At 44.0% G+C, this 72,089-nt stretch overlaps 1 protein-coding gene across 1 annotated transcript; it reads right to left on the reverse strand.

The window, feature by feature from the left end:
* Positions 1-522: 522 nt before the first annotated feature.
* MYLK3 (myosin light chain kinase 3) lies at positions 523-40,319 on the reverse strand. The gene is made up of 13 exons (XM_065416715.1): positions 39,801-40,319; positions 34,790-34,880; positions 27,642-28,080; positions 21,425-22,020; positions 19,720-19,825; positions 17,730-17,823; positions 15,457-15,566; positions 14,541-14,682; positions 12,635-12,705; positions 6,561-6,689; positions 5,193-5,345; positions 2,234-2,366; positions 523-594 (listed from the first exon to the last, which is right to left on the reverse strand). Exons 1-13 carry the CDS (start codon positions 40,317-40,319, stop codon positions 523-525), a joined length of 2,655 nt encoding a protein of 884 aa, XP_065272787.1.
* Between the last annotated feature and the right edge of the window lie 31,770 nt (positions 40,320-72,089).

Raw genomic sequence — 72,089 nt, forward strand, 5'->3', positions numbered from 1 at the left:
TTTAAGTAAAAGTTATCTTTGGGGAAACTATAGCACTATTATCCCTCCAAATCTATCACCACTGTGGCAATGCCCTAAAAGTGATAGTACAGCATCTCATTAAGATAGAAAGTCTTAAGGTATCCCACTGCTGCTGACCAGGTGCTTGCTGCTATACTCCACCCTTTGGATTTATATAAATAATCAAAGACTTCCAAACGAAATGGGTCCCACTCAAGGAACTTAGCTGCTAATTATGAGCATATCATCATAGCTGTAAGTGGAGTTATATCAGGAATATTTATGTATCACTGTGTCCAGTAGCTGAGAGCTTGTAAAACAGAACTATGGAAACCCCTGTTTTATAAAGATTAGTAAAATTCATTCTATGTTGTTGTGCTCTGAGGCAGTTCTGGTACCTAAACACACACATGATACATAACATGAGGATGGCAGAAGTGGTGGGGGAAGAGAGAGAAACATCCAGTCCTTTTCTCTCTGCTTCATCTCTAGCTCTAATGCCTAGAGCTCTTCCACAGCAGCTTATGCAAGGTTGACAGACATGCTCGGAAACCTTCTCAGCCGATTGGCAGCAGCTACCACGTAGAAATGTTTCTGTGAATGAAACAGAAAAACCTAAATGTGAGCATAACTGAGCCAAAGCAAACTTTGCAATTAACACTGATGTTTTTCAATAAGGGACTCTGAACAGTAAGTGCAGATTGTTTCTAGCTCCCAGACCTCTGCACTGAATACTACACAGAACAGCCTTCTGTTGTGTCACTCCGATATTGATTACACGTTGAAGAAAGGGTAATGTAACTATGTCAACTGAAAAGTAGTGGGAGTGGAAGGTTCATGAAGTTTTTGAGGTACATTTGTAGCCTTAGTGAAATTGGAGGAACTAATCAGCATCAGTTTTCACATCTTCTGTTGCACCTGTCAGTCTTGGGGAAGCCAGCTAGCTCTAAGTACACCTCCATTCTTCTGTAGCTCCTAATTAAATCAGGGTTACATTTAAAATAACACAGTCCCCTTCGTTACATTTAAAATAACACAGTCCCCTTCCTCACAGGAGAGTCTTGTAAATAAACTGTCATAGGAACAGCCATAATGGATTAAATAGGTTAATCTCCTGTCTCTGGATAATAGCCAGCGTGTTACCAACTCACAGGCAACAGACATTAATTATAACACTTTAGGGACCCAAGGTGTCAGCATGATCAAAGGAAAAGCAGCTATCTATGATTAGTGTAATGTTAACAATGCTAGAAGAGTGACACTTGAATCCTCTCCATTGGGAATCATGAAATGCTTTGTACTAGAGAATACTCTTTGTGGCTGTAAAAGAGTGTTTATACAATGAACAAAAGGCTGTATGCATCTGTTAGCAAATGTGTAATAAAATAGTTTGGGATGAAGACATTTTTAAAATGCAACAAGTAGCAGTAATTCTGGAGTCTGGGCAAGTAAACGAAGTTTGGTCTTCAGGTGTCTAACTCATTAGCAAGGTTTTGCTACTCTCACCAGTGTGTAAAAACTGGGTTGGAGTTCATCCTCTTCCTATAGGTTAAATCTTCCAGGGTTGTTGTGTCCCTCCTTTGCAGAGTATGATTATTGATCACCTTTTATGGAAATTCCTACATATTTACTGAGAATGGTTCAAGAATTAGCAAGAGATTATCAGTGGTCCTGAAAGTATGTAATTTTCCATCTGGGTGGATTGTGACACAAGAAGGTCAAGTAATTTTCCCAAGGTTGTACAGTGAACGAGGGACTCAGAATGGATTTGAATTCAGATTTTGCTTGGACCTAGACCTTTGCGATGAATACTACACAAAATAGCCTTCTGTTGTATCATTCCAATATTTCCTATACATTGAAGACAGGCTAATGCAACTATATCAACTGAAAAGTAACTGCTTTTGCTTGGAAGGTTACACATTTCACATAAAATAAACAGTGTCTGAAGCCTTTGAATCCCTGGAATTTTACACCTAATTTTTTTGAAACACCAATAAGAAATAAGAGTAAAAATTTAGAAACAAAGTATCTAAACTCAGAGATGCCGTGACTTAAAAGAGCAAGTGAACACTCAAATCTATAACTGCAAATATAATTACCAAATTCATATTGCACGGAAGATCTCCACGTTTAGAAGAGGACTATGACAAAGAAGGAATAAGGGCCCTGCCTGCATTGAACTAGTACAATCACTCTTCTTTGGAAATAATGACAGACTTTGTCTATTTACCTTCCATTTTCTATGAGCCATGTAACTCCTTAGCAGCAACTGGGATTTCAGGCAAAGCTTGGATTTCTTGGCTTTGCCAGGCAGATCATTTAGCCACTCGTGTTTCAGACACTGTGCTGCGCTCATCCTGCAACTAGAAAATAAAATTTGTGAAGGGCTGTGCTGTAAATGTTGCTACCACTATTGCGATTTACACAGAATCTCCTTGTCTGCTTGCAGTGGAATGGTTCAGCTGCTCTTCACTGATACCACGTGTGAAAGGCTGTTTTTTCTAAATGAAAATAAAAGTAAAGTAAAAGGCCCTTTATAGCTGCCAGGTATCTCAGCGCAGAGAGCCTGCATGAAGACCAATCCTCACTCCTACCCTCCAGGTGGGACTATGTGGTGCTTAGAGGTGTTTTAGGTTCTTCTGCACTTGGGTTTATGCCTGAGTATTGTGTAGCCTTGTTGCTCTATTATTTGGATGTGATTTTGGAATGTGAATGGTAGAACACATGGCATTTATGTAGGACTGTGCCAAGAGCATCAAAGAACACAGAGATATTAACTTGTGGTGTTATGTAGTCCATCTCCCCTGACAATGCAAGAGCATTCCCTTCTGTATATTTAAGGAGGATCACAGATGCCCACAAAAGTCAATTAACACTAATGAGAGCATCCATGTGTAAACAAAAGGTATGGCTTTCAAGTATTCCTCCTGCAGCTGGCTGGAAACTTACAGGTTCTGTTTCAGATTCAACTAGCCGCACACAGCTTGTCTTTGGGTTCAGTACTTTGGAGATGTGACAGCCAAAAGGCTGATTTATAACTGAAACATAATTTAATTGTAATAAAAATAACTACAGTATGTAGACAATCAACAAGGTGCTCAATAGGAGATCATTTCCATGAGCCTTTGAAAACACATGGAGTACAAGAAAATCCTGGATCTTTTCTTTTTGGGGCTCCTTTGTGCAATTATTTTTTTTTAATTTGAACTTGCCTTTGAACTTCAATGTGAAAAGATAGGGCTAAGTCCTGCCTTTGGCTCCTGCCACTCAAGGAAAAAGGTGTCAACAGAACTGATGGTTAGCAGCCTTGTGCATAATGTGAGCAGCCAGCCAGAATCCCTCCTGGTGAACAAGAACGTGCTAGGAGCTAGGACAAGCTGTTGCACAGGTCATCCCCAGCTGTCTCAGGAGGGAAGGGTTTGCTGTGGACTGGTCACTCCCCTTTCTCCAAGAGAGTGAGCCACAGCCTGCCATTATGCCTAGTGAGCAGCTGGCAGATCCAACAATGCTGCTTGCTTATAATAATAATTAATAATCATCTGCCCTTAAATAGCATTTTTCATCCCCAGATCTCTAAGTACTTTGCACAACCTTAAAGCATTACTAATTTCTTTTTACAGATGGGAGTCTCTGAAGTTAAGATCCCACAGCAAGTCAGTGGCCGTCAGGAGCAGACGGCTTGTCTTCTGACTCCTAGCCCTCTGCTCAAGTCCACTAGATGACAATTACCCTTCCAGTTTAATGCCCGTCTTAACTTTCATTGACAAGTTAGTATTAAGAACTTTATTATTAAATCTCATTTGCATAGGTTAGCTGACAGCATAGGCATGGGACCTATAGGTGTGGGGGGTGCTGCAGCACCCCCACGTTTTACACGGGACCGCTGACCCCGGGCCCAGGCCTCCTCTCCCTAGCCTGGGGCTTGGGTCCCCGCCGCCGGCCCTGCTACCCGGCCGCTGACTCCATGCCTGGGTCTCCGTGCCAGGGCCCTGCTCCTGGCCCGGGGCCCCATGCCCCAGGACTCTGCTTCCTGGCCCTGCATCCAGGTCTCAGGTCCCAGCCACTGGCCTCGCGCCCTGCTCCCCGGCCACTGGCCCGGAGCCCAGCTGCCAGCCCCTCTTCCCAGCCGCTGGCCCTATGCCCGGGGCCCTGCGCCCGGGGCTCTGCTTTTGGGGCACTGGCCCCGCTCCCTGGCCACTGGACCCGTGCCCAGGGCCCTGCACCTGGCCCCCCACTCGTGGGGCTCTGCTCCCAGGGTCCTGGCAGCTGGCCCTGTGGCTGGGGCTCTGTTACTAGCCCCACATGAGAGGTCCCAGCTGCGGGCCCCCCCCCCAGCCTTTGCTGTCCCCTGTCTGGGTCCCCCTCTCCCGGAGACATGGCACTGCTCCTGGCCCCAGCTGGGGGGGATACGGACAGTGGTAAGGGTGCTGGCTTTCAGCACCCCCACTATTAAAAGGGTTCCAGCACCACTGGCTGACAGTCTGGAAAAAGCCAGTGTTCTAAGTGTTCCTGTTGACAATTTTCTCCTAGAACAATGTGAAACATTTCCATTACTGGTAGAAGGAGTCACTGGACACATGTTCATCAAAGCAAGACGAGGCCCCTGTAACTTCATTCGGCATCAGTATTTGACAAGCTGGGCCACATTCTGTCCTGCAATACAATGTATACAGCTCCCTTTGACTTCAATGGGAGCTGAGCGTATGACTCCTAGAGCAGAACTAGGCCCCAGATGGTTCTTTGTACCAATCCAGTGTATGGAAGGCACTTAGATTGGGAATTATGTCACTTTCATAACTGCAGCTGCTACAAATCACCTTTTGTATTTTGAGAGACATTTTTGCAGTTTGTATCAATGCTTATAAAGAAGCCAAAGTGAGGACAGAACTAGCTCCTGGACGTATGTGAAAGGTTCTTAAAACAAAACAAATGATTCCACATTTCCTCAGCTTAACCTCTCTTGCAACAGGCACAGTTACTGGGAGAGCCTTTATCTTGATTGAAATACATTGACATTTTTCTTTTAAAAAATGAGGTTTGTGTCACTACAGAACTGCCTGGTAGACATGAACATGGCAAAAGAAAAGTCATGGTACTAACTTTCAGTGATTGGCTGCCATACATACATTTAGCTAGGAAGGACTTATTCTAAATGGTAGGACTGCCGTGGCAAACATAGAAGAAGATACCTCTTCTCCTTCACAAGGAGTTTGGAAATAAAGTCTTTTGCCTCTTCTGAGAGGTGTTCAAATGCTTCTGCATCAAAATCCCAGCTGCAGTTCACTATGTAATTCATTGTCTCTGCGTCCGTTTCTCCTAGGAATGGTGATAAGCCACTGAGCCTTTAAAAGAGAGAGAGAGAGAAATGGGCAGCTAATAATGGGAAACATGTTTTTCTCCTATGTATCCTCATTGTTGCTTAGAATCACACCAGTCACATAGAAAAGAGGGTTCCAGCTAGATACTGTCCGAAAGGCCAGTGCAACATTTGCTATGGTGGGGCTTGGGTACCTGGCTCAGTCCCTAACTACTCACGTCAGTGGGGCTAGGTCAGTGGTACAATAAAGCTCAGTCAGGAGGGAAGGAATGCTTCACATTGCCCATTTGCAGCTCACTCAGCCAACTCAGGGGTCAGAGTTAATGGACGCCGAAGGAATTGAATTCAATGCGATGAGAGCACATGCTGAACTGCTTCCTCAGAGAAGAATAGGACTGCTCACCTGCCTAAAGCTAAGCATGCACACAAGTGCTGAATTGAGGCCTAAATCCATATTTACTTTGGATTAAAATACTGTTTGAAAAATATTTTCTTCAATTAGTCTCTAAGCCCAGATTTGTTTCTTCAATAATTTATGATTGGATTCACATACACATTTTTTCCCCCCGGCTTCTACATAAACTTAAATAAAAAATGACCCAGGCCATTGAAAACAGCTACAAAAAAATGTTGTGATGCTGTGTAGGTAGAGAGCCTGTAGAGATGACCCCCCACCCCTCCGTACTCCCCGTGGCCCACAACCTAAACTCCAGGAAAGAAATTTAATCCCATGTGTGGCTGTGAAGTGAATTTTTCAGGCCAGGTAGTAACTCCCCACAGGGCAGGAATAACTCTTGTGTGCGTGTTGGGTGCAAAAGTCCTTTTGGATCAGGTTCCCAAGGGCCTGATTTAAATGAAAAGATAAGTCTGGGACCTCAATAACACATTGAAAGCAGAAGTTCTGTTACGTTTCAGGCAACTGATTACACTTTGTCTGAGTAAATGAAATGATTTGTTTTGTTTTTATTAACTAGACACCAAGGCGGCAAAGAGAAAGCAGAGGGTTTAAGTATTTAGAATGAAGATTGATTGTTTTTCAGGTATTTCAAGTTGTGTAGCAGTGATGTTCACTTTCATTGGCTCTCTCTTTTGGGTAATGAAGTGAGTGCAACAAGAAAGACACACTCCCTAGATGGGAATCTCTGAATCGGCTGCATTCCAGCTCTGCAAATACCTTCCATTGGCCTTTCTTACAGAGCATATGATGCCATGGCCATGACCCACACAGAGGCTTACTCACAGCATGTACGTGATGACGCCTACACTCCACATGTCAGTTGGGAACGAAACAAAGTCATAGTTCACCACTTCGGGAGCCAGGAATTCAGGAGTGCCAAAATTAACTTTCAGCTTCTCACGAGGTTTATACCTTCATCAGAAACAAGAAGGGGCATCAGCACTGACAGCAGACTAAGTACATGCACTGCACACTTGCAAAAAGAACTATCATATTTTTCATACTGTAGCAAAGCCGGACAGGTACATTCTATATCTAAGTCTTCAAGGATGCAGAATTTCAGTCTGTGCATCCCCACAGAGAGTTTTTTATAATTCACAGTCACTTCCAATTAGTTTGATCAAATGTTTAAGTGAATCAGCCATTTAAATCTGAACAAAATCAAATAAACTAAATCATTTGTATTAACTTTTTGTCTCTAGTGAATCAATCTCTTGGTGCATATTCTAACTTTGGCACTCTGCTTCAATTCAGAAAGTCACAGTTATAAACAGCTCATTATCCATCATTTAATTTTCCTAATTTAGACATATGGTAGTATGGCAGGAGAAGGAGCCAGAGAAAGACTCAGGACAATAAAAATATGGTTGCAACTAAAAGTTGCATGATTACATTAGAATCACTGCCATGTCTTCTGCAAACTTCTGTATGCCCCATTGTGGTGATTTAGCTAATAAGATCAATCCAAGTCACAGGAACAGATGTGGATGAAATAGGCTGGGGGCACTACAGATGGTTTTCTATGTTATTGCAGAAAAAAATCAAATTGGAATAGCTAACATTCAGGCACATGTAACCCAACCTCTGTCACTTTTATAGATATTATGTTTCAGTGAGAAATCTCTGGCACAAGTTCTAAAGAAATCATCCTCAAACTAGAGAGACAAGGTGGGTGAGGTACTATCTTTGATTGGACCAATTTCTGTTGGTGAGAGAGACAAGCTCCATCCTCAATCCTCAAATTGGCAGACACAGGGCTTAATTCACGTTGCAGGTACATGGTAGTGTAACCTACACGCCCCCATGTGGCGACAAGCTTTCCACAAAGAGAGGTATATAGATTGTAATGGATTTTTTACCTTCACAAAGAGAGGGCAGCTTTAAACTTTTGCTGGGCTCCAGAGGAGACTCATGAGCAAAAGTTGTCCAGAAGATGCACTGAATCAACTTCCATTTTTAGGCAAGTTTGGAGATATTTTGCTCAGCAGCACCCCAAACCATAATTCACTGTGTAAAAGTGCTCAGATCACAGAGTTATGAGCAGTGGTGTAGCCAGGTCCTAAGTGCAGGGGGAGCAACCATAAAAAAGGTGCCCCCCTTGGCTCCTCCTCTGGCCACTCCACACCCCTCCCGCTGGCTCCTCCAGCCGCGCCGCGCCGCGCCTCCCCCCACCCTTGGCTCCTCCAGCCACGCTGCGGCCATGCTGCGCCCCCCCCCCCCTCGGACAGGCTCGGTCCGGGGGGAGAGGGCCGGGTGCGGCCCAGCCCTGCTGGTTCCCGCTGAGTCCGGTGTGACCTAGGAGCCAGCTCCCCACAGGGAACGGAGTCTGTCTCCATGGCTCAGGCGGGGAGCTTCCTTCCAGCTCGTCTCCTCCTGGGCTGGGAGCAAGTGCCGGGCTCGCCGTCCCTCCTCCCCAGCAGGGGCTCAGGCAGAGCGGGCTGGCGGCGAGGGCTAGCTGGGGCTGGCAGCTCCCCCCGGTGGAGCAGCAGGCACAGCCTTCGGGGAGGCCGGAGGGCTCCTCATGGTGGAAGTGGGGGGAGAGCCGCACGGCTCCAGCCGCGTTCCGGGAACCGGGGCTGCCGCCCTAGGGCCCGAGCCGGGCCGCAGCCGCTGGGGCCAGGGGTGCTTGGCCGGCGCCGCTCGGCCAGGGCCGGGGCCGGGCCGGCGCCCCGGGGCCCGAGCCGAGCTGGGCCAGAGCCGCTGGGGCTGGGACCGGCGCGCTCGGTCGGAACCGGGGCCGGCGCCCCGGGGCCCAAGCCGAGCCGGGCCGGGCCGGAGCTGCTGGGGCCGGAGCCGCCGTGGCCGGGGGTGCTCGGCCGGCGCCAGCTCGTCTCCTCCTGGGCTGGGAGCAAGTGCCGGGCTCGCCGTCCCTCCTCCCCAGCAGGGGCTCAGGCAGAGCGGGCTGGCGGCGAGGGCTAGCTGGGGCTGGCAGCTCCCCCCGGTGGAGCAGCAGGCACAGCCTTCGGGGAGGCCGGAGGGCTCCTCATGGTGGAAGTGGGGGGAGAGCCGCACGGCTCCAGCCGCGTTCTGGGAACCGGGGCTGCCGCCCTAGGGCCCGAGCCGGGCCGCAGCCGCTGGGGCCAGGGGTGCTTGGCCGGCGCCGCTCGGCCAGGGCCGGGGCCGGGCCGGCGCCCCGGGGCCCAAGCCGAGCCGGGCCGGGCCGGAGCTGCTGGGGCCGGAGCCGCCGTGGCCGGGGGTGCTCGGCCGGCGCCACTCGGCCAGGGCCAGGACCGGGCTGGCGCGCTCGGCCGGAACCGGGGCCGGCACCCCGGGGCCCGAGCCGAGCCGGGCCGGAGCCATTGGGGTTGGGGCTGGGGCCGGCGCCGAGCCGGGCTGGAGCCGCTGGGGCCGGGGGTGCTCGGCTGGCGCCGCTTGGACAGGGCTGGGGCCAGGACCGGGCCCGGTGCGCTCGGCCGGAACCGGGGCCGGCGCACTGGGCCGGAACCGGGGCCGGCGCACTCGGCCGGAACCGGGGCCGGCGCACTCGGCCGGAACCGGGGCCGGCGCACTCGGCCGGAACCGGGGCCGGCGACCCGGGGCCGGGGCCCGAGCCGAGCTGGGGCCGGCCAGGGCCGGAGCCGCTTGGCCGGGGCCGGAGGGAGCCGCTCGGCCAGGGCCGGACTGGGCCACACTGCGCCTCCCCGGAGCCCTCCTCCTCGTGTCGTCCCCCCCCGCCCCAGCTTACCTGCTGCTGCCGGCCTGCCCCTGCTTGTTTTCAGACTTCCTGCGAACATCTGATTCGCGGGAAGCAGGGGAGGGGGAGGAGCAGGGGGGCGGAGCATTCAGGGGAGGGGAGGAGTGGGAAGTGAGCTAGGGGAGGGGTGGACAGCTGCGGGGCCCTTTTAGGCGCGGCCGGCCCTGCTCAGGCGCTGCTTTTGAAAAATGTGCTGAGGGGAAGCGGCTGCTTCCCCTGCACCCCACTAGCTACACTACTGGTTATGAGCACAGTGTAAATGCCCAGATGGAACCCTGAGAAGGGACCATTATTTGATTTTAGTAACCAGCAGGATGGTTTTGCAGGAAGTGAAAGCTGTTAATAATTTGCTAGTTAATATAAGGAAGGGCACAGTCTTGCAGTCGTCACTCAGTAATAACTCCAATTAAAGTTAATGGAAATTTTGCCTATGTAACAAGTAAGATCAGGCCATAAATGGTTGTTGTTTTTTAAAACACTACTTCTTGCATGTTTCCAAACTGCCTTTAATGAAACCTTTTCTATTGGGCACCCCTTTCCCTAAAGCTGTAACTTTATTTGTGTACATTTTTTTCTATTTTTATAAAATCCTTTTAAAGAAAAAAGCTCTTCGAGCTGAAATACACAGGTTTGTATAATGAGGACCCCACAATGTTTAGAAAATAATTTTTTAGGTAAATATTATTATTATACTACCATAAGAAGTTGTTGCTTTCTTCTCGGGAAGGACTAACTCATGCCCACACGTCAGTACCTCCTGTTTTCACTCAAATATCCCTCACCTTTTGCTTTTTCCATTAGGAAAGAGGATCATGCTTCATAGCTGCTTATGCTTTCCCCCCCCATATTATTATTTTTTTTCTGTATATAAAACAGGACCCTCTTTTCTGGTCACTGCATATATGTAATAATAGGCAAAGTCATAATGATGAGGGCAAACTGACTAGGATAAAAACATCATCTATCTCACTGAGCCGTTTCTGGAAAACTCTTTGGAGGTACAAAAAGAAATCAAAATGCTTGAAAAATGAAAGAACAGCTTATGGATTAAGATATAATGTTTATATAAAATTTCCTTTGGCACAACAGCTATGTATCATCTGGTCAAAGCAGGGCTAATGCTGGTAATATTTCATAAGGTGAAACATAAAGGGTCAAAAATTTACTTTAGAACTGTTTAGTGAAATCCAGGTTCCACTGAAGTAAATGGGAATTTTGCCATTAATTGCAATAGATCCAAGATTTTACCCACTGGCTTTCCTCTAGTTCAGTGCAAGTGAGGGCAAAACATAGATGCAATGGAAATAGCAAGGTCTGTCAAGCCCCTGAGGACCAGGAAAGAAGGCTGGGTCTGGGTTTTTATTTAAGTTAGAGTGGTCAGAATACGAGCGGCCCTGCAAGAGAACTGGGTCAGCATAGAATTGATGTAAACCATGACCTGTTGTTTACCTAATCAATCATCTCTCCCTACAGAATTAAGTTAACATTTCCTCAGGACTCAACTATTATTCTGTTATTACAAACTCGTGGTCACTTGCTCCACTCTGTAATACCAGACTCTCAAAAGAGCTGTGCTCCTTTTAGATGTAGTTTCATATTAACTGGAGAGAGGGATGAGAGCTAGCAGATCATAGCTGCCACCCGCCCAAACATAGACCAAGGGATTTTTTCAGTGTCTCCATGGCTGTTTTGCAGAAACCTTCCCTATGGTAAGGGACCCACTCCCGAACCAAGGATATCATTGGCCCTTAACAGCTCTGTTCTCTCCTCCTAGTCTTAGGGAGGGTATGTGGAATGGTGATCAGGGAGTATTCCCCCACATGCCAACCTGGGGCAGGCACAGAAGCAACCAGGCCTCCTTCTAACCATGTCCACGTGAGAGGTGTTAAATCCTGTACCATTTGACTGATGTAAATGACCAATGTAAAAACTGGACCCCAGCTCACATATGATGCTGTCTATATGTCTCACTGCCTTTAATTACTGAACTATGTTAAACCAGAGCAACAGAAAGTGAGCATTGGTACATCTCTTACTTGACACATTCATAGGAGTTTGACAAAGAAAACACTTGTCAAGCCTCCTATTAGTCCCTCTCCCTGCTGTTGCAGAAGTGTTCTAGAACATTCTCTAGTGTTTTATCCATTCTAATTTTAAATGCCCCAAGACATGGGGCTTCTATGTTTTCCATGGATGGCCTTGCTACAACTTAGTATCCCTCACTGTTAGGCTCAGATTGAGCATGCATTTTCCTTCCCTTAATTGCATTCCGTTACTCCATGTTTCACCACTATTAACTGGACCAGCTAATTCCTCTCTCTCTCCTTGCTGTTTACCCACTAAATATTTATAGGTGGTTATGCCTCACCTTAGCTGTCCTTTAGCCAAGCTATCCATATTAATCTTTTTTGCCTTTCTTCTTAAGTCTAGCTCTCTGATCATTTTTATTGCTCTACTCTCAGCTTCCACCAATTAAGCAATATCTTTCTGGTAATGTGATTCCTAGAAGTGAAAACAATATTCCAGGTGCAGTCACACCAGTACCAAAAGAGGGATCATTACTGCCCTGCTCTGTGATACCTTTGTGCATAAAGGCCAAAACTGCATTCTCCATATTGCAGCCATTTCAGATTGCAAACTCATGGCTAATCTCCTATACACTCTCATCCCTTACCCTCATCCATGAGAAGCAGACATTGTGGCAGATGAGGGATAGAGACTGTGGGGGTGAGAGCTGATCCATTGTATGCCTGTTTCAAAAGGGGTAGTTTTGTCATGCATTTTACTTTGCGGACAACCATCTGTCTTGGGGGTTTTAGACTGAGGCCCAGCACTGCAGAATCTGAGCACCTTCCATATAAAATCAATAGCAAAGGTGAAGTCCGTAATGGACTTCCTGGAGTCGCTGGAGTAAAAACTCCATTTGAGACATTATTGTGTGTAAACTAGAATACAACATTAGCCTGCAAAAACGTCATTGGAAAAGAATCTGACAGTTAGTGCGCTAAGCTGCAAATTCATGCCTGCAGAAGCATATTGCTTTGCTCCTTCATATTTCAAAATCACTTTAAAGTCACTGAAATGTGTGAACAAACAGATCACAAGAATGAAAGAAAAGAAAATGTCAATGGATTTTGAGTGGCTCATAATTGAACTGTCTTACCTCCTAGCTAAACCAAAGTCAATAATTTTAATCTGGTTTCCAGTGCGATTTATACACAATATGTTTTCAGGCTAGAAAAAGAAAAAAGTATATTTTTAGTTAAATAAATGAAAGTGAAATTGCACATGAGACACACTAACAAGAAGAGTAGCCAGAAACATGACCTGAAGTGCAAAGATACAGAACGATTTCAGAGAAAGATTTTTAAAACAATGCTAGTTCACTTCTTTGTTGGTTCACAGCAGTGAACCTATCAGTCACATATGTCAATCTCACCTTTATGTGGTTTACTACAATGGTGGTTGTATTTTTTCCATTCATTTCCTAAGGCTCTGTTCTAGCCTGGCTCTATGTGTAGAATTCCATTATACTGATATAAATATACATTTGAGCCCAATTGTGGTGAAGGACAGCATGGTTCATGGGATGGTTATGGGGTGCCTGGAGGGCTTGTATAGGAAAAATTACTCTATAAGTCTAGTTGGGAATGTTACCCACAGATCACTTGTTGAAATGCTCCCTTAATTTTTCCTCTTAAAGGGGAGAGAATCAATGATGTGGCAAAAGAAGCAGGGGGAAATATTCAGAGGTTTATTGAGATCAATGTTTCCCCTCAGTCTGTTATTACCATGGGAGGGTGATTTTTGGGCCCCCATCATCCTCCTAACTGGCTCAGTAAAATGTGTGGGCTTGGATCTTGCCTGCAGGGATTTCATTCCTTACTGCTGCCATGGGGCGTAACTATTTCCCCAGATTTGGCCATAGCAGAGGTATCACATAACGTAATTGAAAGGGGAGGACTGAATGGACACCTTTGTGTGGAATGGTTTAGCAAGCCTGGTGGCAGACGCTATAACACTGGGCTTATTCAAGCAAGTGCAGTATCTTGAGAGACCGGAATGCAAACAAGGAATGAGCCTATTACAGCTAAATAGTGTTTGCTTTTCCATCAAAATTAAATGTGTGTGTTCTTTTTGGGTGACATTTGCAGTCTCACTTGTCAAGAGGTTAATGGAGAGTTACTGGGAAGCCACCTAGCTATGCAAGGCTCAGCACTTCACAAGACCAGGTCCTCAATCTAAGTATTATATTTATTATAAATATTATAATTATTTCACATGGATATTGCAGTTGGGGCATTTGGAAAAATGTCCATTGAAACAGCTTTTGTAAAGAAAATTGGATTTTCAACTAAAGGAAGTTCTAAATGGGAAGTGGCTCCTTTCTGCAAATAATTCCAGCTTTTCATTGAAAAATCAAAAACAATTTAAATGATTTTCAAGTTTGGGGGTTTTCAACAAAAAAAACAAAATTTTCCACAAACCAAAACACCCACAACACACTTTCCAACCAGCTGTAATTACAGTAGCAACTGCACATCAACCACATAGGGCTACCATTGTGCTAGACACTATATAAACATATAGAAAATGATAGTCCCTATGCGCAAAGAACTAGTGGAGAATGGTCACTAGACCATGTTAGTTTATAATGGCTCAGTTCCAGGCTGTCAGTGGGAGACACAGACAAGGACAAACATGAGAAGAAGCAAAAGAGAGGACAAGTCTTATAACACAAATAGAGGGGCTTCCAAACCCTCTATTTTGCAATTCTACACAGCTATGAAAAGCTTCTGATCTGAAAGCTGTAAAAGCAGAGGAACCTGCTGTTTATTTAATCATCTTTAAAATAAGCTATCAAATTTAAGAAAAGATTAAACATTAAAGAAAAAATGAATTTTCTAGGGTTAATTCATGGTGGCCACTGAACTAAATTAGTTTATTTAATTACAAGATAAAGTAAGGGGAAGAGAAAAGACCCTCTATTTGCAGCTCCCATACATACAGACTCTCCATACAGCACAACGTACAGTTTAGCCAAAGACCTGAGATCTGTAACTACTGACCTTCAGGTCTAAATGGAGAATATACTGCTGATGTATGTAGTGGACTCCTTCACATATTTGTTTGGTAAAAAGGATTGCATCCAACTCAGTTAGATGGTAGTTTTCATCTGTGATTCGGTCGAATAATTCACCACCATCAACACTAAAATATTGACAAAGAGAAATGTGAAAAAATACACATATTCCTCATTAGATTGTGAGTTAGATGCCTAGGCACTTTGGAAAATCCCACTAGGCCCCATCTTCATCTTTAGGTGCCTAAGTCCCTTTAAAAATCTGGACCTTTGTCTCTGTCTTGCTACTCTTGTTCGCACTCTCTCTGTTCATTCAGTTCTAGCCTCCTCAAAGTATCTCCAAACATTCTGACTGCTAGTGGTACAAAGGCAGTTCCTGACTTTTTGAACAGCGGTTATGAACCTCTCCATCAAAATCTTTCTGTTTTTTCATTTCTAACTTCTCCAAAAAACAAATTGTTTTCTCTCTTCTCTGTCTCTCTTCAGTTCCCTCTCCCTCTGCTATTTTTTTTAATTTAACTCTCGTACCCTTATATAACTTGCTAGATACAGTTCATATAGAAAATGCAGTTGTGTTGTGTCTATGGGCCAGACCCCCACTAATGAAAAATAAAACATACTGATGTTCTTCTCTTAATAACAGACCTGTATGAAACCCCTCTATACTCTCTGGGATACAGCTGGTATTCTTACCATTTGTTTAAGTTCTGATATTCTCAAATATGTGATTTTCTCTTACAGAGTTTGCTTCTTAAAATGAAAGAAGCCTTCACCCAGGTTGGGAAACACTCATAGTATCCCCCTTCCGCCCTCCCCAATGTATTTTTCTCCATTTCTACTTCCGGCTTGAGCAACCATCGAGTTCAAAAGAGCTGACGATTCCTAATATTATTTTAACTTACTATTCCATGATCAAGGTGAGGTTGTTCTTGCATTCAAAAGCGTCATAAAGCTGGATCAGATTCACATGATTTAACTGGTTCATGATGTTTATTTCATTTTTCACTTCCTCCTGAAACATTACAAACAGGAAGATAACGAATAGTGACTAGCAACACGCAGATGCTCCTATTGGAGCATGACCACAAACACTCTTGTGCGCATTCAAATACAAACATTCACACAAAAATTAGCCATTCCCCAAACATTCATGCCAATTGATCGGGGCCGACTCCAGCTTTTTTGCCGCCCCAAGCGGCGAAGCGAAAAAAAATAAATAAAGACAATCGGTGGCACTTCGGCTGCAGCTCAATCACACCGCTTCATTCTTCTGTGGCAATTTAGCGGCAGGTCTTCGCTCCCTCTCTTCCTCTTTGGCGGCACGTCGGCAGCAGCTCGAAGAGGAAGAGAGGGACTGAAGGACCCGCCGCCGAATTGCCGCAGAAGACCTGGACGTGCTGCCCCTTTCCATTGGCTGCCCCAAGCACCTGCTTCCTTCGCTGGTGCCTGGAGCCGGCCCTGCAACTGATTCCCTGCACACACCAGTGTTAGTGTAAGCCAGTGGTTCTCAAAGTTTTGTACTGGTGACCCCTTTCACACAGCAAGCCTCTGAGTGCAACCCCCCATAAAAATTAAAAACACTTTTTAATATATTTAAGACCGTTATAAATGCTGGGGGCAAAGCGGGGTTTGGGGTGGAAGCTGACAGCTCGCGACCCCCCACGTAATAACCTCGTGACCCCCTGAGGGGCCACAACCCCCAGTTTGAGAACCCCTGGTGTAAGCAGAGTCTGGATGAGCTCTCCCCCGACATCTAGTGGTGAGCTGTGGAAAAAGACTTCAGAAGCTGATCTCGTTTGCATGGACACACCCAACCTGCCTAGGTGCTCAGCATGATGGGACTGCTTGCCCAAATGATCACTTGTGGCCGGTGTTGGATCCCCAGTCTCCTTGTTATTGGGGCAGGAGTAATAAAGGGTTGCTATCCTTGTTTGTGAACCGAGGGCAACAGAACTGTACCTGCCATACCCCAATGGAGGGGACTCACCCTTAACTGAACAGCACTCGCTAGGCAGGGGACACGGGTTCCAAAGCCCAGTGAGTTGAGAGAGGGTGGGGACAGGTACTTGTACCTGCTGGGGTGGGTCCTGTTTAAGGGTCCTAGACACCATTTGATCCTTCCTCTCTCCATGGTATAATAAAAGACCTAATTTAGACTCAATTGAGAGTCTTGTTACACGCTGCAGAGCTGAAATCATTGATACCTACGTCTAAGTATTAGACCTACTTTGGGGAGTGTCTCTTTTGCAAGAGACTGCCCAGTGTGGCCCAGCAGTGAGACTCCCCCACTAACAGCTGAAATCACTGAGGGTTGTGTTAAGTGTGGGTGGGGTCCTGAAGACATCTTGGCGAGCGGGCAGCTGGCGGAGAGGCGTGACCAGCAGGGAGGCTGGTGGAGAAGTGTGACCAGCAGGGCAGCAGGTGGAGAGGCGTGGCAAGCGGCCAGTAGAGAAGCTGGTGGAGAGGGCCAGAGCAGAGCCCCACAGAGGCATGACAATCGGCTGTTGGGGCGATGAGCAAGTGCCCGAGCAGTGCAGCGTGTAACGTGCCTCCTTACACACACACACCCCACGTCCCGCCCCGTCTTCCATACAGGGTGGGAGGTGAATTCTGCACCGGCCAAGGACAGCAACTGTGAATGGGGTACAGAGAAGGGACTGGCATGTTAAGGGACTTTTGGGTTGCTGGACCTGAGGGGAAAAGGATACTGCCCAACTTACTTGGGGGGGTTGTGTTTATGAGCCCTAGTTGCGGTGTTTTCCCAAATTAATACAGAGTTAATTCCCTCCTTTTATTAAAAGTTTTTGCTACACTCAGACTCTGTATTGCCTCCTAGAGGCGCCCAGGTGGTGGTGTGTAATTGTCCCAGGTCTCTGGGTGGGGGTTCCAGCCTGTTTTGTGTTGTATTGTTGAAAAGGAACCCCTAGATATTGAACCCGGCCCTTGTTGCTGCTGGCTTCACCTGGCAGAAGGGTTACATTAGTGAACACCAAAATAACATGGTCAGATCAAACAGTCATATAGGATTCAAGCAAATATTTACTAAGACTGGTTTTGTCATATTTGATACAATGTTGAGTGGGAAAATACTTTAATGAGGAAAGCGATGCACAGGTGCTTGTAATAAGCCAGATTTATAATGTCTGTCCATGGAGGTTCACAAAACCATACTTACCCTTTCCTTTGCTCCTTTCACTTTTATTATTTTGGCTGCCAGATTAAGACCAGTTGACACCTCTGTGCACTTGTGAACTTGACCAAAACGCCCCCTGTTGATACAGAGAAATACACAGTAAAATGACTTTAAAGTAACTTGCTGCAGAAGCCTTTCAAACAACTATTCTTATCATTGATTAAAAATAGCCTGGTACAAAGTGAACAGAATCAGGTGGTCAGTAGCATGAATCTCCTCTTTCTCTCAGCTTATGAAGGATTAGTTTTATCTTTCCAGCCAGTTGTTCAATTCTTACATTAAAATATTATGCTCCATTTGTATTACTACGTTACACAATGACACAGTAACCTGCTGATATTCTTTTTTGGTTCTGTAATTTTATACTCCTGCTGTCCTTCAGTGATGCATAGTGGGGAATATTAACAAGGATATTTCTGGTCTGATCATGTAACTTTTTAAATTACATTAAAGCCAATAACTACAGGGCACACATTTATTGTGTGATGTAAATTGTCTCCTACCTCACCCACGCACATGATTTTTAAGCACCATCTTTTCTGCCATTGCATCACCATCATGCTTGGACCTGTTAGGGCATATTTGCACTTAACTCCACCAGGAAATCATACTGTCCCAAATAACAACTAAGTGCAGAAAACTGAAAGGACTGAAGGGAAGTGCTCACCTCGTGAGTGAAACCTAGGTGCCATGTCAAAATAATGTCAGTTTGAAAACTCAGCCATTAACACCCTTTAACATGCTGTTCGGCTCTGAAAAATGATTCTAGAAACAGCATTCAGCGGCTCAATGACTTCAATGTCAAATCTAATCGTTGTACCAACCAAGAGATGATTCTCCTAACCTCCAGGTGTGCAAAAGCAGAGTGGAATCTGAAAGTCAAGTCATCTTCTGCCTGGCTCACACATCACCAGCAATAAAGACTTTGCAATTAGAACATGGCTGACAATTCTGCTGAGGATGCACAAGCCAGAAAAGAATCCATCTCATTTGCTCAGAGCTGCAGTGTTCTGCAGGGCTAACAGGAACAGAGAGAAGTAAACACTTATTTAATTAATACAGTGAGCAGCTATCCAAATCCACCAAGTAAGAAGGTGCAGTGACTTTATTACAGTCACTTTTCTCACCATAACTACGCTTTACAAAATAAATGAAAAATGAACTCTTGTTGGTAGCTGTTAAAGTTCATAATGCCACAGGAAGGTTTTTATTCAGTGATTTTAAAAACAGTATTTTGAATACTAGCCAGCCAGTGAATCTCAAACTTCCCATGGAAGTTTTCTCCACTGGTCAAACTGCAAGACTGGACAGGATTATGAAGTCATCTGGCAAGTCTCCAATGGTTGACGACACACATTAGAACCAATGACATGGCATCAAGTAGAACTACACAGATTATAGAAAACTTCAGGGATCATGAAAGGGAGCTGAAAAAGAGAAGAGTCCAAGTGATTTTCTCTGAAAACCTTCTGGTTCCCTGAGCCAGAGAAGCCAGAAATACTGGAGATGAACTGTTTGTGTGACTGGTCTGAAGCTGACAGTTTTGATTTTGTTGGACATTGGGCCACTTTCTAGAGGGAGGGGGAGCTGTATGTATGGAATGTCTTGCATCTCCCAGAGAGAGGGCTAATCTTCGTGGATGGAGACTAGCTTGAGCAGCAAGAAAGGTGTTAAATGAACAGCGCAATAGGAGGGTGCTATGGCAGCAAATATATTAATGCCCTGTGATATACAGGAGGTCAAAGTAGATAATCTCATAGTCCCTTAAACTTTATAAATCTATGCATTTACATGGTCATTTAAGAGCTGCAGACCTATATGTGTCACCAAGAGCATCCAATGAAAACTATGTATTTGTAGATACTCCGTGGGCAATGGGGAATTGTAATCATCCTACTAGCTCTTTTTCTGTGTATTTCAGCAACTGCAGCGATGTTGCTAACTGCACAGCATTACAGAGCCACAGACTTACCCTCCTAATACTTCATGCCGGCACACTGAGTAGCACGTTGTTATCTCTGTTTGTTTGACGCTCACTACTTGATGTTCAAAGGGAGCAGGAGGAGGAGGGCTGTCATCTACACAGGAGACAGTTCATTCGTTGATTTGGTTTTCCACAAATCATTGCACATTACTTTCATCATCCCCCGCAGTATTTTCACTTCCTAGGATTCAGCTGTATCAAGATGTCAACCAAGGGCAACCTGATAGGTTAGCTAACTACAAACAAGCCCGTACCACCTTGGTAGTGGGTGTACGCCTTTTGGCACCTCACTCACTCTACACCTCACCAAAGGTAACATTCATCATACTCCCACCATCTCAAATATACCTGTCCCTCAGAGAGTCCCCCCCAAAGCCAGTCTGACCACTGAGAATGGCATCATCACCACAGTACCACATTGCTTTCTGGAGCAGATCCAAACACAAATATGGTTCTCCCCCATCATAACGTTGTTCAGCACAGCTGTGGGTGAGCAGCCTGTATGGGGGAATATCAGAGCGCAACATGAGCACTCAGGATATCTTAGATCCAGCCAGGCAATTGTTAACAATTTGCTTTTAGCAATATTCAAAACAAAAACTTGGAATTTAATAAGGCTCCCATCTTTCTTCCACCTTTTCACTTTACTAGGTCCCCCATCCAGCAAAGCACTTAAGCATATGAGTCGCTCCACTGTCTCCATTGGGTGGTAGGAGTAAAATGTCATGAGTGAGGCACCTACTTAACACCTAATGACTCACAACCACTTACTCATTCAGTGTCAGGAGAATGCCTCTCCCAGTAGCAGCGATCACTGCCATTATCAATAGAAGAAATCAGTTCCCCGGGGAGATGTCCCAATAAAGTAGCTGATCCAATTTAGCAAGACCCAAATAAAGGCCAAATCCCAAAGTCAATCTATGTATAGAACTCCCTTTGACATCACTGGGAGTTCTTTGTGCAAAGTCAGGGAGAGACTGGGCCAAAGATGTCACTGACTAATTTAATACATGCTCATTGTAAAACGGCTGCACAGTGTATATTACACCTTAAAATTCCATTTGCGCATACATATTTGCACCTATCAACCACTACTGTAGAACCTAGATCTTGATCAGCACACCTTTTGGGGCATGCTCCATCCACTGCCGGCAAAGAGTACTCCTGTTCTTGCAGCAACCAGAATGTGATCACTAACATGTGCTGCCCAGAAAAAGACTTATGGCCAGGGGTATATCTAGGGACAAAATGAGACCTTTCCTACAATATTTTACACTCTTTTCATCTGCTAATATTAATGCGTGGTTTGCACACCCCTTATCTTACATGATAATAAAGGCTTTTATTCAAAGAAATAAAGTTTTAAAAGTATCTCTCTTTTTTCAAATACATAACATTTCATTTCATTTTATTTTAAAAGGATTATTATTCCAAAACAGCCTTTAAATTGAATCCAAAATCCAAAAGAACATTTATTCTGAGACTGCAACTGAACAGGAACATTAAGTCCCATGAATGTGAATACAGTTGTTGTCTGATGCAGCCAAGGGTATGCTTGGTGCCTGAATAAATGCTCTCAAACTATGATAATAGCACTAATGAGCATGGTTTCAGCTATTATAGTGTATAACATATGCAGGTACCCTAGAATTCTCAGAGTAAAAGTCTCCAGGTATGATTGTGAGCTACTTACCAATGATTACTTCATCCTGCTTGCCAAATGCTTTGCTGGCTTCTACTGATGTAGTGTTTTCTGGGGCCTCTCCTGTACATTGATTTGCATTGTCTTCTTTTTGTCCTGCGTATGTGCTTTCTAATTCCACACATTCTAATTCTAATTCAAATCTAGCATCCTTTGTGGATTCTTTCATTGTCTTTGTTGTTTCTTTATGGCTTTTTATTTTGGCCCCAAGATCTTTTTTAGTATCGTTTTCAGTTGTGCTTGGAGAGGATATGGACTTGCATTTTAGCTCTGATTTCTCTAGGGGCTTTTTATCAGTTGAGACTTTGTTCAATAGCATCTGTGGCTTCCCTAATTTGGGTTCCTGTTCATTGTGTTTATTAGCAAGCTTCACCCCTTTTACTTCTTGAACTGGGTCAGTTCTGGTGTTTGGAGGGCATGGATTGTGTTTAAATTTGTCAATCAGATGTTTAACTCCTTCAACTTCCAATGGTGAGGAGAGAGGGGATTTTACTTTGGAACTTGTACCTCCATGATCACCAAGGCTTCCTTCTTTGGCCACTGGAATCTTTTCTTGGGTGTCAGTCATCTGCACATTGATGGAAATCCTGCAGAGCAAACATTTTCCTTTTTATGCAGGTATATAGCCTCGGTAGATTAGCAGAAAATATTTTTTTACACTTTGTTTAAATCCCAGTTATGCAATAATTTCCCTACCAAAAATATCAGATACTGAAATTGCTAAGGATAATAAGGAAATGTAATACTTCAGCAATACTTCCAGGATAAATTTACAACATTTTGAAGAGAATCAGTCCCCACAAAATCTTATTTTAATAGTTATTTTAACATGCTAGCTTGTATAGATGTCTGCCCTCTGCTGGACATAAAATATATCATACCTAAGGCTCAGATTTTGTCCTGGATATTTTTGGTAAAAATCATGGACAGGTCATGGGCAAAAAACAAAAATTAACGGACAGGTCCGGCTCTAGGATTTTTGCCGCCCCAAGCAAAAATAATTTTGGCCGCCCCCCCCCCCCCGTTTTTTTCTTACCCCACCCCCGGCCCCGCCTCAACTCCGCCCCTTCCCCAAATCCCCAGCCCTGCCTCCTCCTCCCAGGCTCTCAAGCCTAGGAGGGAGGGAAGGAGGGGGAGAAGCGGCGCGCACGCCGCGGCCACTCGGAGTCTCCCCCTCCCTCCCAGGCTCTCAAACCTGGGAGGGAGGGGGAGATCCCGAGCGGCCGCGGCGCACGAAACAGCTGATTCACGCGCCGCTGCTCCCCCTCCCTCCCAGGTTTGAGAGCCTGGGAGGGAGGGCGAGTAGCGGTGCGCGAAACGCGCGTGAGCGGCAGCAGCAGCGGAGGTGAGCTAGGGCGGCCGGGGCACATTTTTAGGGGCGGCAGGGGCGGCATTCTGGCGCCGGCCATGCCGCCCCTAAAAATGTGCCGCCCCAAGCACCAGCTTGTTTTGCTGGTGCCTAGAGCCGGCCCTGTTAACGGAAGCCCATGACCTGCCCATGATTTTTACTAAAAATAGCCCTGACAAAATGGGGCGGGTGGAGGGTCCAGCACCCACAGCAGCTGGGAGCTCTGGGATCCCCCTGCTGCCCGGCGGCTAGGAGCTGCTGGAGGCCTGCTGCCAGCAGTGCCTGAGAGCTGCGGGGCTGCCTGCTGACAGCTCCAGCCCCTGGGCAGAAAATGTCACAGAGCTCTCTGGAAGTCACAGATTCCGTGACTTCCTTGACAACTGTGACATAATCATAGCCTTAATCATACCTACTCCAGCATTTACCAGTGCCTCTGTGATGGGGAGCCTTTGTACTTAGTGCTAAAAATGGTGGTCTGGATTATTAGAACTACGTGCTAGCTCTTAAAAACCTGGGTGGGTGTGTGCTAGTCTCCCGGCAATAGCTGAGAGCTGAGGTGTGAGAGTCTGCGTTCCTGGGGTGGTATAGAATATTACTCTTTCCACAGTCTGCTGTTGAAAATGTTAGGTTGTACACCTCGGATCTTTTGGCTCCTTTGTTTTGTTAATATTATTTCCTTTAGCATTCCTGCCACTAGGAACTTTTAAACATTTTCATTAAGCTTAGGTTGACTGGAGATAATGGGATTATAAAAAACCTGCTATAGTCTGAAGTTCTGTCAGAGATAGTCATAGAATTAATAAACTTAGAAACAGCAGCAGGATCGGGCTCTGCAAGGGAGACTGTGGAATCCCCATAACTGAAGGATTTTAAGAATAGGTTGGACAAACACCTGCCAGTGATGGGCTCGGTATACTTGGTCCTTCATCAGCACAGAGGGGTGGTTTAGATGACCTCTCATGGTCCCTTCCAGCCCTACATTTCTGAGTACTGCAGCTGGCTTCAGTGGAGCGACTGGGCATCAGGAAGGGCCGTAAAGTTGAGCCCTAGGGACTATAAAACTGCAGGCAGAGAACATCTCTGGTGCCTAGAAAAGGAAACACCTATCTAGTTTCCTCAAAAGTATTGTACCTTCTGTAACAAAGATCTTGAAAAGAAACCTTTTCTATCTTTTGCATAACAAGTCTGTAGTTTTGTTCTCATTTTTACCATCTCACTGTCATTATAAGCATGATCCCTTTATAATGTTGTGATAAATGAAAGGGGGAGGGGGTAGCTCCATTTTATGGACACCCAGCCAACATGTTAGCTATAAATCCCTGTTGGTAGTTGTTCTCTACTTGCTTTACCTGTAAAGGGTTAAAAAGTCTCCCTGCATAGGTAAAAGGAAGGGAGTGGGCACCTGATCAAAAGGGCCAGTGGGAAGGTTAGAACTTTTTAAAATTGGGCAAAAAACTTCCCCTTTGTCTGTCTGTGTTGTTCTCCCGGAGAGCAGAGACATGGCTGGAACTATGCTGTAAAAAGCTTTGGGCCAGGTATGAAAAATCACCAGATCATACCTAGAAACTAATTTGAAACCCCAGATTTCTAAGTAGGTCAGGAAATGACTAGGAAGACGCGATTAGGTTTATCTCTTATTTTTTTATGGCTTACTCATAGACTTTAAGGTCAGAAGGGACCATTATGATCATCTAGTCTGACCTCCTGCACAACGCAGGCCACAGAATCTCACCCACCCACTCCTGTGACAAACCCCTAACCTATGCCTGAGTTATTGAAGTCCTCAAATCGTGGTTTAAAGACCTCAAGGTGCAGAGAATCCTCCAGCAAGTGTTTTGAACCCCTGGCCTTGATATGAAAATCAGGCAGGGATACCAGGAGTGTAAAATCACACTGCAATCTGCAGTGCTTTCCCCAGGAGGCTACCAGGTGTTTTGAAATTCATTTCTGAGCTAATTTGTCATGAGAAATCAATCTTACTATATGAACTGTCAGACTAGCTGGCTGAGCAAAGTGGTTGGAGCTGATCTTTAGAGGTTCTACCATCCCTAGGCAGAGTAGTCACACTACATTTTAATGTACAGTGTCTGTTTCTACCTTTCAGAATGCAACTAAAATATTGTATAAGCAAAAGGTAAGAGGAAAAATCATGTATTGATTATCCTATGAGAAGAACTCAATGCAGGTAGAGTTTGTGTCTTATACATACATCAGCTCTCCTCTGGACACTTCCTCCTGGAAAATTATTCCTGTATCTGCCTGCAGTTTTTTTTTGTTGACTCTTCTGTGCTAATCCCAGGTGCTTTTGTTTTGCTTGTAACCTTTAAGATGGACCTCAAGAGAGCTATCTTGATGCTTAATCCTTGCAATTGTTTTTTTTTAAATCTAGCAAAAAGCCTAAGTTCCAAATGTATTTTCTTTCTTTTTGTTTTTAATAAAATTTACACTTTTTTAAGAACAGGATTGGATTTTTGGGTCCTAAGAGGTTTGTGTATATGTTGTTTAATTAGCTGGTGGAAACAGATGATTTCCTTTGTTTTCTTTCTCAGCTCTTCCCGGGGGGGGGGGGGGGGCGCTGAAAGGGCTTGAGGGTACCCCACAGGAAGGAATTCTCAAGTGCGCCTTCCTGGGTTCTCAAAGGGGTTTTTGCACTTGGGTGGTGGCAGCATCTACCCATCCAAGGTCAGAGAAAAACTGTAACCTTGGGAGTTTAATACAAGACTGGAGTGGCCAGTATTAATTTTTAGAATCCCTGCGGGCCCCCACCTTCTGCACTTGAAGTGCCAGAGTGGGATATCAGCCTTGACAAATGTATTAAGAATCTGTAGCTAAGAAGCTCAGAAGTCAGCTGATGCCAGCTTAGAGCAAACACTGCTATGACTATCTAGACAAGTCTAAACTTGGCAGGGAAACCTGGGCATTTCTCTAACAATTCCAAGCATTGGAATGCTGTTCTTTTTATGTTTCTTTACAGGCCTATTGACTTCAATGAGAGCTGCACCCATGTAACCCAGTGCAGAATTTTGCCCACTCATTCAGTCTTCACATACAAAAAGTATCTATATAGGCACTCTGACTACGAACTCCTCCATAAATAAAGTGTAGGAAGATTCATGTTCTTTTCACATTGTTATTTAAAAATAAAAATGCAGAGTAAATTTTAAGTCTGATTAAAACGAAATTTTGTGTGAAGTTGATCTAGACATCAAATATACACACTTCCTTTGCACTTTGCAGCCCTTGTGTTCAGGGGGGTTCCCGCGCTCCAATCATGTTAATTTAGTGCTTGGGAAATGTGCTGTAATTACATCACTGGAATCTTCTTTTACTTAGCCACACAACGGGTTATGGCAATGCAAGCTTCCCCCATTCTGCCCTGCCACATCCTTACACTGGACCTCTTCTAGAGGTAAAGGGAAATATAGTCTCCAAGCCCTGCCACAGCTCAGCCTTTCTTCTAAGAGTGGGGTGCAATTACTGCCATTTGCAATGATGGTTTTTCTCATGTGGATCTGTGTGTACTGAGAAGTGGAACAAGATCACTTCCATTCAGTTTATTAGTTTGGTTCTTCAGTCTCCGGTCTTGTCTACATTTACCGGGGGTTCGACGCGCAGCGATCGATGCATTAGCGGTCAATTTAGTGGGTATAGTGAAGACCCGCTAAATCGATTGCAGATCGCTCTCCCGTCGACTCCTGTACTCCACCTGAATGAAAAGCGCAAGAGGAGTCGACGAGAGAGCGTTTCCAGTCGACATTGCGTCGTGTGGACCCCCCAGTAAGTAGATCTTAGTACGTCGACTTCAGCTACGTGATTCACATAGCTGAAGTTGCGTAACTTAGATCGATCTCCCCCTGTAGTGTAGACAAGGCCTTAATATGCTTGTATTACATTCATCTGGGAATACTCCAGCACCTGAAAATATCTGTAAATTGCACAAATAACTAAAGACTACCTAGAGAATAAAGTGCCTGTCTTGTATTTAAGGCACCAGAATGCATTCAAATCCTTTAAGTTAAAAGAAACATTTTCAAATGCGCACGTACAAAAAACCAGTCACTTTTTGGTCTGTGTTCAAATGCTGACTTGTATACCTGCACACTGGGATAATTGTGTATACACAAAAATGCACAGGAGACTAAACTGAACATGCATGGTCATGCACAGACATGTTTTAAAAATGGGACCTCCTAACCACAAAAAAAAGGACAAACAAGGGTATCTGATACCAAATATGTCATATGTTAAAGAGAAAAAAAAAAGTAAAGTTAGAAAAAGAAATGTTTGCTCACAGCTTTGTATGGCCAATGCTTAAAATGGGCTGGGTCATGTGGTCACAGACCTAACCAAAAATACGGAATGCTCTGAGGTGCGCAAAGGACTATTATACATGGAATTGAACAACCTGCCCAAGCCCTGAAATTTTATCACACACTAAAAAAATTCGGTCCTCAATCAATGGCAGACTCCTCTTGCAGACCTATTAAGCCCCGTATGTGATATTTATAGAAACCTCCATGTTAGAAAGGAGTCAGCCATTTACAAGGTTCAATGAAATGAGACACAAGTAGAGCAAACCCATTTCAAATCTCCCTGACTCAGAACAGATGTGCAATATTAGTAATTAGCGCTTACCTAACACTTTCTATCTACAAACTTTGTATAAATTTATAAGCCACCAAACTGGCTCTAATTCTTCTTCAGATTGACTGTTTACATGGTTCCCTGTGCTCCTTTTCTAACAAGGCTTTTTTTCCTTATCATATATGAGCAAGACTGAATCGTCCTTTTAATAATTTGCCTATTTTTAACACATGAAATGTTTCAGATCACACAGAGAATTACAGACTAGATCATTACCTTGTACGTATCACTTCACACCCTGCTCTGGATACAGACTTTGATGTGGATGGCACGGCTTCCATGGATATAGCGCTGAGTGTAGAGGGTTTGTTTTCACTTTCTTTTGATTTCTGATTAATAGGCTTTCTGTGATGTTCTTCCAGTCCCGGTGCTCTGTCCTTATCAATTGCTTCAGCAATAACATTCTTGTTCCCCACAGGGCCATGATTTATGAAGGGAAGACCATGGTTTGGAATCAAAGCTTTAATTCCAGTGTCTTTTTGTGGTTGACAATTCTTAGAGCTATTTGTTTTGCCAGAACCTGCTATTGTTTGCAGCTGTGTTGTCCTTTCTTTAACTTGTGGACTGGAGTCAACTTTGGAGACTACAGCATTGAAAGAGTTTACTTTTTCACATGCTCCATTATTTTCATCCAACTTTTCTTCTCCTTTGGGCTCTAAATAAGAAATGGTATTATTCATAATGTTACAGCCTTCCTCTGACACAAGAAAAAATATTATATAGTGGCATAGGTTGTAAAAAATAGGGAAGTAGCCAGGGATGTTGGACTCTATTAAAAACCTGCCATCGTAGTGAAACTAAGCAATGATGCTCATGTGAAAGGGCTAAAAGACACACAAAAAAGACTTAAGCTTATTAGAAGCATGTTTGACATTTCTGACACTGACACATGCAGGTTACTAAATTACTTACTTGCATTGTTAGCTTTTCAGCAATGGTAAAAGTAAAAATAGAAACTGGATTTCCGAATAACTAAAAAACAAATTGATAAGAGAGAGACGAGGTGGGTGAGGTAATATATTTTATTGAACCAACGTCTGTTGGTGGAAGGAATGAGCTTTGGAGCTTCCCAGAGCCCTTCCTCAGCTCTGGGGAAGATAACCAGAGTGTCCATGCTAAATAAGACAGGTTGTTAAGCATACACATGTTGTAGGAGACCACTTAAAATGAAGTAGGCAATTACCACCTCTGCGGTCCTAGGACTAAAGAAGGTAAGTAAGCAGACCTGACAGACCTGAGGAAGAGCTCTGTGAAGATCGGAAGCTTGCCCCTTCTACCAACAGAAGTTGGTCCAATAAAAAACATTATTCCATCCACCCTGTCTCTCTCAGACCCTGGGACCAACAGGGCTGCCTACAACAACACTGCAAACAGAAAATTGATAAGAGTCACTTGAAGGACGTTCAAGACTGAAAGTACTCTATGGGTCAACATGACACATGGTTCGGACTCTGAAATCCCAAAAGACGCACCCATCCCAGTGTCAGTACTATAGGGAGTAGCACTGACATTGCAAAAGGGACAGGAGGATTCCGGGAGACACTAAGACTCAGATCACTGCCTCTCTCCCCTAGGGTTTCTTGGTCCCACTGGAGCTATTCCAATAATTGCAACTGCTCTTAATTATTAATGGTGGTGCATGTAAAGGAAGGGCAGTCTAGAAGGGAAATGACTTCTATTTCCTCCAGGCTTCTACTTGCACAGGCCCTGGAAATCAGTGTGATTTTTGTTTCATTTTTAGTCTATTTAACACCTCAGCCCAAAATTACTGGGGGCTTTTGAGTCAGAATTCTGACCAGCAGGTTATTTAGTTTGTTATTTTCTAAGGGTATGTCTACACTACGAGAGTAGTTCGATTTTACTTAAATCGCATATGTGGAATCGATATTACAAAGTCGAACATGTGTATCCACACTAAGGACAGTAATTCGACTTTGTGAGTCCACACTAACGGGGCAAGCATCGACATTGGAAGCGGTGCACTGTGGGCAGCTATCCCACAGTTCCCGCAGTCCCTGCTGCCCATTGGAATTCTGGGTCGAGCCCCCAATGCCTTCTGGGGAAAAAAATGTGTCGAGGGTGGTTTTGGGTAACTGTCGTCATCCAACCGTCACTCCCGCCCTCCCTCCCTGAAAGCGCCAGCGGGAAATCAGTTCGCGCACTTTTCTGGTCAGTGACAGCGCGGACGCCACAGCACTGCGAGCATGGAGCCCGCTGCGACCATCGCTGCAGTTATGGCAGTTGTCAACACCTCGCACCTTATCATCCACCTTTCCCAGAGGCAGATGCTGAGAAATCGGGCGAGGAGGCTACGGCAGCGCGGTGAGGACCTGAAGTCTGAGAGTGGCACAGACCTGTCACAAAGCACGGGACCCCGCGCCGAGGACATCATGGTGGCAATGGGTCATGTTGATGTTGTGGAACGGCGATTCTGGGCCCGGGAAACAAGCACGGACTGGTGGGACCGCATAGTGCTGCAGGTCTGGGATGAATCACAGTGGCTACGAAACTTTCACATGCGGAAGGGGACTTTCCTGGAACTTTGTGAGTTGCTGACCCCTGCCCTGAAGCGCAAGGACACCCGGATGCGAGCAGCCCTGACTGACCAGAAGCGAGTGGCCATAGCCCTCTGGAAGCTTGCAACGCCAGACAGCCACCGGTTAGTCGCGAACCACTTTGGCGAGGGCAAATCTACCATGGGGGTTGTTGTGATGCAAGTAGCCAACGCAATCGTTGAGCTACTGCTCTCAAAGGTAGTGACCCTGGGAAACGTGGAGGTCATCATAGATGGCTTCGCCGCGATGGGATTCCCAAACTGCGGTGGGGCTATAGATGGAACTCACATCCCTATCCTGGGACCGGACCACCAAGCCAGCCAGTACATTAACCGAAAGGGCTACTTTTCAATGGTGCTGCAAGCACTGGTAGACCATAGGGGACGTTTTACCAACATCAACGTCGGATGGCCGGGCAAGGTTCATGACGCTCGTGTTTTCAGGAACTCTGGTCTGTTTAGACGGCTGCAGGAAGGTATTTACTTCCCGGACCACAAAATAACTCTTGGGGATGTGGAGATGCCTATAGTGATCCTCGGGGACCCAGCCTACCCGCTAATGCCCTGGCTCATGAAGCCCTATACAGGCGCCCTGGACAGTGAAAAAGAACTCTTCAACTACCGGCTGAGCAAATGCAGAATGGTGGTGGAGTGTGCTTTTGGACGTCTCAAGGGGAGATGGAGAAGCTTACTGACTCGCTCTGATCTCAGCGAAACCAATATCCCCATTGTTATTGCAGCTTGCTGTGTGCTCCACAATCTCTGTGAGAGCAAGTGGGAGACCTTTATGGCGGGGTGGGATGTTGAGGCAAATAGCCTGGCTGCTGATTACGCCCAGCCAGACAGCCGTGCGATTAGAAGAGCCCAGCGGGACGCGCTGTGCATCCGGGAGGCTTTGAAAGCTAGGTTCCTGAGTGAGCAGGGTAACCTGTGACTATGAAGTTTGTTTACAGAGAAGCTGAACCTGCCCCCGTTTCTTTACCCAGTGAATGTTCACTATCCTCTCTAGTTACATACCCCGTTCACCCCATTCCCCCCCTTCCAACACACGTCTAAAAATAAAATCACTGGAAATTTGTTAATGAACACCGTTTTGTTTATTACTGTTTTCGCGGTAAAGTGTTGAAACTGGGATGCAGACTGTGATGGGGAGCGGGTGTAGTGTAGTGATGCAAAGGACGCTTCTAAATTCCAGGAATGACAGGCTCCTGCTCCTAGAGCGGTCCGCACTGCTGGACCGGTTGTTTCAACGGAGCCTGCCACCCCTCCTGTTCGGGACTCTGTGTGTGGGGGCTATGTGACTTTGTGGCGGGGTAGGACGGTTACAGATCCCCTGCTGCGTGGCTCTGTGATCCAGGATAAGGACCACTGCATAAGATCTCTAACCGCCCTCCCCCGCCACAAAGTCACATAGCCCCCCACACACACAGAACATGAAAACCACCTCCCAGACTGACCAGGGTAACTAGTGACTGCAATGTGTGTGTGTGCCCTGCTGCTGAACCTGCCCCCGCGTCTGTACCCTGGTAAAGGTGACTGCCCTGTCCAATTACCAACCCCCTTCCCCCCCTTCAAACAGACTCTCCTCTAAAAGAACATGATGGAAACAGTAATTAACAGAAACGTATTTTTTATTAGCAACTACACATGAAACTGGGGGATGAAACTGGGACGGGGGCTTGGGTGAGGCGGGAAGGAAAGGACTTATCAAATTTTGGGGAATGACAGCCTTCTGCTACTTGAGCAGTCTGCAGGGGTGGAGTGAGAGTTTACACAGACTCTGCCGCCCCTCCTTATTGGGACTTTGGGAGAGGGGGGTATGGGACTTTGTGGCGGGGGAGGGCGGTTAGAGATAGACTGCAGCGGGGCTCTGTCCTCCTGCCTCCGGTCCTGCAGAACATCCACAAGGCGCCGGAGCGTGTCCGTTTGCTCCCTCATTAGTCCAAGCAGCGTTTGAGTCGCCTGCTGGTCTTCCTGCCGCCACCTCTCCTCCCGTTCCATGTGTGATCGGTGGATTTGGGACAAGTTCTCCCTCCACTGGGTCTGCTGGGCTGCCTGGGCTCGGGAGCAGCCCATAAGTTCCGAGAACATGTCCTCCCGTGTCCTCTTCTTCCTATGCCTAATCTGCGCTAGCCTCTGGGAGCGTGATGCCAGGGTAGGTCGGGAGACAGTCGCAGCTGTGGGATGGGAAAAAGGGAGTGAATTCCTCAGAAAGATAAATTTTTTTGTGAACAAAGAACATAGTCTTTCTCTGTGAACAAGACCATGCACAGCACCTATCACATGCGCCCTCAGGACAAGGTCGAATTTTCGGCCTTCGCATTCAGTGCCTGGGGTCTTGCAGTGCAGATCAGACAAGCGGGGCAGGACAGCGGAATTTGGGTAGCAGTCTGACATGGTAAGCCGTAGACTTGTGGCTGCTTAAAACTTTAATAGCACTGGCCTCCTTTCACGTTCAAAGCAATGCCAGTCCCTGCTGCCAGCAATCCGGCAAGCATGAACTCTGCCCCTGTCCCACCCCCTCGCGGCTGTCCCAGGGAAAGATCCCTGTATGCTGCCCCTCTCCCGCCTCCACCGCGTGGCTGTAAACCGCCGGTTACAGTTCTGTAAAGGAACAGGCAAGCAGTCCCAATACTAACATTCCCCTACCTAATTCAAAGCAGGTCACCATGAGCGACATCACTCTGATGAGGATTTCAGAGACCGAGAAAGAAAGGATGCTTCGGGAAAGCCTGCAAAGACCAGGGCCGTATGCCACCATGCTCTGCAAGGCAATGATCCCCGAGTACTTGCTTGTCTCCTGGCGCGGAAACGTTTCGTACCACGGAGGACCCAATAAGGCCGCTCTCCCCAGGAACCTCATGCAAAGGCTTGCCAATTACCTCCAGGAGAGCTTCGTGGAGATGTCCCAGGAGGATTTCAGCTCTATCCCCGGACATATAGACCGGATTTTACTGTAGCTGCACTGGCAGGGACTAAACAGTAGAGCGCCTAGGGCAAACCAATCATGCTAAACCGGACATTGTTAGATTTTTTTTGAGTAGTTGCACTGCCAAGGACTGAAACGTTAAGCGCCTAGGGCAAAATAATCATGAAAAACCCATTGTTAATATTGTTAATATTCCTATTCTGTTAAAAATAAATGTTTACATGTTTAAAACACTTACCGACTGATCCTTCCCCTGATTCTGGGTCCGGGTTAACGCCTGGGGACGGTTGGTAGGGGATCTCTGTAAGGGTGATGAAGAGATCCTGGCTGTCGGGGAAATCAGCGTTGTAAGCGCTGTCGACTGCCTTGTCCTCCTCATCTCCTTCCTCATCTTCCCCGTCCGCTAACATGTCCGAGGAACCGGCCGTGGACAATATCCCATCCTCAGAGTCCACGGTCAGTGGTGGGGTAGTGGTGGCGGCCGCACCTAGGATGGAATGCAGTGCCTCGTAGAAACGGGATGTCTGGGGCTGGGATCCGGAGCGTCTGTTTGCCTCTTTGGTCTTCTGGTAGCCTTGTCTCAGCTCCTTGATTTTCACGCGGCACTGCGTTGCATCCCGGCTGTATCCTCTCTCTGCCATGGCTTTTGAGATCTTCTCGTAGATCTTTGCATTCCGTCTTTTCGATCGCAGCTCGGAAAGCACGGACTCATCGCCCCACACAGCGATCAGATCCAAGACTTCCCGATCAGTCCATGCTAGGGCCCTCTTTCTATTCTGAGATTGCATGGCCATCTCTGCTGGAGAGCTCTGCATCGTTGCCAGTGCTGCTGAGCTCGCCACGATGTCCAAACAGGAAATGAGATTCAAACTGCCCAGACAGGAAAAGGAATTCAAATTTTCCCGGGGCTTTTCCTGTGTGGCTGGTCAGAGCATCCGAGCTCGGACTGCTGTCCAGAGCGTCAACAGAGTGGTGCACTGTGGGATAGCTCACGGAGCTATTACCGTCAATTTCCATCCACACCTAGCCTAATTCGACATGGCCATGTCGAATTTAGCGCTACTCCCCTCGTTGGGGAGGAGTACAGAAGTCGAATTTAAGAGACCTCTATGTCGAACTAAATAGCTTTGTTGTGTGGACGGGTGCAGAGTTAATTCGATGTAACACTGCTAAATTCGACATAAACTCCTAGTGTAGACCAGGCCTAAGCCAAGAAACCAAGGCAATTTTTGGCCATGCTTGAGAGGAACCTCTGGTGACATGTGGGAGGTGACTGTAACTGGGCACTATTCAACAATCACATTCACCCCGGTAACTCCACTGATGACAATGGATACAATGGATGACAGAAAGGTCTGAGGTCTGAATCCCTTTTCTAACCCCATCCCCTGTGACTTGTTGATAATATCTTCGCTGGCCACGTGAGACATTCCCAGTTCAAAAACAAATCTGTATTTCTGCTTCTTCACGTGCCTTTTTCCTCTACGACTTTACAGGTTTTCTATGTGTTCTTGCAATTGTATCCCTGCTGTCTTCCAAATAGACATTGCTCTCTTTTAATTAAGCTAACTACAACTGCAAAAGCAAAGAAATACAGCATTAACCAAAAAAGGTAATGGCTGCTATTCATTTTAATGAAGTGTTGCTATTGGATTTGGTTTGGGAGTTTTTTGGGAGGGGAGCTGTATTTTTGTTTGTTGTTTTTTTGTGCTGGTATCAAACATCCAACACCCACTTTTCTGAGTACTTGATAAGTCCAGGTACTAATTCAGGGCTAATTCAGTAGTACCTACAATATAGGAGAATATTGGATCTTCTCTTCCCAACCTATCTCAAATTCCATAGCAGATATGTTTATCATACATACAGGCTTACATATACCTTCCAAAGACTCCTTGCTTTCGGCCTGGACTCCTCTGTTGCTAGGTACATGCTTTGGTTTTGCAACCTTCTCTTCCGGTTTATCGTTAGTCTAAAAAATACAATTGAATACACCATTAATTAACAATGTTAAAGATGTCCATTTCCCACTGGGTTCCTCTAATTCTCTACCAGTGGAGGCAGTTAGACACTATGAAATTGGTGGTAATGACTCAGCTTCATTGCATTCTCAGTTTGCTGCTGCTTCTTTATTTCCCCCACTGTGAGGCTTCCTGGGGGCTCCAGGGATGTGCTCTCTACCACCTGCCCTTAGTGTGAGGAAGTCTTGTCTGTGCTTGCCTTGGGTCAGCTCTCCAACTGCACCGGCACTCCCCTCTAGATCTCGCAGGCCCCACTGTCACCCGACAAGTTAGCAATTGACACCCCCCCAACCCTCAAGCCCTCTGAGTGTCTCCCTTGAGTGTCCAGCCTCAGTCCACTGGACACTCAGTATTCAGATTTGCTGCTTCCAAAGAAACAGTGTACCCCAGCTTACCAAGTCCACCTCAGATCACCACTCCGCTTGACACACAGCGCCTAGATATGTTTATAGTGAAGTCAAGTATAAGTGTATCTAACAAAGCATAGAGATTTAAGTTGCAGCAAATAGCAGTACTGGAAACAAATAGTTCCATGTGACATAAATCATAACATGCATTCTATAGGCTAGATTTAATTAACCAGATACTCATGTCTTGTGGAGTCATGCTCACCCCTTTACAGCCACGTTGGCTGTGACCCTCCTTTCATGAGAAAGATGTGCTGTGAGCTTGCCTTCTAGGTGAAGGATTCAGTGTGTTTCCTGGCACCCCAAGATATAACAGAACAATCCTCTCTCTCTTTTTTCATAAACAGGACACCCCCCTGCTTTGGTTTCATCTTGCAGATTTCACAATCTCTTATTTTGCCTTTGGCTCAGTATATAAATAGGCATATACTGTGACGCATTCAGTATACAATACACAAACAACCAGACAGGGAGATAGGTGTCCCTTACCTCCTGCATGAAAGGAACATTTCCAAAGTATGTCACCTCCCGAAGACCCGCCAAAACTCCAAGACTTCGGAGCATACATTTTAGTGTAGACATATAATTCCTTAGTATTATCCATACATACATTAGCTATGATTATGGCAAGCTGTGGGCCACTTGCTTTCGGTAGAGACTTCACATGCCACCATTCCGTGAACTATTATGCATAGATCTGACCCAGGGGATCCCTGTAAAACCCTATGCACCCCCCATGCCCTCTGCCAGTTGGCATCAAGGGCTCCCTGGGTCACATCCACCAATTTTTTTAAAATCTTTGTTCTAAAGCAAAATCTTGTGGAATAATAAATTAGCTCATAGGTCTCAAAAAATGATACTTCCCAAGACTACGCCTGGGGTGATTTTTCTCCAATATACGGTTCTATCACATAGTTTTTAATCTAAGACAGGGGAGGCCCCAGATAAAGGAAATGTTGGTTTCATCCCTCCTGGCTCTCATGGAGAGAAACAGCACCGCTTTACATATTTAATGTTATTTTAACCTGTAACCCCAAAAGGACCTTCCATTCATTGAGCCACAGTGAAGTCAGATAGACATGTGGCTAGCCCACTGGGCGCCAATCCTGCAAACACTCGCCCACGTGCTCCATCCCATTGACCTGAATTCTGGGGTACTGAAAAATCTGGATCCAAATTTTTTTTGGCTTGAGTTCATCTCTTTCTCTGGTTGAAGAGACACCAATCTCAGGTGGCGAATGTTTGTTGAATACTTTCTAGGTGATACCCAATCCTTTCTTTAACAAAAGCCTCATTGAAACCACGTTGACTATTCATCCTAGCTCTAACATTTAGCAAATGATAATGCAGACCATAGAAAAACAGCAAAAAGTAGTGAAAATACATGTATTGGCTGGGAAGATATTAAATATTTGAACCAGAGAAAAGATAATTTAGAGCGGAGAACTGACCTGGTCTCCTACCCTACTCAACTACTGAGTGTGGCAACAAACAAGAGCTTCTGAACCTCCTGTATATTTTAACACACAAATCCAGTTACATGCCTTTGAAAATCAGGTCCCATTAATATTAGCGTAAGGGGTTGAGGTGCTAATGTGTTGACCCTGTATGCTCCAATGTTGACTTATAGTATAAGCTTTTTTTCCTCTCCCCTCCACCCCCACTAAAAAAAGTTTTCAGATGTCATTGCCACTTTTAACTAAAACACTCAGTATGCCCATGACAATGGTGAAACTGTGGGGATCTTTATTCTTCATGAATCCCCTTCTGCAAGTGAGACTGGAGTGGACCACGCACTCCAGCACTGTTTTTTGTAAGTCAAGAGTCAGAAGTTTTAGACGGTATGAAGCTATGAAGCTTTCAATTCAGACATTCACTTATTTTATGAATTTGAGGCCAACCCTGCAAAGTCTCACACATAAACAGTCCTACAGAAGCCACTGAATCCTATTGTTGTGTCAGCAAGCAGCTACTTACAAAAATAAAAACATAAGACACCCCCCCCTTTCATTGATTCATAAATTCAAAGAAAGGACCATTGTGATCATCTAGTCTGATCTCCTGCACAACACAGGCCATACAATTTCCCCAAAATAATTCCTAGAGCAGATCTTTTAGAAAAACATTCAATCTTGATTTTAAAAAGTGTCAGTGATGGAGAATCCGCCATGCCTCCTGGTAAATTGTTCCAATGGTTAATTACTCTCACTGTTAAAAATTTACACTTTATTTTCCGCCTGAATTTGTCTAGCTTCAAATTCCAGCCATTGAATCATGGTATACCTTTCTCTGCTAGATTGCAGCGTCAGTTATCAAATATTTGTTCCCCAGGTAGATACTAATACATTGTAATCAGGTCACCCCTTAACCTCCTCTTCGTTAAGCTAAATAGGTTGAGCTCATTGAATTTATCATTATAAGCAGGAGCACCACCAGCTTTTCTGCCACCCTAGGCGGCGGAAGGTCCCGCCCCGAAATGCCGCCCCCCACAGAGGCAGCGGAAGGTCCTGCCGCTGAAATACCGCCGCGGTCGCCGCCCCCCAAATTGTAGCGCCCTAGGCGACCGCCTAGGTCGCCTAATGGGTTGCACCGGCCGTGATTATAAGCCACGTTTTCTAATTCTTTAAACATTCTTGTGGCTCTTCTCTGAACCCTCTCCAAGTTTTCAACATCTGTCCTGAACACATAGTAATGCTGGATAAAGCCACTGCTCTGGTATATGGTGCACTATTATAAAAAGATGGCTAGGAAGCAGAAACAAGCAAGTAACAGGTTCTTTTTATTTGCAACTGTAGTGTAAAAAAGCCTTCTGGAACCCTTTGGGTTTTAAATTAAGTTCTTTATGCTCCAGTCTTACAATGTATACAGCAAACAAATAAATAAAGGGATGTTGCTGGTTAATTAATGTTGCCCACCTGTCCAATATGTATTTGCTTTCCTATAGTAAACTATAACCACATATGAGTTGTCTCTCGTGCATTACATGGCCACCCTACCTTTATAATCCCTCCTAAACATCTTTCTTCCAATAAGTCTTTCAGTGAATCTAGCAAAGAAAGAAATGTAGAAACTAGTTTACCATTTTGAACTTGTTCTTTACCTGGCCATCTAGTGTACTATGTACTTGTCTGTCCAATTTGGAGAGTAAGCCCTATGAAGCAGGATCCTAGCTGTCTCCAGGTATTGCATAGTGCCAAGCACATTGCAGGTGCTCGTAATAATCATATCTTTAAACCTAAAGCACATCAATTTTTAGATCACTTTTTTCATGTCTTCTACTATTGTAGCACACTTCAGTTGGAACAGACTGCAAGTACTGGCACCACGTAACTGTAGACGGGGTTTTTTAGTGATCTCAACCCAGTTTCCACTAGAAATTTAACCAAAAAACAACAACAAAAATCTCACAATCTGGTTCAATTGTTAGTCTCTGAAAGAGTAGTGGTTCTGCATATCTGTACAGAGATGGACTGTTAGAGCTGTATCTGAAAATCTGCACAACACCCTCCTGATCTATACTGAGTCTATTACAGTCTCATTTTTGTAAGAGCTCAAATGCACATTCCACCCATATATTTTAATTGTTGTTTTTTTCAAGTTATTTTGATTTGTACCCAAATATTTATAAAGCCAGGAGCATTCACAGAGTACTCAAATAATTCCATTGCAAGTAAAGTCGTTCCTAATGCAATAATGTTTTTACCACCCCCATGTTATGAGATCTGCTGGAATGAGACCATGTCCCACATACACCTCATTGTGCAATTTATTCTTTGTTTCTCATGATGGGACACAAATAGTAATGACTGATGACAAACAAGACTCAACATTGAAACAGCACATATTCATTATAGGTGCCAGTTCATTTTTAAAAAAAGAGAAAACCAATGAATTCCAAAATATCCTGCTGACACTACAAACCATTTCCCGCTCATTATGCTTCATAATTAAGAAATGGTTATGAGTTAGTGTCCTGCGCTCACAGCCCAATTGATCCGATGGTTGGATGAAATCAATAGAATTGCACAGATGTAATTGGGAAGAATTAGGCCCATGTTCCATTGAAGTCACTGAAATTGTCTGAACATAAATGAGGGCAGATTTTGGCCCTTGATGCCTAAATTGTCAGAAAACAGAATCCCATTCTGTCACTTTCACAGTACGCTAACTATTTATTATTCTTCATCTAGGGCTGGATTCCGCAACTAACTTGAATGTTATTGGCCAGGGTGTAACTGAGGACAGATTTTGGCCCTTAAATTGTCAACTCCTCAGTGCAGAGACCTAGTCTTTACACCTATTTGAAACCTTCCTAGCATGTTTTCTGCACTATACCATTTATTCTTATGCCTAATACTGAGGAAAGCCTGAACACACACATGCATTATGTAAGAAATTAACAGGAAAGCCTGGAGCCCTTCTCCTTAACAAGAAAAGGATTGTGAACAGTAAAATAAAACCAACCTCCATTAGGATTTCAACCAGATTCCCTTTCTTCCAGGGTACAATGCCTCTCAGAATGAAATCCACTACTTTAGAATTTTTGAATGTCTCTCCCACAAATGTAATTACTTTATCCACAGTATCAACCATTTTTTCTATCTTTTCCAGCCTCTCCCTGTGCTTCAAGGCATCTTGCTGTGTAGCTCTCATCAGCTTCAACATTTCTGAGCATGCAGTTTCAGTCTCAGACGGGTGAATACTGTCCCCAGGTTTTAGGCCTCTTTTTGTTGTATCAGTCTGAGCAGTGGATGCTTGGGATGCTGTTAACTTATCAATGTTCTTTCCTATGTCATCAATGCCTCGGTTCACCTTTTGCAGCTTGCCATTCAAGTCTTCTTGGAAACTCAATAATTTATCTACCTTTTCATTCAAAAGATTCAATTTTTTGTCCATCATGCTTAAGTTGTTCCCTCTTGCAGGCTGCAACCTAGCCACTGCATTTCCAGGCACCTTTCCATGCTCCATGTTACCCTCAGACATTCTGCCCAGACAAGGAGTCAATGGCAGTGCGATTTGGGTGGCTCCTCATTAAGGATGTAAATTAGAGGGTGATTCTTTGAAAGCTCATCTTCCTTAGTCACTTCCTTACCCTACAACCAAGGATAAATTCTTTGGCTTATTAGAGATGCTAGGAACATGTCATTGATCAGCCATTGTGTGAAAAGGTTTCATTTTTGCGTTATCTGTTTCTTACTGTGTGATTTCAATGAGGGAGTTAACTTGGCAATGGACTGTTTTTTCTTGGGCCCCCTTGACGTCACAAAACCATTTAAAATTCTTTCTTGAGAGGCTGTTGATAGGCAAGCATCTTAACAATTGACGACGCCCATAGCAGATATCTGAGGGGGGGGGGGAGGGGAGCAAGGATTTCATGCCAAGCCTTGTTTTCTGATTTTGAAAAATACCCTTTAAAATGTTTCTCTTTTGCCACAGCAGAGAAGTATAAAAGTGAATTTAGTGGTGTCGTGCTAAGGCTGGGAAGATTTCAGCCTGGTAGTATGCATGCATAACACCCAGCACAGACGTATGCTGTGCTCTTTAGGTTGGCTGGCACTTGAACTTAAAAATAGAGCACAATAATGACAATGATCTGAAATACGTATCTGGCACCAGCATGTCTCTGTCAACTGAAACGTCTAAAATTAAATTCTTTCTACAGTGCCATGAAAGTGCACAGTGTAAAAAAAATCTACAGTGAGGCATGTCACAATTGCTTTCATAATTGGCAGCAAAATAATTAGTCTGGAGTCCTTTATAAAGCATTTGCTATTGATACACTTTTGTTTCTGAAGTGCATGAGTGCGGACACCGCAAAAACAACAATTGTTCTTTGGAGAGAAGAGAAACCTCTATTTAGGTTCATAACTAGCCCCCACCACGGCAGTGCTGAGCACCTCACAAACAATGAGTTTATCCTCACCGCAGCCCTGTGAGAAATGGAGCACAGAGAGCTTAAGCAACTTGTCTAAGGTTACAGAGGAAGTCTGTGGAAAAAGCAGGAACCAAATCCAGATCTTCTCAATCTCACTTTAGTGTCTCAGAGTGACCTTTCCTGTCTCCATACACAATGAGTTAAAGAAGTTCTGGTCTTTCACACCAGTCAATGTTTGGGCCTGACCCCAAAAATGACAGCGCATCATAATTCCCATTGAAATCAATGGGGTTTGAAGTGCCACATCTGATCTGACTTTTCAGGGTGTGGGGGAAGTAATGTTTTAGGTGAATTTAATTTTTCATGAGAGGTAGTTCTGGAAAGTAAAGTCCTCTATTTACCTACAGGAAAGATACCGTAGGGGCAATAACAATAGAAGCATCCCCACCCCAACCATCTTAACAACGTGCCACAACCTTTGCTCTGGAGGGGTCCACCTCTCCGAGTGAGAAAGTACACTTGACTCCATGCACACTATTCCTTTGGTCTGTCTGCTAAAGCTACAAGCAATTCCATTTGATGTGGTGGGTTCGTGATGTCCACTAGGGCCTGGTCACAGAGGTCACTAACTTGTTTCATAATGATTTTCTGCCAGCCAGCCTGGGCTGGATTGAACACTGCAATAAGACTCTGTGTGAAATCCTGCCCCTTTGAAGTCTATGGGAGTTTTACCATTGACTTCAGCAGAGCCAGGATTTTACCCTTTGTTTCCACTCCTGATCAAACCACTCCCCCATAGTTTTTTCACTGTGGTCTGGGATTATACGGAATAAGGCAAGTTTAGTGTGTAATGGAGCTTTCCCTTGAATCGCCTGAACTCCTCACAGTTTGACAAATGTCTCAGTCTCTGACACCATGAGGCACTCTGAATCAGAAAAGCATTAAAGTCTAGCTCAGCTACATAGAGACTTGCACAGCACAGCGCTTTCCTATAACATGTCTGACTCCAGTTAGTGACATCAAAGCCTCACTTGCAAGAGGACACCTACAATTTAAAATAAAGGTAACAATTGGAGTGAAATACTGCAGAGGAAGCTGGAAGTCTAGTGAATATGTTACATTTTTCTATGACTAATGAGCTAGATTCTGGAGCCACCTACTTTCCAACCCAGGTCACATTTTGAATACATTTTAGATATTTATGAGGTGACCGTTTCTTCTCCCAAAATGGGTCAGGTCAGTTTCCAAGAGTAATAAAAATGGCTGTTTAAAATTATACCCAATAAAGCACCTAAAAATTCTGATTATATGATTATTTAGTGATATTACAAGATAAATTTTATTCTATGGGGGAAAAAATCAGAAATAGGATTTATAGGTATACACTCCATTAACTCCCAATGCCATTAACTGAAGTTACATAACAAAATAATTGCAATTCTATTTGTTAGTGTAATCATGCTGTTCAAGAAGCAGAGCCTCTGAAAATCAAAGCACAAATCATAAATTAATCACCACACACAAATGCTGTCATATTGATTTTCGTGTCTTTCATTTGTTTTTGTTTTTTTACATGAACCAAAGACCAGAAACAGAGTATAATGATTAATGAACAAAGATGTTTTGTTCACAGATCCAAGAAAAAAGCAATTAAGTCCAATACCATACTCCGAGCAGACACATTTTCACTATAACTAGATAAAACATACAGAAGGGAGAAAAGCTTCCTTATTTGTCTACATAAGGGGTTGCTATAGTACCCTTAACTGAGGTGACAAAGTTAACAATGCATTGGATAGTATGACTTAGCTCCAGCCTGAAGTAAATACATATTGTGGCTCAGAAAGTTATGTAGGTTCCAAAACACTGATTGAATAATTAAAATGACTGGGAACTAATATAAAATGCGATTTCAGTAATCTAATCATTTATTAATTCAGTAAAACAGATAGTCCCAACTTTAGTTAAACACACATAAGATTTTGAACATAATTCCTCTCATTCAGCTCAGGAACTCTGCCCATGTGTTAAATATTTTAGATGTCTTGAATTCAATACATTCATGCAGCACCAACATTCCAGCAAAATATATTTCCAGATTAAATTCTATCAAGTGTACAAACAGAAGTTTTTACTAGGAATTTCTTTACAAATAACACCTAACTTTGCACCGTTATGGAAAAAGAAAACAAAAAGGCACTAAAGTGTTCAGAATGCCTTTGTTTTGGTATATTTAAATCACAAGTTAGCCACAAATACTTGAAAATGGAGGTCTAGGTGCAAACAGGCACGTCTGTCACATACTGTCACATACCTACCTTTGTGCACAAATACACATAATTACCATGACTGCATTATCACAGTAATTGTGCACGCAGTTGTGATAATATGTAAATACAAACATAGGTGCACAATTGCATGCATTTATGTTTGGAGGTGTGGTTCTACCCAATGGAAAATGTGGCCCTTATTAAACTTAACTGAATGTTTCACAAACGAAATTCCTTTGGTTTGGCATGGCAAACTAAACACCTATATTAGTAATGTCCCATCATCATTTATGAATGATTATTGTTGTGTTTACCAGAAAATAGCTGCTTACATTGTGTAAATGGAAGGCAGTTTTCAATTACAATTTATGATCACTAATCAGGGAAATATATATCAGGAAATTTTAAAAGCACGAGGTGAAAGAAGTATGATCCTGTGAGCCTCTGGAGTGGAGACAGCGTCTCTACGTCTCTAACAATAGCAGGCTGTGGAGCCTATTCCAATTCCCGCTTTGTATAAGGCCAATGGAAGTGGCCCTATGCTGCCCCCCTGTCAGGCTGGAGAGGGAGGTGCATGCCCATTACACTCAGCACTACAGGGGATTCTGGGCTGCAGAATATAGGCAGCCTAGGATAGGCTGGTAAATTAGATGAACTCCTAGGGGCTACTTAACTTCCAACAGGGTGGGAGAGAGGGTGAGTGGGCCACAGTGGCCGCCAGCAGAGGCAGAATCCAGGCAGCTCAACCATGGCAAAAAGTGGTATTTGCCCCTCTCCGTCTTGGCTGTGCCTTCAGGTGGCACAGCACAGAATCTGTCCCATTATACTTACCAGAAAGCTTAATCCTATCCGGGGTGCTAGAAAGCAGCACATTACAGAGGGTGTCTAGCTCCAGGTAACATGCACTCCCTGCCAATGCTGTCTCATGCACAGAAGGGTGAAACATGGCCACAGTCTTGCCCCATCCAAACATGCCCTTTTAGCTAACAATAATGCTAGCTCCGATCCCTTGTGCCCATGTGCAGCCAGCCAAATTATGGTCTTCTGCTGATTGGGGGGTGGAGGACATGGAGGGAAAGCATAATTTGTCCCATAATTTCTAGCCTATAGTGAGAAGTTTCAAATGACTGCCACATCAAAGCTATTAAATTCAGCTGGGTCAATCAATGTAAGTGCTACATATGTGCAGTAGATCCAGTAGGTAACAACACATCCAGTTCTGGGAATTATTTTTTAAAGAACATATGCACAAACTGAATTAAAAGTTGATGAAAAAAGAAAATTAATTGGACCAATGGATTTGGCTGGTTATTTTGTCTTTGGACGGATAACATGTTCAGACACTGGTAGGAATCCTTCATTCATTTCAGTTGGAATGACAAGAGCACATATTTTTTATTCAGGAATTTGGTTCAGCGCTAAATTTTGCATTTTGCTTGAGTTGAGCTAGGAAGGCACTCACTTCCAATAAGGCCATGTCTACACTACCACTTTTGTTGGTATAACTTATGTCACTCCGGGGTGTGAAAACACCCCCCCCCCCCCAGCAACGTAAGTTACACCGACATGAGTGCCAGCGTGCACAGCGGTATGGCAGGGGAGAGCTTCTCCTGCTGACATAGCTACTGCCATTCGTGGAGGTGGTTTTGCTCACTCCCGCTAGCATAGAGCAGTTACACAAGCAATCTTACAGCGGCACAGCTGCATTGGTACAGCTTTACCACTGTAAGCTCGCTAGTGTAGACATTCAAAAACCCTTCAACACATTTTTTAAAATACAATTAAATCACTGGACTTCATATTGTAAAGCATTATATGACAATTTTTGGATAACATAAAAACAGTGTAATTACCATCAAAGGCTGAGTTATAGTTCATTAAAAACTCACTTTGCCATTGGCAGGGTCTACCGCTAATAGAAATAATACTTTTCACTTACAAATTACCATTATATGATGACAACCTCCTCCCCTTCCCCACCCCCGTCACCAAAAGTGACTCATCTTAAAGTGACATACCAATAATTAACAATGGTGAAGAGTCCCGGACTTGTGTATTGTAGTTCTCTGCTTATCTGCAAGCCAAAGTATATTGTCAGCAGTGAGCCAAACTTCTCAGCTAGTGTCCTGCACCTTAACTCAGAAGCAGTATTTAACTTCCTGCTTGTACCAGCTATCCCAATTGACCTCTAATGACGTTTCTCCTGAATGGTAACAAATGAGCACCAGGATTTTGCAGAGTAGCCTACTGCCCTCCCTCCATTAGAAGCTGGAGGGACAGAAAAGACCGTTACAGTACTTTCTAAAGATTTCCAAGCCAAAAGAAGTTTCTTGGAAGTGGCAGACAGGTAGAACAATCGGAATGCTGGAGAACCAGAATCGAAAGAAACCTTGAAGTCTGAGGATACCAAAGATATTCCTGTTCTCTAGGGGGGAAATCAGAACTTGTGCCATTTTGGCTTTGGCCATACACTAACTAAGCCTCCCAATAGGGAATGAAAGAGGTCAGATGTGGACAAGGGAAAAATTCAGCCCCAACAGAGACCAATGAGCAGCCATCAGATGATTTTAACTTTAACTCATTCCTGTCATGGGCTGGATTTGAATCAACAGCCTAGCAGTAAAAGGGTTTTTATGACATTACCAATTGTCAGAGCCATACCAATTGGTATAATACACTTAAGTATTTTGTAATGCACTTATACATAAGGTGAAGTATGACTTATGCTACTTATGTCTCTTTAATCCGCGTCGTACACGAGACCTTCACCACTGGCTCCCATCTTCGGAGTCTTAGTTTCTTCCGATGTCATTTTAATAGCTTTCAGTTCTGTTTCTGTTGTGCATTTCCATGTTGTCCTCGGTCTACCTCATCTCCTCCTGCCCTTGGGATTCCAGTCCAAAGCTTGGGTTGTTAGGGTCTTTCCTCCACGTGTTCTAGCCATCTCTATTTTTGTACCATCATTTTCTGTCCTAACAGTTTGTTTCCTCCTCCAAACCTCTTAATTTGTGAATTTTTTCCAACCATCTGATGTTGAGGATTTGTCTAAGGCAGCTGTTTTAAAAACTTGGAGTTTAGCTAATAAGATCTTGATAAAGTTTCTAAGTGTCAGTGCCTTATAGTAAGACAGACTTTACAGTGATGTTAAATATTTGAAGTTTGGTTTGGTGGTCAAGGTTTCTGTTTCTCTGGTGTTGCAAAGGCACATCTGGCTTTTGTTATTAGGTAAAGTATACTTCAACATACTTCACAGAACCAATTGCTAGAACCAATTAAGGCAAGCAGGCTAATTAGGACACCTGGAGCCAATTAGGAAGCTACTAGAACCAATTAAGGTAGGTAGGATAATCAGGGCACCTGGTTAAAAGAAAGACCTCCCTTCAATTAGGAAGAGGCATGTAGGAGCTGGGAGTGAGAGGACGTGCTGCTGGAGGACTGAGGAAAACAGGAAGTAGGTCCTGTGGTGAGGACAAAGAAGGTGCTGGGGGGAGATCATGGGGAAGTGGCCCAGGGAGTTGTAGCTGTCACACAGCTGTTACCGGAGACATTGTAGACAGCTGTGATCCACAGGGCCCTGGGCTGGAACCCGGAGTAGAGGGCGGGCCCGGGTTCCCCCCAATCCCCCAAGTCCCTATTTGACAAAAGAGGAGTTGACCTGGACTGTCAGTCATATCAGAGGGGAAGGTCTCAGGCATGTCCCCGACCCACTAGGTGGGACAACAGAGACTGCAGGGATTGTTCTCCTTCCTTTTCCCCCCTGCTGGCCAGTGATGAGGTTAGCTGAGTGAACGGCAGGTTTGAGCCAGTAGCAAAAGTGGCCAAACTGAGGGCTGCCGTGAACCTCGGAGGCAAGCAAATCCATCGGAAAGCGCAGGACCCACCAAGGCAGACGAGGAACTTTGTCACAGTACACATATGATCTCAGAATCGTTAACAATATTTTAAAAAAAGCTCCTGAAAGTTCAGATTACCTTAACAGATGAATTATGATGTCTCGATTACATGAAAATCCACAGGAGGTGATCAGATATTTCTAGATAACACTGTTTAGTATTTTTCATGCATGACTGAAAAAGATATTCTAATGCTTTCCTCTAGGTTATTTTGCCTCTCAGAAGGCAGACCAACCAACAGAACACCTGTCGATGGTTCATATTCACTGACTTTGCCCTAGAGCTTATTCTCACACAGGAGTCCGATATCAACAGCAAGCCGGAGGATTAATGTATCTTTCATTTTCAGCCTTTTCATTTTTTTTCTAGACAGCTGCACTAATATTCACTGAAAAAATTCAAGACAGTATGTAATGTTCTTCTTCAGTTGGGTACATTTATGTTCCCCTGTGTTTTCACATTCCAATTACATCTTCATTAAAGTGGATCTCCTCTGAAAAGTGAATGTAAAAATGGCACTGCTGGATTCCAGCATTTATTATTTTCCAGTGACTCCATATCAGATGTGGTCAGTTTACAGTTTATATAAAAAAACTGCTTAATCTAACTGCCAGCCATGCAAATTTAATCTGGGATTTGGGAGGTGATCTGGGTTCTTTTCTTTCTCACTACTAACCGGAATTCTGCCAGCTACAAAGACCTGTTGTGTCTTTGTGGGTTTGCACAGGTGTAACTGATTGGAAGCCATTAAACACTGATGATGATGATACACAAGAAGAAATCTGATACTACTCACTCCATTAGCTGTGTAGGCTCTGCAGAAGGCCAACAGGAGTAAAAAGCAGTGAAAGCTAATGCTGGTCACTGAAGGCCTTGCATACTCACAGAGAGAAGGTTTGTTGAGTAAGAAGGTGGTCATTTCTAGATGGTCACGTTTCAAAGTAAAATAGCACTCAAATATCTGGGTCTTGCTCCAAAACCCAAGGAAGTTAATGCAAAGACTCTCACAGACTCCAACATGCTTTGGATCAGATCCCCGAGAAAGGTCTCCAAATTGCCACTAACATGTTCACTACTTGAACGGCTGGAAACCACCAGCTTTGTGTTGCATTTGGTATTATGCTTTATTTACCTTTTTATCTGGAGAAAACAACAAGGTATTTGCATTTCATCTTATATGCACATTTGAATTCAGAAATTTTAAAATCAAGCTATTTTAAAGTGTTTGAATTTAATGCTGCAATAAGCAAGTTTTCTAGCAAATGACATGGATCTTCTTCTTTTGTGGCATTTCCATTACAGGATGTATGCAACAACAGTACCCCATTCTAAACAATCTTCTGTTAATCTGTTTGTGACTGAATAGTCCTTTTGATCATCCCAGGATCCACTACATCATCCATCCAAGATCATCTTTTTCCTGCCTCATGTTCTGCCATTAACTTTCCCTCCCAGTGCCCCATAAACATGTACCACCCATTGAACCCCTGAAAATGTGACTGCAAATCAAATCTCTCTCTTCATAAATTCTCTCATCTAGCGTTTGCTGACTTCCAGTCATCTCCAATAATAGAGATTACATTGATCATTTAATCACAATGCTTTGAACCAACCAATTTTTTACAACCCTCAACAGTGTCTTGATACAGTTTGCAAAATCACTGAAAAAAACATGTAGCAATGTTATAACTTTCCAATGTTTAGCAAACTCATCTGGCTTTATCTGTGCCAAGACAGCTGTTAACACATTACTGTGGGAACATACTACCTCCATGATGATTCTTCTTGCTTACCCATTTGTTTTTTCAATAAAGGTAGAAGGAATTGCTACAGCACCATCAGATCCTCTTCCATCAATAGTTACTGAGAAATCTCTATAGCCAGCTTGGTGGACAATTTGATGTAAGTTTAATTTTCAGAAGTGTCCGTGCATTCTGGGTACTTAACTTGAGACATACAGGGTCTGATATTCAGAGATAATGAACACCGATCACACCAACTGACCTCCAGATCGGCTCAATGCATGTTTCAAGTTGGGCACCAAAAATGAAAGCTCCCAAAGTTAGTGCCCAATTTTGAAAATGTAACCCTTAAATTCATGGTGTGAACTCCAATACCAGACCACTCCAAGGCCAGACTCCACACCACATTAGGTTAATAATGTGTTCAATATCACCCATAAAATGGTGGACATATTCAGATAATTATTTCTCATCATTGGACTAGACTTGGGAGTGCCAGTGCGTGGTTCTGGAAAAGTTTACCAAGAGACTCATTGGAATATAGAGATTAATTCCAAGCTGCACCATAACTTGAGTGAACTTGTATCAAATTGTCTCTTCCTCACATTTCCATCCGACACATAGCAGTATCATTTTGTGTTAACAGCTTTTTTATTTTAATATGAGCTTTTGCTAAAGACATGCATGAGTTTTACTCTTCTCACTAATAACCAGAATATCTATACTACTGACATTGCAGATGTGACGGGTTGGATCACAGAAACCCCCTTGGGAGCTGCCACCCGATGTGCCAAAACTACCCCTGCTTCTGTTTTCCCTGCCAGCTCAGGACTCCAGCACCCTGTCTTGCTGAATTAGACACTCCAGTCCACTTCAGCACAGACAGAGGTTCTGAATCACTTGTCCCAAAGCTGCAAGTTTATCTGAAAACAGCTCATAGAAGTGTGCTTGTCTTTAGCACTCAGATGCCCAACTCCCAATGGGGTCTAAACCCAGATAAATCCGTTTTACCCTGCATAAAGCTTATGCAGGGCAAACTCATAAATTGTTCGCCCTCTATAACACTGATAGAGAGATATGCACAGTTGTTTGCTCCCCCAGGTATTAATACATACTCTGAGTAAATTACTAAATAAAAAGTGATTTTATTAAATACAGACAGTAGGATTTAAGAGGTTCAAAGTAGTAACAGACAGAACAAAGTAAGTCACCAAAGTAAAATAAAATGCGCAAATCTATGTCTAATCAAACTAAATACAGATGATTTCCCCCCCCATTGCTCCAGGCCCCTGCTGCCTCCCTGGGCTCCCCACCCTTCCCCCCATCGAACCCAGGTCCTGTTGCCTTCCTGGGCTCCCCCTGAATGCCCCTGGACCCCGCTGCCTCCCTGGGCTCCCTACCTGTCCCCCCATTGCCCTTGGCACCTGCTGCCTCCCCAGGCTCTCCACTCCCTATCGCCGCTGGGCCCCACTGCCTCTCTTCCCCCCCCCCCCCCCCATTGCCCGAAACGCTCTTCTGTGGCCTAGTACCCCAGACCTGCCCTGCTCCTTGCCTCTTGACCACAGCTCCTTCCTTACCACAGTGCCCTGGGTGGTCTCCCACCCATTAGGCAGGCTCTGGGGCCTCTGCTTCAAACAAAATCCCATCTTGCACTCACAGCTCATCCCTCGCCCAGTGAGGAGGGATGACCTCCTGTGGCATTTGTAAACTGGCCAGCCCAGGAGCATGAACTGTTGTACAGCCAGTAACACCCCATCCTATTAGGTGCTTTGTTGGGTTGCCTGGAGCCTCCCATTAGAGATTAAAAGGTACTGTAGCATATTGATAGGCTCTATCTCCTATTTCATTCAGCAGCCTGTGTGGTATTCTGGGCGGTATGCACTGCTCATTGTATCTTCCCCGCCCCAGTGCCTTATCCTCACATCATAACGCTGGAGTGTCAGTAACATGCATGGGAGTCACTGGGGTGCACTCTGCCATGGCTTGTTCATGATGCTTTCTCATGGCTTGTGATCTGACTGCATCTCCACCTTGTGTTCACAAGTGAACTGATGGAATCGTTCCATTCTAAATAGCACACCCAGTTGCAACTTTTCTATCTGAGCGTATCCCCTTTCTGAGTCGGTCAGGGCTCTATGTGCAAATGCAATGGGTTGCTGGCTTTGCATCAGTATTGCTTCTAGGTCACCTCCTGAGGCATCTCGTTGCAGCTCTAGCTGCTCTCTACAGGGCTGTAGTATGTTAGGAGTGGTGTCTCATTTATGATTTTCCTTACTCTTTCAAATGCATGTTCTTGGGTCTCTGACCATTCCCGTGCTACGTGCTACATCGTTGTGTTAACTGTCTCAAGGGTTCAGAGGCTTCTGTTAGGAGTGTGCAGAACCTGGAAAGATAGTTCTAGTTTCAATGGGTGTAATGATGCCTTCTCTTCACAGTCTTGCCAGGTTCTTCTTCAGTGGATCCACCAGAGCTAATAGAACTCTGCTTTGGCAGTCTCACAGGCTGCACATGGGGGCAGCGCCGTATTATTGCCTAGGCCTAGGCCGGCAAATTTGCAGGGGTGGAAGCTCCCCTCCGCGCCCCGTCCCCCTGCTCCAGCTCAACTCCGCCTCCTCTGCAAGTGTGCCGCCGCGTCCTGTTTCTCTCCCCTCCCAGCGCTTGCGCCGCGAAACAGCTGTTTCGCGGGGCGGGGAGGAGGGGGAACGCTGCGCGCTGGGGGAAGAGGCGGGGCCGGGGATTTGGGGAAGGGATCCAATAAGGGAAGGGAGGGGGCGGAGTTGGGGCGGGGACTTTGGGGAGGGGGTTGGAATGGGGGCGGGAAAAGGGCGGAGTCGGGGCGGGGCCAGGGCGGCAATTATTTCCTGGCCTAGAGGTGGCAAAATTATTAATCCGCCACTGCATGGGGGGTCTATTTCCAACTTTGCCTTGACCTCTAAATGTCCATCTCCTTGAAATATCTTCTTACGTTCTGTTAGAATGCTGCACAGGGCCCCTGTTGACTGTTCTCCTTCCTCTCCCACACTGAGGGTATTCTGGTGTTGTACTGTGATCAAATCCATGGATTGCACTGCCCTGCTGCCCAGCAGTGGGTGTTACTTCTATGTGTTAACTACCAACTTCAAGTGATCATAGCTGTTGTTTCATGGGTTTCTTATCAATAGTCTGCATTTGCCAGCTGGCCTCAAAATGGTTTTATTGTCCATCACCAGCACTTTGTACATTTCTCTAATCTGTTTATCAGTGTTTCTGGGATTATATTGTGGCTGGCCCCACAACTCAGCTGGAATTGAATTGGTTATTGATCCAATAGCATAGTTGCAAATACGGCACTTGAATGGCTGGCAGCCTTCTTCTACAGCGTGTTTAATGTTGAAAGTCTTTGAATCTGCTAGAGTCACACTGCAGATATTCTCCTCTTCACTGGAAGTATCTACATCCTTCATCAGTGCATGTACTGTGGCTTTTTTCTTTCTGGGATAGCTGCAACACTTTAAAGTGGTTCTGTTTTCCCCACCCCTTATACCATTGCTGGCATTTTTCTTTATGCCTTTCATGTTGCTTTCCACAATACATGCATTCTCAGTCAGTCTGTCTCTGTCCTACTCCCTGGGTTCCCTGAACTTGATCTCGTTCTTGTTCTGCACTAGTGGCTGCTGTTGTTTTCATACTTTCCCTGGACAGTTCAGCTGTCCTTGCTATTTGGAGGCATTTCTCTAGGGGTAGATCTGTGTGTCTCAATAATCTCTCCTGTAAACTGTGATCATATGTCCCACAAATAACCCTGTCTTTAATAGGGAATCTTTAACGTCTCCTAAGTTACATGTGGACACCAGAGTTCTCAGCTCTGTAATGTAAGTATGCTTCTGCTTCTTGGTTTCAGGATAAAAAAATCCAGTAACTCTCTGCAGTTTCACTCTGCCTGGGGTCACAGTACTCATCCATCTCCTTTATCAGCTGTTCCAGTGTTTCAGCCATTATTCCTGGAAATAGTGTCTCATTCACTTCTTATCCTCCCCTTGCTCCCACTGAAATAGTAAAAAAGATTTTGCCTTCATGTTCTCCTTTTTATCCCCCATGTCAGCTCTGGATGCAGATTCAGTTCTTGCTTCCACTGCTTTCTTGCACCTGCAAATACGTTATTTGGAAATCCAGCATTCCCGGTGGTCCTAGTCCCTCCATGCTGCCTGCTGGCTCTGTTTCTAGGTGCTGATATGTTTGCCTGTTAATTGTACACTCTCCTGTGGTTCTTGCTAGACTGACCTCTGCCACCTTGTTTCATTTACTGCGTTCTGGGTAATAACTCCATGTTTCTAAAACTAAACTGGCTCTAGAGAACTAGTTACATAGATGCTGCAACTGCAGCTAGCATTCAAGCCATGTGCATATAGATTGATTTTGTGTACCTCCTCCAAACTCTTCCCTTCTGCAGCCTGTGCTCCTCCCTACAACTTCTGTGCCGGTAGCAGAAGGGACACAGAAAGCAGTAATGTCAACTCCACCCACACTAAGCGGTAGCATGGGCTTGCAATGCAGCATGATGGCAAAAGAAGACACTATGATTTTGGGTTACATATGTAGATAGGCATCATATTAGTTCTTCTCCCCATGACACTAACGAGACTGCACTTGCTTAACTCACATAAAAATAGACTAGCCCAAGTATTCAGAGATGTATTAGAAGTTGGGTTATGACAGCACGGTCTAGTGGGTTGAGTAATGGTTAGGAACCAGGAATTCATGCATGCTGATCCCAGCTCTGACAATGACTTTGTATATCCCTTCTGTGCCTACTCCTCCACCTGTAAAAAGAGGGATGTTAATGCTATCCAGTGTCAGAGGGAAGTTGTGAGGAGTGATTAGTGTGTACACAGTGTTTTTAAAATGTAAAAGCCTGCACAAGCACTAAGAATTATTGTTGCTTTGGGTTTTCTGTTTTAACTGATAATATTTATTGTTTAACCTCCATGGGGTATTAACTTCAAATGGGAATGAGAAAAAGGATTGTGATGCTCTGACACACATCACTGGAGCTCTAATTCAAACCAAATTCACAGCCAAAGGTTTTTAGAGCATCTGCTTTAATAAGCAACACCATAGCATTGCCTTCCTGCTGTTGCTATAGCAAGGCTTGGAGGCTGATGTGTGTTTGTTTTTCCTAAACTACTCCAAAGATGACATCCTTTATTATGTTTTCTATGATTTTTTTCTTTTTTGTTTTTACTTGCCTAAAATGTTTGTGAAATTAGCTCCAGAACTTTTCCCGGTCTCCAGTAATGGATACCGCATGTTGTATTTCAAAGATACAGTGCCAGGTTTTTTAACCTTCACTGGCAGTGGTGGCCACTGGCCTGAGGATTTTTTCTCTTTGCTGGGGAGAAACTTGCAAAATCCACCAGTATTAGACTCTTACTCTCAATCCTCTTTACAGAACTGCTTGTTACTCATCATGCACTATTGAGACTAAGCCCCAACTGAACTGTACTTGTGAATGACATCTGATCAAAATGCCACAGAGATCTAAATCAGCAAATGAATATGCCACAGAACACAAAGATTTCATTATAGAAAAGATGGCAAGTAAGAGACACTTCCTCTGCTGTGACAGTGTACTCCATAAGGCTTTATGGGGAGGGGGTGCTTATAAATCTATGTATGACATAACTGGAATATGTTTTGTGCTGCCTGTGCCAGGTAACATATCTCCGTAAAGGTTATGGTCTACTATATCTATTCATCCTATTTGTACATATATATATCATTTTCTACTTGAGGTTAAGAATATGGGCTGTATGCTTGCTTGGTTTCTAAGTAAGCTTTGGGAGGCATTTGGTCAGCTTCTTTAGGAAGGAATTCGCCAGGTTAAGTACCTGATCAGGAAACACTTGGGGAACAATGCATCTTGGAATGCTCCAATCCACATAAGAAGTCTTCCTGGAGACATGCAAGATACCATGTGGACAATGGCTTCAGCCTGTAAAGACTGAGTCATGCAGGGACATGTGACTTGCCCAGGTGACTCCAGAACTCCATCTTGGAGCTGGACTTTGCATAGGAGGGGGGTCTCCTCCCACAAGAGAGAGTCTATTTAAACCTGGGGGAGACCCCTCCACCTTGTCTTCAGCTGGCTAAAGAAGGAACCTCTCCACCCCCCTGAGGATACTTGAAGGAGACTAAAACAAAAGACAGTAACTACAGGGGGTGTGAGTGATTGCTGGACCCAGGCTAAAAGGAGATTAGCCTGTAAAAGGGAGTGCTCTGGAACTGGTGAGGAAATCATCTGTATTTAGTTTGATTAGACATAGATTTTTGCATTTTATTTTATTTTGCTTGGTAACTTACTTTGTTCTGTCTGTTACTACTTGGAACCACTTAAATCCTACTTTCTGTGTTTAATAAAATCACTTTTTACTTACTAATTAACTCAGAGTATGTATTAATATCTGGGGGAGCAAACAACTGTGCATCTCTCTCTATCAGTGTTATAGAAGGTGAACAATTTATGAGTTTACCCTGCATAAGCTTTATGCAGGGTAAAACGGATTTATTATCTGGGTTTAGATCCCATTGGGAGTTGGGCATCTGAGTGCTAAAGACAAGCACACTTCTGTGGGCTTTTTTCAGGTAAACCTGCAGCTTTGTGGCAAGTAATTCAGACCCTGGGTCTGTGTTGGAGCAGACTGGAGTGTCTGGCTCAGTAAGACAGCGTGCTGGAGTCCTGAGCTGGCAGGGAAAACAGGAGCAGGGGTAGTCTTGGTACATTAGGTGGCAGCTCCCAAGGGGGTTTCTATGATTCAACCCGTCACACTAGTAACCTCTGGCCCCAGCAAGTCAGCGAACACTGGCACAAGAGACACAAAAACAAAAATTGTTCAATGGGACATTGCAGCAACCTATCATGGAACTTGGAGGGAGCAGCACAGGTTGCAGGAGGGATGGGTTTGGAGCAGACACGAGGAAGCCGGTCAGTGTGCTCATGGCACAAATGCTAGCTGCGAAGCCAGCATCTCTGTAAATAGCTCTCTTAATAAAGAGCCAGTTTAGTGGCTGGTTTAGTGGTTTAGAAACCTGGAGTCCTCTCATGTTATTACCTTGCAGACAGTACATAAAAACACCTTTCACTGTATATCTATGTGCAATAACATTAATTTGTAGGTGCTTTGTAAACACATTCCAACCACATGTGGAGTTGTCTGGTGCTGTAAATCCTATCATAACACATTGTACACAACAGTCATCTGAGCTGTCCACTTATTTGAGCAGCAGCAACCCAGCAGATCACAACATACTAAGCCAGAAAGAGACAGTCTCTTGACAAGTAGACACAAACAGTAAGCTTGATCCTGCAACCACTGAAGTCGATTGCAAAACCCTCACTGGCTTCAATGTGTGCAGGATTAGACCCAAAGTTACAATCTACCATGTATCATATTAGCCAAGATCTGGTTAGCATTAATATCCAGCCTATGGGTCAAATTCTACCTTCAGATAAGTTCTCATTCACTTTAATAAGACCTGTGCTCATAAATCCAAGGGCAGAGGTTGCCATTACGGCATTACCCTCTTTAGGTTTGCTGTGTGGCAGTGATGAAGTCTATTAACCTTCCCCCATATGCAGAGATTCCTCTAGCTTCTCATGAATTCAGATGTGAAAAATTTTAAATGGATGAATGTAGGGGACGTATGACTTTAGGTTACCAGTGGTCCTGAATGATGTAGCCAAAGGCTTCCACGGACAAGAAAATCAAGTTATTTTGATTCTTGGTTCAGTTTAGGATTCATGAAAGCCAATAATAACAACAATACCTAGCTTTTCTATAACTTTTTTCATCTGCAGAATGCAAAGAATTTTACAACAGAGGTCAGTTTCATTATCCCAGTTCGACAGATGGGAAAACTAAGGCACAGAAGGGGTGAAGTGACTTGCTCAAGGTGATCCAGCAGGCCAGTGCCACAGCTGGGGGTAGAATGCAGGTCTCCTGAGTCCCAGTCCAGTGCTCTAGCCATTACACCACACTACTTCTAAGCAACAAATCCAAGCCACAAAAGCCCCAGGAGAGCACATAACGGCAGCTCTGGAACTGAATTTTTACTCAGTACAACCCGAAGTGCAATTTCCTTCAATGCATAAAAACCTAGATCAAACCAGCCCTCACGAACATATTTTGCATTATGTATTAACTTCAGAAACATACAAATTAATTCCTCAGAAATCTGGCTTAATTTAATTGCATTGCTTTTTGACAGAAGTCATTTTAAAAACACCGCATGCTACATTTCATGTTTAATGTAATGTCATCGTTCAACATGTATTTTACTGAAAGAGAAATTAAAGCAAGAATATTAACAGAAAATGATCTCAAATTTTACCATAGGCAACTTAAAGATAGCATTAGTCATTCCTCGTGAAAAAGCAGTTGGGTGGTATATATGTCATTAAAATAAAGGTCCAAATTCTGCTTTCAGTTACACTGGTGTAACTCTGCTGGCCCTTTAGCATAAGAACATAAGAACGGCCATAGTGGGTCAGACCAAAGGTCCATCTAGCCCAGTATCCTGTCTTCCGACAGTGGCCAATGCCAGGTGCCCGGGTCCCAGAGGAATGAACAGAACAGGTAATTATCAAGTAATCCATCCCGTCACCCATTCCCAGCTTCTGGCAAACAGAGGCTAGGGACACCATCCCTGCCCATCCTGGCTAATAGCTATTGATAGACCTATCCTCCACGAATTTATCTAGTTCTTTTTTGAACCCTGGTATAGTCTTGGCCAGGGATAGGCAACCTGCGGCACGCGAGCTGATTTTCAGTGGCACTCACACTGCCCGGATCCTGGCCACCGGTCCGGGGAGCTCTGCATTTTAATTTAATTTTAAATGAAGCTTCTGAAACATTTTAAAAACCTTATTTACTTTACATACAACAATAGTTTAGTTATATATTATAGACTTAGAGAAAGAGATCTTCTAAAAACGTTAAAATGTATTACTGGCACATGAAACCTTAAATTAGAGTGAATAAATGGAGACTCGGCACACCACTTCTGAAAGGTTGCTGACCCCTGGTCTTGGCCTTCACAACATCCTCTGGCAAGGAGTTCCACAGCAATCAAGAACAACCAATCTCCTTTATCATTCTTTGATTATTAAGTGATCCAATGATAAAAAATGTTTCACAATAGCTCTGGCTACATTAAAAGCATTACATTATTCATTACACACAGTGGGTTCCCTTAAAATCTTCAGATGAAATCTTAGCTCCATTACAGTTAATGGAAGTTTTGCCATTGACTTCAATAGGGTCAGGATTTGACCTTTGGTATTAAACATATTTATGCTATGTGTAATATTTACTGTACTTAGATTAGGGTATTATCTCAAATGTCACTGCACCTGCTTAAATAGTTAAATGAGATAAATTCAAATTTTTAAAAATGCCTTCTGTAGGAAGCTATTTGGGCAAAATAAATTGATTACTTCTTCCAAACAGTCTGAAAGAATGTCCAGAAACAATTCTAGGTTCTGTTAGACTCCCATGTAAACAACATGTCCTGCAACTTTTTAAAAAGTTCCTTAAAAATCTATAATCTATATAAAGATGGGTTTTCTATTTCCATCCAATAAGGATATTTTCACCAAAGGAGAAACTGACTGACTATGCAGGGAGATAGTGAAACTGACTGTATTGAAAGTGCTGTCAAATGTGTCAAGTAAAAAAAACAAAAACCACAGAGTAAAATATTGTTTCTCCACTAACTTCCTTCCACTATAACAATCTAGGTGTTATTTGTAACTGTCGAGCTAGGATTGAGAAGCAGCATAGTCCAATGGAGAGGTTACTGGATTGGGAGTCAGGAAACCTGAGTCCACTTCCAGTTCTACCACTGACCTGCAGCGTGACCCTGGCAAGTCATTTCACTGCTCTGTGCCCACTTCTCCTCTCATCCTTGGTCTGCCCTGTCTCTATAGATTGTAAGCTATTTGGGGCAGGCCATGTTTCTGGCCATAGTTTTTGTACAGTACCTAACACAATGAGGCTCTGATCTCAGTTAGGGCATCTAGGTGTTATCACAGTATAAGTGATAATATGAGGTACACATTTTGCAGACATTCAGTATGCAATGTTCAAGTTAACTGTGTCCCTTTAGCAGCATGCCAAATAAGCAGACACAATTTGGCTGCTTGTAAAATTACCCCAATAAGAGCGTGATTGTGCTCTTATTTAAGTCCATGGTAAAACCCTTCTTTGATTTCAGCTGAAGTAAGGGAGCAGGTCCATTTACTATTACTGACAAGATTGTCTCGATTTATGAGTATTTAGCTAATACTTAGAAAAAAATGCTCTGTCGTGATGCCTACCAAGTCTGTGATTAATTTCTCTTTTCCATCACAGTGATTATGTCAGACTCTTGTAATTTTTTGCAGAAGTGTTTAGCTTTTATGAGCCACTTCTTTATTCTAAAATCTCAGACAGTTATAACATCCATTCTAAAGCAAATAGCTGCAATAATGCAAACAATTCACATCCATGTAATTTTATGGCTGCTCAGCACTAGTCCATATGTTAATTAGAACCTTGCAAAATAGACAATGTTTATTTCCTCATGTCAGGCACTACTCCCATTGACTTCAGTGACAGTTTTGCGTAAGAAAGGACTGCCGTATTTGGAAGATAGTGTCAAACCTACACAGTACTTAAGAAAATGACAGTCCTTGTGGTGACTAATGTTATTTCAAAACTAAATTTAAAGTTTTTTAAAAGTCCCTTACCGTAAATCTTTTTATGTAATCAGACACACAAAATCCTCCCATGCTCAAACAAAGGGATCTGTGCAGTGAAGATTTCTGATACAAAGTTCCCATTTTTTTTTAGCCTATATGGCAGTAACCCAGGTAGCCTGAAGCCTTTTACTGAATTAAGCAAAGCCTTGTTGGATCTTACTAGAATTCTGTGCGTGTGATAAATTAAGCATTTCATCTTATCTGACACTACACCAGGCATTTCAATCATTTCACTTCCTTATCTGTAGTACTAGGTTCTATATGTATCCTTGCAGCTCATTTCCTGAATCACCGATAAGAGAGGAAACAAACTCAGCAGAAGACGATGGCCAAATCACTTGAAGTCAATCAAGAGTCCTCTCTATACATTTCTGTCAGTGTTATTTGGCTTTCTTGTTTTTGCCCAATTTAACTTTTTGTTCTTATATTTAAAAAACGCAACTTTGGTTCCAGCTGTCATTCACTAGCATTGTTCCCACATCCAGTGACCGACACTAATGCAGTATTCACATCAATGTGATTGTATCAGTACATGTGAACATTTTGCTCTCAGACTTTAGAGGGCAACAATGTCATAGGAATTGAGGAGACAAGGGTAAATTGTCAGCCTCCATATATGCACTCAAAAGAATTACTCACACAGATAAATTATCGAAACCATGTGTGCAGGTGTATGTAACACCTGTGCTCAGACAAGTATTAATTGCACCTGCAAAATCCCTCATGGTCAAGGGGTTTACAGGTGTAAATTAACATTTAAGTACACGCAGGTGATGAACTATTTCAAATGCATTGCACCCATAAGGCATGGCCATGTGTGTGCTAAGCAATTTTGTGAACACACAGCTTGTGGCCCATAAAGGCTCATTTAAACATTTCCCCCAAAACTGAAGTGAAAAGTACATTTATGCCAATATGCATACAAACTGAGACTCCAGTAAATGGCTGCACCTTTATTTTGTCTTAGTAAGAATTTAATCAGTTTTTAGATGGTAAGTTCTTTGGAGCAGGGACCATGTCTTTTCATGTTTTTGGACACTGCCCAGCACAATGATCCTGATGGGGCCTATGGACATTACTGTCATATAAATGTTAAAATAAGACCACCAGCACATTTTCACATAAAGAAAAAAAGACATTGGAAGATCTGAGAAGAGAAGTAAGTTCCACAGAAGTAATGACTGAAATCTACTTGAGGTTCTGTGCTGTGGCTTCATTTTCTCTCTGTTAATGCAATAAATGATAGTAGCTAATAGTTTTAGCTCTTTGCAAGTGTGACGTTATTTGATTAAAATATGACCATATAGATCATTGTTGCAACCACTGTTATATGTTTGCAACAAAACTTGACAAAATGTGGCATGTAAAATGTCTATGAAAAGGTTATGATTTGATGGTTATGATTATGCTATTTGTATGCATATTTGTATGTACCATTTTTGTATTTGAAGTTATGAATATTGGCCCTATACCTGGATTTCAAATGTTTGCTCCTGGGGTAACACCCACAAGGTAGCTAGCCAGCACATCTTGAAGGGACTATTCAAATTGATTGAACTAACCTCGTTATCTCCAGACTGATTCTTGCCAGCATATTTATACCTGCCCCTGGAAATTTCCATTACATGCATCCGACGAAGTGGGCATTCACCCATGAAAGCTTATGCTCCAATACATCTGTTAGTCTTAAAGGTGCCACAAGACTCTCTGTTGCTTTTTACAGATCCAGACTAACACAGCTACCCCTCTGATACTATTCAAATTGTGTGGCCCATCAAAAGAACATTTAACTGACATTTAACAGACCATGGGAGATGCCTATCTACACTTAATGGAATTTCCTGCTATGACTTGGTGAAATGCATGGACATGTGACTTGCCCATGTGACTCCGAACTCCATCTTGTTGCTGTAATTTTCCACAGTAAGAACAATGGGATTCCCTCCACATAGCAGAAGATATAAAAGGCCCTGGAAACCCCTCCATTTTGCCTCTATCCTGGTCCAGTCTCTGGAATATGGACGTATACTAAGGGGAGCATTCCAACCAATGGACTGAGGACCTTCCAATGATTTGGAAGCAACCAGACACTTATTAAGCCAGCAGTTTATTCCATCACTGTTAGAAGTCTGAACCAAGGACTTTGCAATTACTGAATGTATTTGATTCCTTTAACCAATTTTAACTCTCACCTTTCTTTCTTTCTTTTTCTTTTTATGAATAAATCTTTAGATTTTAGATACTAAAGGATTAGCATCAGCATGATTTTGGGGTAAAATCTAAGTTATATATTGACCTGGGTGTGTGACTGGTCCTTTGGGATCAGAAGACCCTTTCATTTGATGTAAAGAACCACTCATCTCTGAATCCAGTGGTTTTGGTGGGGATATAAGAACTGGAATGCCCAAGGAAACTGCTTTTATGACTTCTTGTTAGCTAGTGTGGCGAAATGGGAGTTTACTTTTGTGGCTGGTTTGGTATATCTTATGAAAGAATAACCACCAGTTTTGGGTTGTGTTTGCCCTATTTCTCAGCAGTTCATCCTGAATTTGGCATCCTCAGTTGTGTCCCATTGAGCCACGGTTACAACAAGCAATTATCTCTGCTTGGATGAGTGCATTGTAAGAAACTACTTACCTTAGATCAGTGGTTTTCAAACTTTTTTCCTGGGGACCCAGTTGAAAAAAATTGATGATGCCCATGACCCAATGGAGCTGGGGATAAGGGGTTTGGGGTGTGGGAGGGCTCAGGGCTGTGGCAGAGGATTGGGGTGCAGGGGTGAGGGCTGCAGGGTGGGGCTGGGAATGAGGGGTTATGGGTATGGGAGGGGGCTCTGGGCTGGGGGTTGGGGTGTGGGAGGGGGTCAGGGCTCTGGGCTGGGGGTGCAGGCTCTGGGGTGGGGTGGGGTTGGGGATGAGGGGTTTGGGGTTCATGAGAGGATCCAGGTTTGGGGGGGATCAGAGCTGGGGCAGGGGATTGGGGCACAGGGTTGGGGTGTGGACTTACCTCTGGTGGCTCCTGATCAGTGACGCAGCTGGGGTACAGAGGCAGACTTCCTGCCTGTCCTGGCACCGCGGACCGCGCTGCACCCCGGAAGCAGCCAGCAGCAGGTCCAGCTCCTAGGCGGAGATGCACAAGCAGCTCCGCATGGCTCTCACCTGCAGGCACTGCCTCTCCACCCCACCCCCCCCAGCGTTCCCGGCCAATGGGAATGTGGAGCCGGTGCTCAGGGCGGGGGTAGTGCGTGGAGCCCCGTGGCCCCTCTGCCTAGAAGCCAGACCCGCTGCTGGCTGCTTCCAGGGTGCAACATGGTGTCAGAACAGGTAGGCACTAGCCCGCCTTAGCTGAGCAGCACCGCTGACCGGACTTTTAACGTCCCAGTCGACAGTGCTGATCAGAGCCGCTAGGGTCCCTGGGTGCTGAGCAAGGTGACCCAGTTCCTTACATGCCGCGACCCAGTACTGGGTTGCGACCTGAACTTTGAAAAGCACTGCCTTAGATTACATTGGGAAAGAGTAAAAGTAGGATCCTGATATACAAAGTGACACTCCTTTACTTAGGGCCAGTAACTGCAGTGGAGATGCATGAGTGTCACTGAAGGCAGCTTTTGGCATTAGCACAGGCTATGTCTTCACTGATGAAAAAGGTGTGTTTTACTGTGGGATAACTAACGAGCATTAGCTATCCTGCTGTAAAAACATAGTGGAGACAAGTCACTGTACTTTTATCACAAGGAAAAGCTGGTGAGGTTAACCACGGGTGGTGGGTGTCACCTATCTATCTTGTAGTAAAATCTACAAGTGACTTGTCTTTACTTTGGATTTTCCAGCGAGGTAACTATTGCCATGTTAGCTCACTGTATAAAAAGTCACCTTTGTGTCAGTGCAGACAAAGCCAAAGAACTAACAGGTGAGGGAACAACAGTTGTGTGGTTAAAACCAAGGGATGGACTGGTCCAGGATGCTTGATATGCTGCAAAAATCACTGCCTGTCTTGCAGATGGTCTGTATTTTGACCTTGCTAGGCATGTTTTTCAATTGTGCTCAGCTACATCAGAATACAGGCCATTTTGATGTTCAGGTGAAGGGGATTGAGGAGACCTGCAAATGGAGAAATCTGCTTAGGGCTTCGGATGGTGCAATATAAGCTCTTGGGGTGGGAGCATATCTACTGTGCAATATTTACAGTATAGCATCTTGACTTGTGATCCATACGGTTTACTCCTAACTAAATCTCACACCCTAAGAGTCAGGAAAGATGGGCTCTGCCTCTGGTTCTGGTCATAGACTTCCTATGTGACTTTGCATCGTTTTTTCTCATCTGTAATACTGGATTATTAATACCTTCCTATCTCACAAAGCTTTACAAAGTTTACAAAGCTTTTGGAGATCCCAGGATTTAGTATCTATTAATATTATTATATATTATTCTTATTACTATTATTAAAGATAGAACTAGACTAAAATCTCAGAACCAAAACACCACCAAATTTCAGGAGCTCCAAAACCCAAATCAGTACCCAGGGGCATATTTTGCAATCTAGGCAAAATCCAGCCCTTAGTCCTCTGCTCTTTGGACAGGAGAATTAGCCATCAAGAGGAGGGCTCCTAAGCTATTCTGCCTGGACAGGAGAAGATAGTTCAGGGGGCCCTATGATAGCACACTCAGCAACATTCCTTACATCTGCTCAAATGAGGATCAATGTATGCTTCCCTACTCCCAGTGTCTGCTGCCAGACAACACCAGGCACTCAGGAACCAAGAGGTTGAACACGGCCACTGTCCTAACTTTTAGGGAAGTCATGGATTGCAACCCTCACAACCTTAAAGGTGCCCAGAGCAGGTTCTCATTTGATAGGGGCCCAGTTCCCTGTTAAATCAGAACTGGAAGTAGATTTAGGAGAAGGCATCCCATAAAGAAGTTGAGAGACAGGGTTGAGGCTCCTAATGTCTGGTTCAGTGAGGAGACGCCCTTTTCCAGCCCCCTAGCCCTCATATTAGGAAAGGGCAGTTGGATCCCGGAAATGGGCTGGGAACAAGCTGTGGAGAGGTGAGGGGTGGGGGGCTGATGGCAGACCACTACCAAATAGAAATGACTATGGAAGAATGATAACCTGCACTATATGAGTTATGTTGGGTAGTTCCCAGAGGAGTTAAGTTAATTAAGTTGCATCCTAGTTTAAACCATATCCCTTGAATCTTGTGTTCCTTCCCGTACGTCCAGGACAAATGCATCATGCTTTATTCCTGCCTGGGTGCAGCACTGAGGAAAGAGAAAAGGCTCCTTGCATCCACACATGATAGGACAAGGTTTTTATTCATACACGGCAGGGTGTGTTTTATAGCGTCACAAGTGATACACAATGAAAATTAAAATGCAGTTAATTTTGAGAGGGTACAAACAATTGCACTGTTATTCTGTATTTTACAGAGATTATATTACTTAATGTGGCACCAAAAGCATGTGGAGCATGTAAGCGTCAAGCCAACTGGACAAGCTTGCATGAAAAAGAGAATCCGTTAGGAAATTTGGCAGAGAGACTGGAACAAGCAATGTTCAGCCTGCAACCTTCCATTATCAGATCTAAATACAGAAGGGTAGCGTAAAATGATACTTTACTGCAGTATTTTTATTAATAATTAAGAATATAATTATGATGATCAGATCCACCAGCTTTTCCACTCTCTCCTTTTTAACATTTGTAAAGACTGAACATGAAGCTTACTTTTTACCTTCCATTTGGCTCCTGTGGTTCAGACTGTTGGATACTTTACACAAAGATGCTAAAAGCAACTAACAAAAGCAGTGATATAACAGTGACATTCAGTTTGCAACAGAAGAAAATCAAATGATCCAGTTTTGCCAAATGAACAACATTTTCCTTTTAACATGTTGTATTAGATCAGCAAACAGGATAACAGATACAAGGCCAAATTTTCCTCTCAGATACACCTATATAAATCCAGAGTAACTTGCCTGGATTTACACCATTGTAAATGAGAGCAGAATTTAGTCCTCAGCATTCATATGTAGATATTCTAAGAGTTAATTACAAAAAGCCCCATTTTAAATGTATTACTCAATGTGCGGCCAGACAGTATGTCTAGAATAAATGCAAAGCTATTATAAAAATAATGACAGGGGACTGAAACCTTGATATGTTGCATACTACTGTGTGAAATATGAAAACAAAAGTGACAAAGAAAAATCAAGTTACTGCTCTAAAAAAATATGGCCTTCACCTTTCAGAGATGCACATAGAGTCTGCTATCCTTAAATTCTGAAGCTTCTTTCTTTCATACAAGATATCTGATATTTCCATTAGTCACTGAAGTGTGCAGACATTGGTCAACTGGATTAGGATATGGAGAGTGAAGATTAATACAGGACAGAAAAGTAGATTAAGAGGTTTGGTTTTTTTAGAACCAGATTCTGTGAGGCGCTTAGCAAGCATCTCCCACTAAAGACAATGGGAAATGAGGGAGAATTCAGTACTTGTAGGTGACTTTCCTCACCTCCCAGGATCAGGCCCTTACCAAGTGCTGACAATGTGCTCAACGCTCTACAGACTGAGCGGGAGCTATGGTCCCTGCCTCAAGGAATTTATAATCCATTATCATTCTTTATCTACAGCAGGTTTCAACTACGTGTAGTTCAGAGCAGACCTAACTTACTTGCTTGCAAAGAAATATACAAGTAGAAGCTTCAGTTCTTTTGCCCATGTTCTCTCTCACAATTCAAGATACAGACCATAGGCAGGTTAGCACTCCCTTCCCCAAAACCTCAAGCTCTGATAAATTCTCTGAAGCCCATATCAAACTCAAACTCAGCTTCGAAATTCTACCAACACTTACCCTTTCATTCCGCTTCCATCCATGGAGACTAGAACTGGATACCAGCATATAGCAGCGTTCCCAGGACAGACACAAGAACACTCAAATGGATGCAACAAAGCACTGTGTATGAGAAAACTTAAAAAAAAAAAAAAAAAAAAAAAAAAGAGAGAGAGTATTGGTATCTGATCAGAGCAAGTATTCAGGGGGTTTTGAAAAGTTTTTGCAGATGAGACATCCTCTAAGAGCAAGTGATTCCTGGATGTCAGAGTCTCACTATGAGCATATTTCTATAGCTGCTTCACTCAGAATGGATTAATGTTAAAGGTCAGGTCTGAAAGCCTCCCCAACTAATTAATATTTATTTTACACTGTGGATCCCCTTACATAAGGAAATTTTCCCCCAGGCCAGAAGACACTCACATTTTATTCCATTTTTAAACCTTCAGGATCCTGCTCTCACTATTTGCTTCACAAAGGAAACACATTAGCAATGACAACTTCAGTGAGGCTGCTTCTATTTAAGTAACTGATACTGGGACAGATTCCTCCCTGATGTAACTGTTAGCTCATGCAACTTTATACCAAGGATGAATTTGCCCTGTAGACTACTAATAGTTATAATTGTTGGCAGTTTTCTCATTCTTGAATTACTCTGCCAGTGCTCTGTATGCCAAAATGGGTGGGCATTATGTCTGCAGCTGAGTAAACTAGGGAAAGCCCACCCAGCTAGCAGACACTTTAAAAAAATTAACTGCAAGCATGCAAGCTATAAAAGCAGATTAAAAGCATCATAAAGGCCATATTTTCACATCTCAGTGCCTACCTTGCTCCAGTCAAACATGTGCAGCTAATTCACATGCAAAGCAGACTTTGCAAAGCAATTCCAGCCCACGTGGCCAGGGAGAGGCTTCTGGAAGCAGACCTGGTGCAATTTCACTGAGCAAGGATGGAGGGCAGAATTTGGGAAACCATACGGCACTTCTGTACCGCCAAATGGCACACAGCCCCTACTCCATGGGAGCAATCCTCACAGCAGCAGGCAGAGGACTAAAGGCAAGTGAGATCAGGGCAGGGCAGGGAAGTAGAAGCAGATGCGACTGGGGAGGGTAAGACCAGATATTATGCCACTGCACGTCTCTAGTTCTCCACTCTACAGCAGAAACACAAATATAATCAGGTAGGTATATTTTAGGGGGTGGAGGGTTTTTCTTGGTTTGTTTTTTAAATCAGGCCATGATTTGTGGCTGCTGAAAATTTTTATCAAAAAAAAAAAAAAAAAAAAAAATCCCCTTTCCACAAGTGCTGTTCCTCCATTTTAGAGAAATTACTTCATTAGATCAACAAGTGTAAACTCTGAATAGTGCTATGTACAAAAACACATACAATAAATGCTGTGCCTTGACATCAGAATACAAGCAGCAGGCCACCTAATAATGTATAGATCCCAGAATGCACATGGGTCCAACTAGTTGCATTACATTTATCAATGAAACACAATAGGAAATAATTTGTTTTGCTTTTAAATATGCTTCCAACATGGAAGAGGCCTGATTCTAAGCACAAAGCAAAGGGGATTTGTATTGCAGAACCTGGAATCCATTGTTTCTTACCAGCCTCAGGTTCTGATTCCTGCTGAGGCTTGGAGTCCGCCTCAGGCTCGTCAGGGGAGGGGTTCTTGAACCATCTCCTCTGGCTAGAGGTGCAGAATCACATGGTCCTGAACCTCTAGTCTTTCAGAGCATCCTCCATGGTCCCAGGACAGCATTCTCCTCACCCTGGCCCTCCACAGCATCCCTTTGGACAACAAGGCTGCAAGGGTTGAGGGTATCATGAGCCACTTTAGGCTCTGAACTGGGAGCCCTTGAGTTCACCCAGTCAAGCTGCACACAGAAGGCCAATCTACAACACACCTTCCTCGAGAGACTGTTGGAGTCTTTTAAGCTCCTGTACAGGAGCCTCAAGTGCTTTATGCATTCCCAGCTCTGAGCGGGAGTCCTCTGAACATCCACCTGCTCCAGCTGCCATGAAATTTCCTAGCAGACATGAATGTTCCTGCCGCTGCAGGTGAAATCATGGAGGACAGGGTACTCTGACCACACATTGATCAGCACCCAGGTACGATAGGCAGGCCAGGCAGCTGCTTTCAGAGCTGGATCCACTGTCACCTGTATTGAGCTGTAAAGAGTGCAGTGGAAAGCTGTTGTGATGTGGTCAGCACAGCACACTACTATCAGTAAAAACAGGGGCAGGGACCTTTATAGATTAGGTAAGGGTTAGACGTGGAAAGGGTTCAGTGCATTGTGGGAATGGGGGTAGAGGACTATTGAAACCTGAGACCCGGCACACGTCCCTTACCCCCATTCACACTACAAACTGGCAGGGGTATGGGGCCGTGCCACAGCCTAAGGCGTGTACTTACCTAACTTACTCACCCTTTACTCGCCTTTAGACACAGGCTTCTGGGGTTTAGGTATGGATAATAGGGGGGTTATGGTACAACCACATTCCTGGACATGCACAGTCCCTAGTGTCGATGTGGTGAAGTATGTTATTTCACGTACTCCTCGTAACCTGGACAAGTTATTCAATAGCTAGTTATTTTTGAATGGGGAACATCACAAGCTGTGGAAATTTCACTTGTCCCTGTAAAAACCTGAAACTAAACAAAATCTGTGATACTCCAAAAATAAAACAAAATGCCCCACAGCGAAAGGGTGGAGACCAACCTTCTCATATGCTGTGATATTTTACCTCTTATACTACTACAGCTCTTCTTGTCTTGTAACAGGTTTTTCCAGTGATGGTAAAGAAGAAAGGGAAATGAACTGGCTGTCATTGATGTTGTATAATAGATTTTCTCAAGCTCTCAGCTCTCACTTGGACTACCCTGTTCCTCATTAGGTATTCATTTCATTGACACAAACTTCTTCTATGATGCTGGCCAGAACAACAGCCGCCACAGCACTACACTTGTTAATGAGTTCCTCATACTCAAATGGTTGATGGACCACAGAACCTGTGGTTTCTGTGAATGAGATACACAGAAGTACATGTGAAATGTCAAAGCTTGTGGAATGCTGTACATATGCATGGAATTAATTAATATCTTTACATTTGGAGCTGGAATTTGGAGGCATACATTCTAGGTGTGCAGTAGCACACACACACTCTCACATCCCTGACTACCAGTTACAAAGTATTTAAATTAGTGAGAAGATGTGCTGTTGGGAGAGTGCAGAAGACACTAATGAGGAAAGCTGGCTGTCTTTCCTGTCATGTTACAGCTTCCTCACCAATCTAGCACCCACACAATTGCTGTCTGGCTTATTCTAGGGCTGGACTGCTGAAATGAGAAATTACATCTCCTCAGAATGGATCAAGGCAGTAGAAGAGGTGACATCTCATTTTCCCAGCTCTGCATCCACCATGGGAGGTGTAAACTCATTTCGTTTGCTAGGTGAACTATAGGAGAAGGCATGATACCCAGTGTTATGGCTGGGGGTAGTGTGTAATTGATTTTGGTACTGTAGGGCTGCTGGATATCTATTCAAAGGAGAACATCACTAACTTCGTTCAGTCTAGCCCTTGGAAAGCTTCCTAGCAAGCTGTGTTTCCTCACTCTGAATAAACTGTGAGAAGTATTTGAGGATCTATTTTAATTAAGATGAGCACTTCTGAGCCCCCCTACCAGTGGGTGCATGGTCATCCTGACAGCCTGTGAGATGCTGAAGGTGCATTAACTTCTCTGTAGCCACCTCCACACAGGGGAAATCCTCTTTTGGGGCAGAGGATGCCCAAAAGATAACAGTACCCAGGGAAAGCCTAGGCAGTTCACTGCCTGGGAGCCAGCAAATGAGGGAACCCCAGACGCATCAGGAAGATACAGTATCTCCATCCAGATGGCCTGTGTCTCACTCAGATGACACAGGGTTTGGGAAAGGAACTGCTGCCCATTCTATAGGGGAGAATCCTGCCCCTCCTTCCAACCCATTCTATCTTGCCTTTCCCTGAATGCAGCCTAATTATCTCTTCCCCAATCCCCCAGGCTTTCCTCTCTCCCCAAATATCCCCCTTCTGTTTGTCCTTCCAAGTTCCCTCTGACATCCCCCCTCAAACATACTTCTGCCACAGAGATCTCTGAAATGTACACAAGATGGCCCCCCTCTACTCTACCCTACCCAAAATCCCCACTTGTCTCAGTCTCCTTCCAATCTCTTCCCCCTTAAATTCTCCTCTTCTCCCATCCTCTGCCTCCCCACTGCCAGTTCACCCTAGCTCTGGTATCTATCTTCCCCAGATCATCTCTTATAACCCCCAAACTGACTCCCTCAGCTCTCCATATCAATACACCCTTGATCTCACCTTGCCTCTGCCTCCCCACGTTTCTGACTACTGTCTAAAACAACGAGGAGTACTTGTGGCACCTTAGAGACTACTGTCTGGTTCCCTCTTCTCTCCCCAGCTCTCACTCATCCCCCACTCTCTTCCACACACAGCTCTCCCCTTGTGCCCTCTCCCTCTAACCCCAGTTCCCTGAGGCCCTTGCTACATAAGGAAATTCCACAGCAAGTCATGCTGGCTAACAATGAGAACTCACCCAATTAAACCCTAAAAATTACTCATTTCGCTTAGACACAAAGATATCTCAATAAGCTGTTACACAGTTTTAATCTCTCCATGGCCCTTTAAGTCAAAATGTTTGCCTTAAGAGTTGCTATAGTCATAAAAACAGAACTGAGAACAAACCACTAACATCGCCTTAAAAATACCATAAACTCGTGCAAAGAAACCCTGAAACTAACCATTGAACAACAACAAAGAAAATGAACAACTAGAAATAGGAAGAAAGCAAGCATGGAGAGAAAGGTGGTAGGAACATGACAAATAGCATAAAGTAATTTTTTCACCTCAGGAAAAACAAAATTTGTATTATACCTCACGCTTCCATTAATCATTCCAGATATATGGTCAGTGCCCCATTTTTGTGATTTTTCCCAAATTCTAAATTTTCAAGGTCATTTGGTAACCAAATGTTTAAGTGATCTCAGATGTTCAAAATGAAATATTTTCCCCTCATCCTTTCCATTTACTGTGTATTTTTACTTTTGATATTTTTAAAATTGGATTTTTTTTCTGCAAAGTTCTCTCGTCTCAAATTTCAAACATCCAATAAAATTACTAGAAACTAACAATTTCACACGCCACATTCTCCAGTGTGTAACTGTCACCTGTTTTGAAATCATAACTACTGAACATTATAACCAATATAGATATTAAAATAGGTGTTTCCTGTTCTGAAGTCTGGGTATAACTTGTACTTCCTTAACCTTCACTGAACTACATTTAGCTGCACACGCATC

The sequence above is a fragment of the Emys orbicularis genome, chromosome 14 (assembly GCF_028017835.1).
Source record: "Emys orbicularis isolate rEmyOrb1 chromosome 14, rEmyOrb1.hap1, whole genome shotgun sequence".
Classification (NCBI taxonomy): Eukaryota; Metazoa; Chordata; order Testudines; family Emydidae; genus Emys; species Emys orbicularis.

What these genes read in the sequence shown, in the direction of transcription:
- MYLK3 (XM_065416715.1), bottom strand. Translation starts at nt 40,319, where the DNA reads ATGTCTGAGGGTAACATGGAGCATGGAAAGGTGCCTGGAAATGCAGTG. An exon ending in AAGCAAGGAGTCTTTGGAAG is followed by an intron (nt 28,081 to 34,789) that starts GTATATGTAAGC and finishes TTTCTTATTTAG; the next exon opens with AGCCCAAAGGAGAAGAAAAG. An exon ending in TGTGAAGTGATACGTACAAG is followed by an intron (nt 22,021 to 27,641) that starts GTAATGATCTAG and finishes TTTGCTCTGCAG; the next exon opens with GATTTCCATCAATGTGCAGA.